General features: G+C 43.6%; 2 protein-coding genes across 2 annotated transcripts; one reads left to right on the top strand and one right to left on the bottom strand.

Moving 5' to 3' along the window:
- Window positions 1-6,177: 6,177 nt before the first annotated feature.
- Window positions 6,178-13,920, bottom strand: LOC134597198 (cell division cycle-associated protein 7-like). Its single transcript, XM_063444814.1, has 8 exons — window positions 13,893-13,920; window positions 12,270-12,524; window positions 12,108-12,188; window positions 11,668-11,841; window positions 10,512-10,655; window positions 8,066-8,215; window positions 7,397-7,533; window positions 6,178-6,243 (listed from the first exon to the last, which is right to left on the bottom strand). Exons 1-8 carry the CDS (start codon window positions 13,905-13,907, stop codon window positions 6,204-6,206), a joined length of 996 nt encoding a protein of 331 aa, XP_063300884.1. The 5' UTR covers window positions 13,908-13,920; the 3' UTR covers window positions 6,178-6,203.
- Window positions 13,921-27,351: 13,431 nt separating this feature from the next.
- AMHR2 (anti-Mullerian hormone receptor type 2) lies at window positions 27,352-40,611 on the top strand. Its single transcript, XM_063437530.1, has 12 exons — window positions 27,352-27,421; window positions 27,682-27,779; window positions 27,978-28,154; window positions 28,942-29,073; window positions 30,067-30,162; window positions 32,366-32,493; window positions 32,838-33,074; window positions 34,385-34,496; window positions 35,546-35,706; window positions 35,804-35,951; window positions 36,419-36,555; window positions 40,460-40,611. The coding sequence occupies exons 2-12, from the start codon at window positions 27,710-27,712 to the stop codon at window positions 40,574-40,576; spliced, it is 1,515 nt and encodes a 504-aa protein (XP_063293600.1). The 5' UTR covers window positions 27,352-27,421; window positions 27,682-27,709; the 3' UTR covers window positions 40,577-40,611.
- The last annotated feature ends 25,712 nt before the right edge of the window (window positions 40,612-66,323 follow it).

Raw genomic sequence — 66,323 nt, 5'->3', positions numbered from 1 at the left:
GTTCCTGATTCCCAGAAACATACCTTTTGCAGCCAATGAAAATAGAGCCATGTCTTCTGTAATGTAAGGAATACCACTGAGTCAAGGCTAGAGTCGATATATGCTCCACTGCCTCCCTGTAATAAATTCTCCAGCCCCTGTCAGGCAACATCCCTACCACTGTTAACACCTTCCCTGCCAGACAATCTTACTCTGTGCATTTTTTGGTAACCTATAAAGTTCCTTTAAGTTCAAGTAATGTCTTTCCATTGAGATGGTATTTATGAAATCCCTGAGATCAGACCCTACACTGGAGGTTTGTGCCGTTCCAGTATGCTTATATATCCAGCAGGTATGTTTTGGAAAAAGCCCACACAAGCTCTTGGGTGTGAGTAAAATGTGTAGCACCCCCTAATGTTTTATAGGGGAACCATCAGTTCTCTGGATATTGCATCCCTGAATAAAACATTAAGTTGCCTAACAATTGACCTCTCTATTCTGCCTGCAAAGGGCAAGGTTTATAACTGCGGACTAATACATTCAAAAAGAATAACAAAACCAAATTACTAACCTGAATCTTTTATTCAATCTTTACAAAAAAAGTTAAGTAGCTGAACGCCACCTGTAAACCATGTGTAAAACTAGTGTCTGTTATTGAATTATTAAAATGGTTCTGTTAGGTAAGCATACAACAATACAGGCAAGACACACATTTTACAGGCATTAGAGATGTTTCACATTATAGATGTATAGCATTCCTTTGTATATGTCACTGTTATAAGTTTCCAGTTTGGGGAATTTTGGTTGCAATTCCCAGATACAACAATTTTGCTAATTTTTTTTGCCTTTGGCAAGTATGTACAACCATTGCCTGAATTGGTTGTATCGCTATCAGGGCCAGATTAACACTCCCCAGTGTCATGTGTCTGATGGAGATGGTGTTAGAGGGAAATCCAAAGGATGCAGCTATAAGAAAACACATACTCTATGCTAATCTCTCTAATTTATGCTTTCATCTTTCAAGTAAATCCATACCACTTAACAGCAGTGTCCAGTGAAGCAGGAAGTCAATGGGTGGGGTAAACGGGTGGGCCACTGATGTGAATCACGTGACCAGAACTCCCAAAAGGGGCATGTCTGTCCAAAGAATTGGAAAGCCAGCCTGGCATATGTATCACAGTGTCAATGTCCACATGTCACCCAGTCCCCTAGTCTGTGTCCTCATTTCTCCCCGTGTCCCCATGTCTGTTTTCCCTTGTCACTAGGATACTAGGGGACACTGAGGCACTTGTGGATACAGACATGGGGGGACTGAAAAATTTAGGGACACAGGGAGCTGTGGGGACACTGAGACACTAGGGACATTGGCTGGGAGATGTGGACACTGGGAGACATGGGGACAATGAGACTCTAGGGACACTGGGAGCCGTGGGGACAATGAGACACAAGGGACATTGGCTGGGAGACATGGAGGCACTCTGTCCCTTGTGTCTCCCTATGTCTCAGTGTCCCCATGTTTCCCTGCTGCGTGTGTCCCCCCCCCCCCCCCCCCCTCCATCCATCCTTTACTTTCCTAAGCTGTAGTCTGTCTGAACTCTGTGCTGTGTAGCTGCTCCCCCACGGATCAGTGAGTAGAGAGAGGCAGGGAGGGATATGCTCTCTCGATTGCAGAGTAATCTCCATTTAGACTGAGAAAAAAAAATATCTGCATTTCTATTGCTAGTATTACTGCAATACCGGCACGGCCAGGCACCCCCAAATACCGGCTGAGCTGGTAAAATACTAGTCAGGTGGCAAACCCAAGAGTAGTGTGTAAAAAAAAAAAAAATTTTTTTTTTTTTTTTTTTTTTTTAAATGGGCCTGGGCCTAGAGCTGCAGCTCCATCAGCCCCTATGTTAATCCGGCCCTGATCGCTATAATATAAACATGATACATTGACCAACGGAGGTAATGTAATTACTATGTAGGCCACTAAGAGGAGCCTAGTTAGAGCTTGAGGTAAAACACTTGTTCAGAGAGTGTGACACAGAAATTTGTTTGTCTTCAATTATGCAAAAGCAATTATGGTGACTGACCTCTTCCAAAAGCAGGATCTTTATATAACAGACAATCCGTTGCATTCAAGTTTCTGTGAGGTCTGCTGCCTCAGAGCCATTTTGTGCCAGAGTGCCACGTTTACAATCCCGCTATCTTTCAGTTTCTTGTCCACAAACTGGACAAAGATAGAATTGAATTCCGCTATCACCAATGATGCTTCCCCTTCCCCACCCCCCCGAAAATCGCATTCTGAGTGCAAAACGTCCATAGGAATGCATTGAGAAATTGCATTGAGAAATTGCTGCGCATGTGCATTCCGCTCCACTCAGGAGCTGACGTAGCCGGGGGAGGAGAGGTCACCAGCGCCGAGGGAGCCCGGCACTGGATAAAGGTAAGTGGATGAAGGGGGACCCTGAGGGTGGGGTGGGAAGGGGAGGGGAGGGGAGGGGACCTAAGGGTTAAATAGTGTCAGGAAAACGAGTTTGTTTTCCTGACACTATAGTGATCCTCAAATAGCGCAAACATATTCACATTTGCACCTGTACCTGCTCCTTCCCCACCATAGCACGGGGAGGACCTTAACCCTAACATAGTACTTACCCCACCTAATTGTCACCCTTGGACACCTACCTGCTCCAAGCCTGCAAAGTACTTATGCTGCTGAGTGCTGAGGACAAGTCATCCAGTCTGGTAGGAGAAGAATCCTGCTTGTTGGAAGCACTGCACTCTGCTCAAAAGCAGTCTATTGATGTTTCCTGGTGTCTCCCTTCATCCTGGGATCAGGTCCAAGATTTTTCACAAAGATTCTTTTGGTTCTCAAAGCCATCTTTGTGCCTTAACATAGATGTCTTGAGAAATACTAGATGACTGGGTCAAAGCATCTCCAAATGCAGTCTTGTGAGGTGTTCTCAGTATGCAGTGGCTAGTACCTACCAAAAGTTGTGCAAGGAAGAACTGGTGAAGTGGGTTGGGTTCATGGGCACCCAAGACTCATTGAGGGCATCAAAGGCTAGCTTGTCTGGTCCAATCAAACAGAATAGCTACTGTAGCTCGAGTTGCTGAAAAACAATGCTAACAATGATAGAAAGGTATAAGAACACAGAGTGCATTTGTGGCGGACCGCCTGGTACCCCGACTCGGTTACCTCCGCCAATCACGTTTCCTAGTTATCACAGAGTACCATCAGCACTTTGCCAGGACACCATAAGCACTTCCAGCTTGGCTGGGGTCTTGAAACCTCTTCCCACACTGGACCTAAGCCCTGGGTCCAGCTCCCAATGGTTAGAGCTCGCCTCCAGAGAGTATAGCAGGTATAGCAAAAAAAGAGTAGTATAGCCGTCCCCCCCCCCCATACATTAGCCGAGACTTAATGCTGGGAGTAGAGACTCTTTATTCAGGGCCACACACAGCCTTGGCCTCCCCAAATTGTCAAGATCTCAATCCAATTGAGCATCTGCAGAATGTGCTGAAACTACAAATCCAATCCATGGAGCCCCCACCTTGCAACATGCAGGACCTGCTACTAATGTCTTGGTGCCAGATACCACAGGACACGTTCAGAGGTCTTGTGGAGTCCATGCCTCAACACATCAGAGCTGTTTAAGCAGCATGTGGGGGACCTATGCAATATTGCACACAAGCCTGGTAACAGCACACTCTTCTAAACCACCTACCCCTAAGTCCTGTGTCAATATATTGACTCCCCTAATTACACAATTATGGTCAACTGCTGCCAGCTCCCCTCAGCAGACAGCAATCTCCCTCACTGATTACTCACCATCTTTTCATTTCATCTTTCCATTCTCAGTGCAGAGCAGCATTTTGCTGCAAATGAGCAGTAGCCTCTCAATGCTTTCCTATGGGAAAGGATTGGATGAACTTGTCAAAATTGGGCCAGTCACGTCAAGACCAGCAGCGCTCCTTTATGGTTCTCTAAAACCGCAATGTTTCCAGCTACAGGTTTAAGGCCACTGCGACGAAGTGGTCTGTGTGCCTATAGTGTCCCTTTAAAGTTGAGAAGAATATTGTGGCAGGACAAAGTAAAACAAAATGCAACCCTCCAACATCAAAACAGGAAGACCAAAAAGGATACCAAAAAGAAAATTGTGCATAGATGTGCCTATGCCCTGATTAATGATAACATGTCATGTGTCTGACATGCATGCAAGTCAAGTAAGTAATAGAAAACCTAGCTTATAAATACAGTATTTAAACCCCCTTCAGAAGAACTTATAAATATGATTCAATGTCAATCAAGTTTCAATTTCTCTTTTTTTGCACAGCTCTGTTTAAATAATTAAAGAGCTGGGCATTTAATGGTTCATTATAAGCACCAAAACCACTTTAGCTTGATTGAGTGGTTTTGATGTATAGAGCGTGTCCATGCAGTCTAACTGCACAATTCACTACCAGTTAGAAGTTAACGCACTTCTCCCCCAAGCCCCCACCACCAATCTCCAATGCAGACAGATTATTCTTCTACCCTAACCGGATGGAAGACTCATGCAGACCCATAACACTTTAATCAGGACCTTAAAATTCTCCCTACCATAGTGGTGACTAGACTTCAAATTATCTTGCTTGAGATTTTGCATCACCAAAAGTTGGTCTTTGTCCAGGGTCCAACCTTCAACACAGGAAATTTGTAGAGCTATAGCAGCCATTGTGACAGCCAAATCTTATCCAGCTATTAAGGGCACTAGGTTGCTTGAGTCTTGATGCCCATAAGGCATTTGATATGGTTGCTTGGCCACACTTGTGGGATTTCTTAAACAAGATTTTTTTCCTGGCATCCCATTTACTTCAAAGGCTTAGATGGTTGTCTACTTGTGTGGTTTGGATTCTAACCAAGTTCACATGGGGTGAGGGGGTGCACCCTCTCATCCCTTTTATGTAATCTGCCTGTGGATTTTTAGATTGCATAACCTTAAGGATTTTACAATCATCCAGGTAGGCTCACACCATTAACGTCACAGCTTTTGCACATCTTAACCATCTAAATACATCCCAGTTATTAGGCAGGTCCTTCACACTCATGGCACCATTGCAGAGTTTTCCCATAACCTTTGCCAAATCCACTACCCTGGCCTTCTCACAGTATCAACATTTAACAGACCAGGAGTTCATGGCACAAATTGGGAACTAGTGATGGACAAGACACCATTTATGGACATGAATAGGACCACTAAGGGACATGGAGGGGCCTGAGTGGGGAGAAAGACACAGAAGGGCTGGAGAAGAGGAAAGACAGTGGCTTGGGGATGACCGATTGGCTGGGAGAGAAAGACCGTGGAGAAAAAAATTATAGGGTATAAGATACAGTAAAAGGGGTATGACAAAAATAAAAATCAAAAGGGGGTGCTAAAAATCTTTGCCTGTGTACCCAAACATCCTTGCACTGGCCCTGCTCATGGGCACAACAGTACCCCCATGAACAGGTTTGATAGGTGTTGAAGTTACAGGGTCAAATATAGGGATTGCAAATTAAGTTTTATGGCCTTAATGCCTGGGTGTATACACAGTTTCATTCTAAGTGCATACTTGTTTATTTTAACAAATTTTTACCAATTATATATTGGGGGATCTGCCCGACAGTTCACTGTGGAAGGCAAGTATCCCTGGGCCGGATATTAGGGCATGCTAGTTTGCATGGTGTTACAGCACTCCTTTAGTAGGACAGCCTAGCAAAACCTTCATCAAGAAGGGGTTAAGCTAGAGTTGTTCTGATGCTTCGAGTATCCCTTTATTTCATAATGTACTTAGTTAATCCTATACATGCACTGGTAGCATCCAACTCCTGCGAGAACACCTCCGATACAGACTAAATAGGACCAAAAGATTTAGGTAGAAGTGTTACGTTTGGCCAGCATGGGATTTGAGTGTATTGTGTGTCTGATCTTGTATATTTAGTTTCAGGGGTTGTGGAGTCATTATGGGATGTGTGGGGTTATACTCCGCTTACACACAGCAAGTGTATAGTTCTAGAATTGTTAGTCACTCAATGTCATTGCCATTTCAGGTTACTAGCATATATTTAATGATGCAAACACATTTACACTGGATTTTATGAGATAAAAATGACCATTAGAGTTTATTCACTTCTAAAAACCATATACATAAATACAACTATAATTTATCAGACAGACATGCAATAAGATTGGAACAGGTAGTACAAAATTTTCAAATAACTAGTCGTCATCTTCCTCTTTGTCCTTTGACTGCCTCAAGCTGGAGAGACAAAAATTACCAATTTGAGAAGATAGAGTTTAGCAGAAAACCAGATTCAAAAATAAAAATCAAAGACGACCCACAAATCACCATGGTTGTGCATTTTCCACCTCAAGACTTAAGTTAAAAATCACTCCTGAAGATCTGTGTTTAAAGGCAGAGATATTGGATTGTTCTCCCTTCCCCCTCACTGCTAGATTGCCTACTTTCTCCACATGAACTGATTGGAAGATAGCCTGCCGTTTGAGACAGGGGCCACATGCTGTAAGTTTGTTTTATAACCATGTGGTCTGGGATTGGGAGAGGCGGGTAGCAGGAGTTTGTAAATACCATACTGGTAATCATGCAATACAGAACATGAGAAACAACGCTATGAAGGTTTTTGGCAAGATGTTCAGTACAGTAGCGGCTGTTCAGTAAATTCGCATTGGCTACCATTTTTAAAAAAATTTAAAGATTTGTCAAGCTATCGCCCTTGCCTCTGCTTACAGTTTTACTAGAAAATGCTCTGCCCAAATAATTATTGGGTCATGTTCAGTCATTTCAAGTTAGCTATATTTATGTACAACAGAGTAAGGAAGTCGATAAGCCACATCCTATCTAGACTCCATCCAGTTTTAGCTTCACTATATAGAGTTTTAGGAACACCATGAAGAGAAACCTAAATAGCTTGTGTTCTGATCGTGTCGCACTTGAAGTTACTAGAGAATATAAAATATTTGGGATCCAACAAATTGTGCAAGAGGGAACTTCATTTTGGTTCTGGACTTCCTTTGTTGGCAGGTTTAGTTAATATGCAGAATCTATCAACTCCCTGTGTTTGTGCTTACAGGTTTTCTGTGCCCCCCCCCCCAATGATTTTTGAAGAGATGGCCAGTGAATCATGGGAGTTGTAGTTAAACACATCTGGGGGGGCACAGGTTGTGCAGAGCTCATGTAAATTGAAGTAGGACGTTAAATTAACTTTTTGCAAGGAAGTTCTACACAGGTCTGTGCCACTGAAGTATAGACATCTGCAGATAAAAGCCTTCAGATTCACAGCCAGGAAAGAGACAAGTGGTACTGGCTTTGCATGTTCTACCATAAAACCCCACCCCAGGGGGAATATTCATCATAAGCACATGGTTCTAATTACAGTAGAGGAAAGCCTCACCTGTTCAGGTAAGAATGAACATCACTGAACCCATGGTAACGGGCCAATGGGAAGAGTATCCCAGTTGCACTCCTGCCATCTCTCTGGCGACAGAAGCTGCAGTTACAGATTCCACGGCATGGAGGACACTGCCAGTCCTAAAAAAAAAAAAGTTTAAACACAGGAGTGTTAAGCTATGGTTACTTTCCTCCAATACTGCATTTTGAAGAACAGACACTGAGAATAAATGGATACCATCCTCCAGATTAGACACTAGTACATTCACTTTGTTAATCTAGTGTTACCAGGTGCCAAATTATTTGTGCTACCTTTGTTTACTGCAGGAGTGGGGAACCTTTGACCCTCCAGATGTTTTGGACTAAATCTCCCTTGATGCTCTTACAGCCATAATGCTAGCAAATCAATTGAGATCTAGTCCAACATCTAGAGGGCCAAAGGTTTCCCACCCCATATCTACTGCAATCCCAGATTTTCACCCATTACAGAGAAGTGTGAAAATAACCAGTGTTGTAAAATGTAGATAGGATGCATGATACTTCAGTTCATAAACAAAGGGATTTTGTAAAAATTAAGTTATACAGATATATAGATGGGAAGCCATGATCCATGGAAAGCACTGGAATAGAGTCAGATGATCTGATATATATTGTATTTTAGACTTTTACTCACAGGATCAAGAAGCACTTTTCTCACATCTTCTCCATATCGGTTTCTCAGGCAGGGCCCACAGAACTGACCCCGGATTCCTTGACACTCTACATTCCTACAGTTTGACTTCGTGTCTACAGTCTTCTGGCGGCATTGGTGGCAAGTGGAACCCTGGAAAATACACAAAGCCGAGACAGTAATATTAACAAGGTTCCTTCTGTCTGTAAAGCTAAAATCTACATAACAAAAACCCACAATGAAAAAAAAAAAAACCACCACACAGCTCTGCTAGTGTCTGAGGTCTTTGCATAATTTGCAATGACACCTGATGGCAATTGCTGCACTGGCAGTGCAGGAGAAGGAGAGAGAGTTTTATTTACCTGAACCTGTCCCTTGCCAGCACTGCCATCCTTCTGCTCAACGCTTGGGACTTTGGATGCCAGGAGCAGAGGTCAGTGATGTGCATGCAAGAGTACACAACATGAGGTCTATTGAGATTACTGCAAACTTGCCCTGGTGATCAGGGCTGTCTTTACTGCAGAGCAACTGCTCTGCGTCACATAACTTACTGGGCCCACAGCAGCTGTTCCTTGTGCCCTGGGGTAGACTGACCAGGGAGAGTAAACCCCATGAGGGACTCTAATAGGCCATAGAGGTTTGGGGCCCTCTGCAGGTGCTAACTGCGTGCTGTTTGCTAAAGATGTCTGCTGCACCCATGTTAAAGCCTGGAAAGGGTCTGGCCCAGCATGACTCTGTGAGCTCCAGTGCTTAGAGCGTTGCTGCAGTTTACCAAGGCTTGCGAGAGCCTATACACTGGACCACCAATGGAGCCTTCAGTGTTTCTCCCACTGGACCACTAGTGATAAAGATCCCTCTAACTCCAGAAAAGCTGAAGGGGAGGAAGGGTTCATTACTTTTCCCCTTCCAACTACAGCTCCTAAAGCTCCTGTCTCCCCAAAACACCACCCTATCCACCTGACCCCTCCATACTCTATTAAAGCCCATATTCCCCTTTAGAGCTCCTGCCTGCCCCCTCCCACAACTACAACTAATTATCTGCCCCATGTTATACATTTAAATTTGGGTTTATGCTGACAAAAAAGGGAGGTGGGTGTGAAGGCAACAGTAACGTACTATAGTTATGCCTTTCCACTCTATACCCCCTTCTGTGCAGCTTGGAACCCAGTTTGGGGCAGTCAGGTAAAAAGCCAATGGAGTGATTGTGAGCAGCGTGCTCACTGGGAGTCAGATCTATATATTTGTATTGGGGCCAGTTTCTATTGCAGCTCAGATAGAAGATTCCGTTACGGCAACTAAGATTTCCATTACCTTTTTATTTTTAATGGTTAATGTTTGTCATTTTGTTTATGTGTGCACAACCCATTTTGTCTGGTAAAGCATCACATTACCTGAAGACTGATTAAGAAGTATTTTCAGATTGCATATATAACTATGGTTGCTAGTGCTTATGGGTTTTAAACTACTTTATTTGGGGAACCAGTACTTAAAGGGACACTAGTCACCTGAACAACTTTAGCTCAATGAAGCAGTTTTGATGTATAGAACATGCCCCTGCAGCCTCACTGCTCAATCCTCTGCCATTTAGGAGTTAAATCCCTTTGTTTATGAACCCTAGTCACACCTCCCTGCATGTGACTTGCTCTGCCTTCCATAAACACTTCCTGTAAAGAGAGCCCTATTTAGGCTCTTTATTGCAAGTTCTGTTTGATTAAGATTTTCTTATCCCCTGCTTTGTTAATAGCTTGCTAGACCCTGCAAGAGCCTCCTGTTCAATTTAGAGATTGAGATACAATTATTTAAGGTAAATTACATCTGTTTGAAAGTGAAACCAGTTTTTCATGCAGGCTTTGTCAATCATAGCCACGGGAGGTGTGGCTAGGGCTGCATAAACAGAAACAAAGTGATTTAACTCCTAAATGACCGTGAATTGAGCAGTGAAATTGCAGGGGAATGATCTATACAATAAAACCGCTTTATTTAGCAAAAGTAATTTCGGTGACTATAGTGTTCCTTTAACTTAATAAATTGCATTGTGGTGGCAGCTTTTGACTTTAGAGTCAGGCGTGGGTGACGTCAAACAGGATTGTTTATTTTAGTCCAGTGCAGACATTTATACCCATTTCACCCCAGAACCAAGTCTAGAGCACACTGAGTAGTGTGCTTCGGGACAACGTCCAATTACAGCAGTTTCAGAACCAGTGTTAATTTATTCACTTCTGTCCCAGTGCAGTGATCTCGGAAACCCTTGACCATTGGTTCTGTGTGAGAAGAGGTATGGTATTTAGATTTAGTTCTGTAATGACACATGGTGGAGATCACCAGTTCTCTTTTCTAACCAAGTATTTCAGGCATCCCTAGTATTGAAGTTCTGTACTTCCTAAAAGTTTGGGCTCACATGTGACTATTTTCCCCTTTAACCCAAATAAAATATTGACATTTCTCTTACATGAACACTGTTGTAAACCTTCTCTTTCACAGAGTCTGCTACTTTTTTAAGGTCATCCTCTGTTATTTCCTCAACTGCACGCACCACATGAGGAATTGTTAAGGCACTTGGACGAGAAGAGCGACGTCTTTGTGGAGTAGATTCCTAATGGAGGAAGGATAAAGGAGATTGTTCTGCCTTGTTACTGTGCGTCAGCGGTACAGAGTTCCTAAGCAAGACAGGACTTCGATAAAAGAAAATCAGAATTCATCTTATATGATTTTAAAGTATTTCTATGCGTGAACATTCTTTGTGTAGAGCGCCGATTACTAGAAATCTACATCAGATCTGTTAACAGCTGTCAAATTGCATCCAAAACTAATCTTAAATTCCTACACATTTGGCCAATTATTTTCTTTACCAGTACTGCTTAATACTTTGCTTTATAAAGCTAGACACTTTAGTGACATTCATTACTTTGAGACCATGGTCTCATTTAAAAGCTGTAGCTTTTAAAGAGACAGTTGCCTCACTCTGCAGACTGAAAAGGAGCAGGTATTTGTTTTTAAATCAATTTAGTTTAATATTTACCTGCTTCTTTCTTACACTTTCCATACACACTCCAGGGGGTAAATTGATCCAATCAGTGTCCTATCCCTAGGAATACTGGAAAAGTGCATTGGGCATCCCAGATCTAGTCACATGTACAGTTGTAAGATCCTTGTGTAACATCCCGACAGGTGAAGGAGAGATGGAGTCTGATCATTCAGAGCAGGCTCCAGTGTCAGTTCTCTCCCCTGACACTGCACAGTGATGCCCTGTTTCAGTCATTGGTAGACTGGTATGAAATTAAGTGGGGTTTGAGTTGGAAGGGGAGCTGAAGATACTCTAGCTTAGAAACAAGTCCAATAATGCAATCTGACCAGGTTTATAGACATTACATACATTTCAAAAAGTTTTTGCGTTTCATTGCTGGTGTAAAAATGTGTCAAGTGATGCAGGTCCCTTTAGTTTTTGCATCATGGCCAAACCCAAACATTCTTTTAATACCCCAAATAATTATGGTATTATTTATGCCCATAAATCGGAAATGTGATGCCATGTAATAAACTCTTACATGATCCACAACTGACTCTCTGTATTTGCAGTCCTACAAGGATGAGTGCCTGTTACTCACTTCCTCATTCAACAGATCATCCCGCAGCCTGTCCATCAATTCCCTTTTCCTTTCTTTCTCTGGAGATCGTGGCTGCACACCACCCATGGAACGAGTCAAGCGCCGGCTTGCTCGCTCAGGGTTCCGCCTCAGCAGCTCCTGAGGAGTTTTAGAACGAGGGAACCTCCTGGACCTCTACAAGGAAGGTAAAAAGAAGATTGTGCAAGATGATCAGAATAGTTTGTTATAATTGTTCCAACATTTATCACAGATAAGAGTGTTATAGTCTTTATAAAGGATTTTTATGATGTGCCAGTTTATGCAATACCCAGGACACTATTGAAACATTTTTGGGGCCCTACACCAGGGATTCTGAAACCATCACATCTAAAGATTGACATGATGGAGAAGATAGCTATAGCACACATACAGTAAGTGGCACTTGCATGTAATTTACTCACTGGAGTATCACTGCTCTGCTCTCCAGGGTCTGTCAGGAGGTTTCCAGGAAGTTTCTCCAGATCTGCCATAAGTTTTGCAAGCTGTGGAACATGAAAGTCAGATTAGAAGTGTCCCTCCTGTTACAGTCCCCCACATCAGTTTTTTGTACCAGTGACACAAACCATGGCTTTATTATCCTGAATGTTTTTTGCCCTTCTTTGTAAGAAGTCATTTGGCTGTTCGTCCTCAGGGTCTGAAGGAGTCTTTTGGAATGGTGGTGGGATTGCGGTCTCAGGAGACGAGCAGCTACCATTTTCTTCTGCATCCTCCTCACTGCTCTCTGAATATATGGGTGTTTTTTTTAAAGCCACTCTGAGCGAGAACCTGCTGCCTTTCTCTGAAGGGAGATCTTGTGAAGATGGCTTCTTCATTGCAGTCTGAAATATATAGGTTATATACACACATGTTAAGAGGAGTTTCCTAAATGAACTTGTGTAAGCCTTTTCTTCTCTCATGAAATGTTCAGTTCTCTTTTAAAATATATATTTAAAGGGTTAAAAAGTTAAGTTTTAAGACAGTAAATCTTATAACCTGAAATGTTTGTACCTTATGTTCTTAAAAATACATTTTTGTGGCACTTTGTGTGCACATTTGCAATGGTTTGTGCTGCCCTCATTTTTTTCTATTTTTGTCGATCACTTTACCTTGTTTGGAGCTGCAGAGAGGCATCAGCAGCACAACAGGAAAAGTTTGTATTTTGATTTTCTCTGGGTACTGCAGTTACCCTTATCTCCGCTATATACACTGGTAAATCTTACAGGTACAGTGAAATTCACTATATAGAGGGAAAATAACTGCATTCCAGTGCCAAGGTAAAGTTCTCTACAGTTGGAGCAACATCCCAGAGAAAAGGGCTGAGGAGGACCTGGGCAGTATGGAGTGTGCATGCTGCCATTGGTCTTCTGCCAACAGATGGACATATGCACAGAATTGACACCGGCCAGCCTAGAATGCTCAGTTTTAAACTTTGCGGCACATCTATACTCCAAGCACCATGAGCACTTCAAAAACACAAGTGGTAAAAGGTGCTTGGGAGTAACCCATTAAATGATTTAGCAAGTTATAAAATCCAGTTCAGGCAAGGCAAACATTGCAAATAAGGAAGAGGAGAAATAAAAACTACTGTTTAAGGCCTTCTTTTCTCTATACGCTTACTACACTGATTGCCAGTTGCAGAGGGCAGAGCGCCAAGAGGGGCACCCAGTTAGAGGATACAGTATGTAATAGCATATTCACATTTCTCACACCCAACAAGCACATTGGTTAAATATAAGGAGTATTGGGTAATTACAGTTCTCCTTCAAAGCTATAAAATAATCCATGTTTCCTGAGTATCTTCAATTATATTTTATTGCACAAATCACATAAACACAATCCAAAGTCTGCTTGAACAAATTTTTTTTTAAATAAAATAAAGTAAATATCACCACACACTTTGAAATTGACTGGTTTGAAGTGTTCTTATCCAACAAGGAGACAGGATAGTCTCTCCTGTAAACCCACCCCATGTTTTATTTATTCAACCAAAACTCACAAATCCAATATTTAAATCTAGCCATTTCCCCAATATTAATACCATGACACTAATTTGTATCTCATCAACTATTCTCATTTACAACCCCCTCCCTAATCTCTTCCATGATGCTTTAGAGAAGGTGAAGTTGGGGGCGGGGGGAGGGGAACAGAAAAATAAAAACAACACCAGACTTCACTGATACAGTTTCACGTGGTGTTGGCAATATCACCTTAATTTGAGGCATTTTGTCTGGAACACTCCAAGCAGCAATGATGTTCTACCTGAATCTATGTAATTTATACCCATGGGCCATGTCAGCCCAACCTCACGTCAGCAGGTGGCTCTGCTTAGCAATCAACCTGTCCTGTGTTTATGGGCTTGCAGTTTCCAGAATAACCACTAGATGGCAGCATTCATTTATATATTTATCATTTAATCTAAAGGATGTACGAACTAGATATTGAAAGAGAAATACTGATTTTTAAAAAATATGTATTTTTACATTTTTGGCCCATTGTATTTATAACAGCAAGAAATGTAAGCACTATTTAGAAAATAAGAAGCCTGTGTTTCACGTTTGTAAATAACAGAAAATTAAGTAATTATATCATTATGTTATTATAAGCACCATCACACTCTCAGTTTTCCACGCTCTGCATGAGGACATTCAGTATCAGCTAAAACCTCAAAGGGTTTTCAATGCTTTCCTATGGGGTAGTCCTAAAGTGCTCGCCATGCATACGCTGCTACGCACTAGGTCTTAACTCAGATAAGTCCACTATATACGCACTATAACTTCCCTTTAACCCCTTAAGGCCAAACTTCTGGACTAAAAGGGAATCATGACATGTCACACATGTCATGTGTCCTTAAGGGGTTAATGGTACTCTGTCTGTAAGTGCAGGGATAGGTTCCCCTCACCCCTGCGGTAAAGGCGAGGGGAATTAAGAGAATATTTCACTTAAAGGAACACTATGGTGTTTGGAATACAAAACTGTACTCGTAACACTATATTGTCCCTCTGCCTTTGCACCTCCTGCAGTAAAAAAAAGTTTAAAAAAAACAACAAAACGTTTTTTCACTTACCTGATTTAATTGCAGAGGTCCTTCAGTGCTGGATCGGGCTCCTCCTCCCACGACACCACAGTGATCTGGAAACCTATATGCCCGCCGAGCACCATTGGCACATTAGACCTTCTCCGTTGCAAAGCATTGAATCACGCTGGATATCCTCATGAAAGTGTTAGGACATCCAGCGTCATTCCTGGTTTGTTTAGCTCAGTGGAGGCAGGTAATTGCTCAGAGGGCCTGCCTTGCAAATTGAGCTACTTATTGAACTGCCTTGGGAAGTATGTGATTGGACAGTTACAGAAAGTCTAGTTTGGGTTAGAAAGGGAGGGTACAAGGTTAACTGTAGCTACTTCCTCATCTCCGCGCCATTCTTGCATTCATTTTGAAACCATTAATGTTTTAAGCCCTCTTCAAGACATAGACACGTCAATATTGTAGCTGAGATTTGTTCAGCTTCTACTCTGTGACATACTCACATAAAAAATGAAGTGATTCGTATTAAAGTCCGCTCTAAAACTAGACTCTAAAACCAATCCTTACCTTAGCTGCAACAATGTTGATACCACCTAGATCCAGGTTCCTGACTTGACTAGTCTACTAATCTTGAAGCGGAACGCTGTTCTAGTCTGTAATTTTTGTGTCAAATTTCAAACATTAAGAGCTTACCACCCCTCCCCCCCCCCCCCCCCCCCATCATCATGATGCCAAAGAAGGTGCATGTTTTGGACACAGGGCTGAAGTGAGCATGGTCAGATTTACCCTTTTTGCTGCCCCATGGCCATTATCCTCACTATGCCCCCCCCCCTTTTATACATGTATATTAATGCATGTGCGTTATAATAATTTTTGATTCTGCTTATAATAAATATATATATACAGCACATATAAATATTAATATAACACACATATGCTAATAGACATGCCTACATATATACACATGCATGATATTATTAAAAAGTATAGATTTTTAAAAATATAGATTTATTTTTTAACAGGGAGGGGGCGGGGAGTCTAAATTAATGTTTTTACAGCTATAGCGTCAGTAATAAATATTTGTATTCCTGGCGCTATGTGTTCTTTTAAGATCTCTATGTTGGTTTACACTTACCTTGACAGAGGGTTTGTAAAGGCTTCAGACAAGAGATCTTCAACTTCTGCAAGCTATTTTTAGACATACCTCCAATTAAAAAATGTGTTATTAATTCCTTGCATATCTAATAAACAGGGCACCCATGTGCAGAGCTCTCCTAAATTAATAAGATGGGATAAATTTCCTGTATTTTAATGTGCAATGCAAGCAAATTTAATGACACGCATGTGCTGTGTTGTCTCTGGAGCCCCAATTGACTTGTCTCTGGAGCCCCAATCGTGGGGTACCAGAGAAAATGGGAGATAATTGGTAAAGGGTGTTGTGCATTTGTTGTGTTGTATGTGCTTGGCGGCTGCTTGTGGAATTGCATGTATGTAAAGGGGTCTGTTTTAGGTGTACTGTGAGTGTATAGGGGCTGTAATGTGTGTGTTTGTGTGTATACAGGGTCTGCAAATAGTGGGTGCCTAGGAGGTGTAGTGTGTGTTTGTGTGTTTCTGCATATATATGGGGACGTGTAGAGGTGCTGTAAATGTGTGAGCATAGGTGCAGCAATGGACGTTCACAGGGTGAGTAGTGTGTGTATAATGTGTATAGGGTGTGTTTGTACGGGAAGTGTAGTGTTGGTCTAAAGGGGTATAATGTGTGTTTAGGGGATGTAATGTACATGTATATGGGGCACAGTGTGTGTGTGTGTGTAGTGGGTATAGAGTGTGTGTGTATAAGGGAGTTGCACATTACTAGTCAGGCTAATGCTTCCTCAGGCTGAGAAGCACAGATGGGATTGGCACCTGCAAGCTCGCATTTAGCATTAAATCATCAAAAATAGCTCAATATTGAATGGAAGGACAGGACTAGGGGTCTCCCTGCACTATAACCACTTCAATTATATGAAGCAGTTACAGTCCTTACAGTGTATCTTTAAAGATATGTGTCCATATTAAATAAGATTGCTAAAATATGCTTAACTACATTCACCATCTTAATTTAGTTGGTAGTGCCAACACTGTGTTAATGCTAGTTGTCCAATAAAATGAAACCCTCACACCCAATGCCAGTAAAAACATGTGGACATGAGCGGGACTTTCACCTTTCCCAGTAAAAGTAAATCATTTTGAAACTGCCAAATCCAGTATAACTGCACCCGCATGATTTCCAATTAAAATAAGTATCCATCGAGATCAGACTAGACGCATGTCGCCTCAGCTCCTGCTGAATATCGATGTAAAGCCGATTTTACGCACACCTGGGCCTTGCAAACAGCTTACAGGGCACCAGGACAACATGGGAAAGCACTTCGGAAAATGCTGAGGTCACACTAATACAGCCATGTAGGCCCAAGATGGGCCCGACTCTCCACAAGACTTCCTCTCAACCTGGGAGGATGAGGATCTTGAACTGTCGGAAGCACCATCCCCTCGCCGCAGGAGAGGCCCGAACCTCCACTAGCTTCCTGTCAGGGTACCTGTAGTCTCTACCCCTGAGACGGGTAGAGACTTGGACGTTTTTCCATCCAGACGGCATGATTCTCCCGTTCCTCGCGGTCCCCTCGCGCATGTAAACGCCGGCCGCGAGAGAACTATGCCTTTTTGTAACGTGACGCTCAATAGTCGATGTCATGACGCTATTCTAGCCCGACCTGTCAGTCAAATCCCGGACACGAATCAGGCCTCGGCGGAGGCGTGATTAGTCTCTAGAACCAGGGTATTTAAGGGAGCTCTCAGCATTTGCTCATTGCCCTGTCGTGGTTCTAGCCAGCCTAGTCACACAGCGCTCTTGTATTCTCTTGTCTTTTGGTTCTGACCCGGCTTTGTTATTACTTACCTGTCTTCTCTGTTATCCTTGACCCAGCTTGTCTCTCGCTTACCTGTCTTCTCGTTCTCTCGACCTCGGCTTGTCCCTGACCATTCTATACGTAGTTTTACGTTAAGTCCGGCCATTCTAAGGTCCGGTATACGTATCTGCTACTCTTTGTACTCTGCGTGTTGGATCCCTGTCCCGATCCTGACATTACGACAGGGCCAATGGATCCTGCAGGTACAAACTGTCAGCTTGGTTCTCCTGATCCTAGGTTTGACGCCATGGATCATAGAATGGATCAGATGGCACTAGCACTACAGGCGTTACTATCACGTCCTAATAATCCACCTGAGGAGATGCGTAATACTTCTATTCCTCCTGTGAGTTCAGGGCTAGAGGTAGCCACTGTAGGTGCTTCTTCCCGAGTTACCCCACCTGTACGTTATGCTGGTTCTCCTGAAAGGTGTCGTGGCTTTTTGAACCAGATCAGTATCCATTTCGAGCTACAACCCCGTTCCTACCCTACTGATAGGGCAAAGGTGGGATTTATTATCACCTTACTCATTGAGAAGGCTCTGAGATGGGCTAATCCGTTGTGGGAGAATGATAATCCATTAGTCTATAACTATAATGCCTTTGTAGCTGCTTTTAGAAGAACTTTTGACCCCCCTGGCAGAAAGGTCAATGCAACTAGATTACTATTGCGCCTTAGACAAGAGAACCAAACACTTGTGGATTACGCACTAGAGTTCAGGTCTTTGGCGGCAGAGGTTAAGTGGAATGAACAGGCTTATATAGACGTATTTTTAAACGGATTATCCGATGTAATACTTGACGAGGTAGCAACGAGAGAGCTTCCCGAGAATTTGGAGGACTTAATTTCCTTTATCTCTCGCATTGACGAACGTCTAAGAGAGAGGCAGAACACTCGAGATAGAACCGGTAGACCTTCCTTTAGACTAGCTCCATCATTTCAAAGTCCTGAAACCAAAACTCCACAGTTTCCAGAACCTATGCAGATAGGCCTTACTCGCCTCTCAGAAGAAGAGAGACAGTACAGGAGAAGGGAGGGACTGTGTATGTATTGTGGAGTCAGAGGTCACTTACGTTTGAATTGTCCCAATCGCCCGGGAAACGCTCGCACCTAAGTTTCTCTAGAGGACAGGCCTTGGGTGTTTCTATTTTGTCCTCTACTCATAACTACAAAGAACACAGGCTTCTATTACCCGTCTCTTTAACTTGGGAGAAGGGAACTTTAGAGACTATGGCATTGATAGACTCCGGAGCTGCTGAGAGCTTTATCGACCAAGTTTTTCTCACCAAACACGCTATCCCATCCCAGTTAAGGAAGACACCTTTGGCTGTTGAGGCCATAGATGGTAGACCTTTAGTTGAGCCTGTGATTTTCCGGGAGACCACACCTCTTAACTTAACTACTGGTATTCTACACAAGGAGGAGATATCTCTACTACTCATTTCATCTCCTTCTGTTCCCATAGTCCTGGGATACTCCTGGCTGAAGAGACATAACCCCATTATAGATTGGAAATCAGGGGAAATAGTCTCGTGGGGTCAGGGTTGTCAAGAGAGATGTTTAAAGAGAGTGTCACCCCTTTGTATTGTTAACACACTTAATAACTCTACCGACTCTACTAAAGTACAGATACCGTCCTTGTATCTAGATTTAAAGGCGGTATTTGACAAAGGAAAGGCTGATACCTTACCACCACACAGGCCTTTTGATTGCAAAATTAATTTACTTCCTGGTACTATGCCTTCCAGGGGCCATGTATACCCTTTGTCTACGAATGAGAACTTAGTCTTAGAGGAGTATATTCGTGAAAACCTAGACAAAGGGTTCATTAGGAGATCCTCCTCCCCTGCTGGGGCTGGATTTTTTTTTGTTAAAAAGAAGGATGGTTCTTTAAGACCTTGCATTGACTACCGAGGTTTGAACAAGATAACCATTAGAAATGCCTATCCGATCCCCTTGATCACCGAGCTTTTTGATCGATTAAAGGGTTCCAAGATTTTCACTAAGTTAGACCTCAGAGGTGCTTATAACTTGGTGAGAATTCAGCAGGGACACGAGTGGAAGACTGCGTTCAATACTCGTTATGGGCACTATGAGTATACAGTAATGCCTTTTGGTCTCTGTAATGCCCCGGCGGTATTTCAGGATCTAATTAATGAAGTTCTTAGGGAGTTTCAACATGACTGTGTTATTGTATACCTCGATGATATACTTATACATTCCAGGGATATTGAGACTCACCACGGACAGGTCAGAAGGGTTTTGCACAAACTTCTTCAACATGGCTTGTACTGCAAATTAGAGAAATGTAGCTTTGACCAATCCCAGACTATCTTTCTTGGTTACGTGATTTCTGGAGAGGGGTCTGAAATGGATCCGGAGAAACTCCAATCCATTTTAGATTGGCCTTTACCTAAGGGTCTCAAGGCCATTCAGAGATTTATTGGTTTCTCTAATTATTACAGACGTTTCATTAAGGGTTACTCCTCTATTATTGCTCCTATCACCAATATGACCAGACAAGGGGCTGACACTAAGAATTGGTCTACTGAAGCACTTCTGGCTTTTAAGACTCTCAAGGAGCTGTTTGCTTCCGCACCAATTTTAGTTCACCCTGATACTACTCTGCCTTTCCTACTCGAAGTTGACGCTTCTGAGACGGGTATAGGTGCCATCCTGTCCCAAAGGTTGGGTGTGGATAAACCATTACATCCATGTGGGTATTTTTCCAAAAAACTATCGGGTACTGAGAGCAGATATGACATTGGGGACAGGGAACTCCTAGCGGTTATCATGGCTTTAAAGGAGTGGAGACATCTATTGGAGGGGACTTTGCATCCTGTTACCATTTTGACGGATCATAAAAACGTATCCTATATTGGGGAGGCTAAACGATTATCATCGAGACAGGCCCGTTGGTCTATATTCCTTACTCACTTCAATTACATACTCACATATAGGCCTGGTTCTAAGAATTCTAAAGCTGATGCCTTGTCTCGCCAACATGAACCTTCTGCCATATCTGAGCCGGTTTTATCCTCTATAGTACCTAACTGTAATATTATCGCTAACACAACTCTCAAAATCCATTCTCCCCTTCTTGATCAGATCAGGAGCTTGCAGCATCTGGCACCTAGACTGACTCCTGCGTCTAGACACTTCGTTCCTCCTGAACTCCAACTGGAGCTCTTACAGTGTCTTCACGAGAGTAAGGTGGCTGGTCACCCGGGCGTTCGCAAAACATATTCCTTGATCTCTAAGGATTTCTGGTGGCCTTCTTTACGGAGGGATATTAAGGATTTTATCGGAGCCTGTGAGGTCTGTACGAAGACTAAACTACCTCATTCGCTTCCTTGTGGTCTCTTACATCCCCTGGAAGTTCCAGAAAAACCTTGGTCCTGTTTGGCGATGGATTTTATTGTGGATTTGCCTGTTTCGAAAAAGCACACTGTTATTCTCACAGTGGTGGATAGGTTTACCAAGATGGCTCATTTCGTGCCTTTACCTAAACTTCCGACTTCGCCTGAATTAGCTGAGATTTTTGCTAAAGAGATCTTTCGCTTACATGGGATACCTTCCAAGATTACTTCTGATAGAGGTTCCCAGTTTGTTTCACGTTTCTGGAGATCATTCTGTTCTCAACTAGGCATTAAATTGAATTTTTCTTCTGCTTATCACCCTCAGTCTAACGGAGCCGCTGAACGTACCAATCAAAAGATTGAACAATATCTGCGTTGTTTTGTTTCTGAACACCAGGACGATTGGGTCGGTCTGATTCCTTGGGCAGAGTTCGCACACAATAATCTCGTTTGCGATTCAACTCGCTCTAGCCCCTTTTTAATGAATTATGGTTTTCATCCTTCCATTCTTCCCTCGGTTCCTTCTTCCCAGGGGGTACCGTCGGTTGATACTCATGTTGCCAATCTGAAGAAGTTGTGGGATCAGACTTGACAAATTCTCCTACATAATTCTATACTGTATAAAAAACACGCTGACAAACGCAGAAGGCCGGCTCCTAGTTTTGTACCTGGTGATAGGGTATGGTTGAGTACTAGAAACATTCGTTTGAAAGTACCGTCTATGAAATTCGCTCCTCGCTACATTGGACCCTATAGGATTCTGAATCGAATTAATCCTGTTGCGTATCGCCCAGCGCTCCCCTCTGCCTTACGTATTCCTAATTCCTTTCATGTTTCCTTGCTTAAACCCCTGATCTGTAACAGATTCTCCTCCAAGGTCTCCTCTCCTCACTCTGTTCAGGTTGAGGGTCAGGAGGAGTACGAAATCAACTCCATCATCGATTCTCGAATCTCCCGGGGGAGAATCCAATACCTGGTTGACTGGAAGGGATATGGTCCTGAAGAGAGGACCTGGGTACCACAGGAGGATGTCCATGCTCCTCGTCTTCGCAGGGCTTTTCATTCCCGCTTTCCATCTCGTCCCGGTTCCTTCCGCCCGGTGGGCGTTTCTGAGAGGGGGGGTACTGTCAGGGTACCTGTAGTCTCTACCCCTGAGACGGGTAGAGACTTGGACGTTTTTCCATCCAGACGGCATGATTCTCCCGTTCCTTGCGGTCCCCTCGCGCATGTAAACGCCGGCCCCGAGAGAACTATGCCTTTTTGTAACGTGACGCTCAATAGTCGATGTCATGACGCTATTCTAGCCCGACCTGTCAGTCAAATCCCGGACACGAATCAGGCCTCGGCGGAGGCGTGATTAGTCTCTAGAACCAGGGTATTTAAGGGAGCTCTCAGCATTTGCTCATTGCCCTGTCGTGGTTCTAGCCAGCCTAGTCACACAGCGCTCTTGTATTCTCTTGTCTTTTGGTTCTGACCCGGCTTTGTTATTACTTACCTGTCTTCTCTGTTATCCTTGACCCGGCTTGTCTCTCGCTTACCTGTCTTCTCGTTCCCTCGACCTCGGCTTGTCCCTGACCATTCTATACGTAGTTTTACGTTAAGTCCGGCCATTCTAAGGTCCGGTATACGTATCTGCTACTCTTTGTACTCTGCGTGTTGGATCCCTGTCCCGATCCTGACACTTCCAAAACAGATCATACCTCTATGGTGACTGACCTGTGGGGATATTTATGGGATAATAATAGTAAACAGTTGAGAATTACCCACTATTTCAATCCTCAGATCCCAAAGATCGTTATCGTGTAAGTGAAATGTATTCCATAAAAATAAAATCACAATTTGTTATAACAACAGATACAATTTATTGTGACAATTTAAATAATAATAATATGTAACATGTGTGACAATAATCAATTAATATTCAGTATAATATGAGTATGCAATACAAATGGCAATACATTTCACTGGTTGACACAGCCAATTGTCCAGACAAGATTTATGATGGTAGTTCAGAGAAAGAAAGTGAAAGTTTCACACAGAGAAAGCTTCCAGCGAATAGCCATAAAAACTTTAGCTGACAGTTAAAATAACCCTTTCAATGCTGGCTAGACCTCCTAAGTAATTAAGACCTATTCTCATGTGATTTTAAATAAAATAACATTTAAACCAGTTCATTAGTCATTTCCTGGAACCATCCAATAAGAGTAATCTACCTTTTTCTATAAGCAGAATTTTAACTTGCTTAAACAGATATTTTATCTTATTTTAGAGCAAATCAATATACCTGGATAAATATCACGATATGCTAACATGTGATATGTCACATTAAATACATAATTAATCTTTTCTATCTGCAGAATAGAATGTTTAATCATATACTTCTTAGTTAACTAAGATTTCTAAATATCGAAATCTGATCGTGATTTATCCAATCATATATCATGCTATTAGAACATTTTAATTAATTTAGATTAATTAAATTAAGCCAGTATAATTACCAGTTGAGTAGATATTTTCATCAGATTAGTAGGTATTCTCAGGAATTTGAATGTCATGGGTCTCTTTCTCTGTCTCCTGACTTAGCCTGCTTCCAACTCTTTGCCCCCGACTGCTTTGCCCTTTGCTTTCTCTGCATACCTTGCCTCCTTTGCATACCTTCTCTCTTCCCTTTGTCTTAACTTTTAAAGGGAAAATTCACTGGGTGATAGACCAATAGAAACACTAGAGGTGTGGTTACCTTCCAGGTAGCAATTTAAGTATTTGGTCTATAGAGGGCAGTCTCGTCCCACTAAACATACCTATCCAGGAAAGAGTTAACTTTTCCTGGTGGCTATTTTGACATAATTTACCTTATCTTTATGGTTATTCATAACTTAAGTTTTCTGTCAGTTCAAACTGTTTCTTTGAGTTTTCTTCAGACAGTGTGTCTCCAATTCCTGCTGTAATTTCTAAAACTGACAGTTTAAACTTAATTTCAACTTCTAAATTACAATGGGACGTTATACAATATTGAAAGTAAAATAAAATTATTTAATCTTCTCTGTCACAAATGTCTGGGTTTAGAATTTAGACAGTCTGTCCATCCCCCGTTCTCATTTCTTATCAAAAGGTTTGTATATACTAAGCATTCCTTTAGCTCTGGCAAAGTGGTTAGTTTTACAGAAAGGATAGAAATCTTGTGTCTTTTGTTAACTTGAAAATAACAAAATGGAGTCTGCTCTGTTTAGAGTGACTCAGAATATACACTTTTAATTTCTATCATAGCACAAAATGTCTGCCGATATAAATACCCTGACAGACCTCAAAACCTTCTTTGCCTTGGAGACTTGGGCACACTGACAAGTCGCATCAAAGCCACAGAGGAAGACTACTACGAAACTACTGGAGGATACCAACACGTGTGCGCAGCTCAGTGCCAAACTCGGGCAGCTAGAGGATATCACGCGACAACGTAACCTGACAGTGCAGGGGATACCTGACACCATTGACCTGGCGGAACTACCACAATTTATACGGAGGCTGTTCTCAGCTACCCCACCACCTAAACAGGCGAAGGGACTATCTTTAGATGGACTCTACACTATCCCGGGAAGGCCTTATATCAACACCCTGACATCTAAAGATGTCATCTTATGCTTCAAATCAAGGTCTGACAAAGACATACTCCTGAAGGCAGTCAGGGGCTCAACGCCATATATCTTTGTATAAGTTTTTTCCAAGACCTGAGCCGCCCAACACTGCAGTTGAAGGGGATTGAAGGGGGTGACCTCACAGCTCCGCCATCACCTACAACTGGGGATACCCAAGAGACCCTATAGGTGAAAAAGATGGCCGATGCTACCGACTGACATCTGCATCTAAAGCTGACATGTTCCTGCACTCAATGGGACTCTCTGCTCCTGCCACAGCAAACAGCTCATCCAGAACGGCACATCAGTGGGACGTGGCCAATGTGGCGGTCTTCCATCCAGCAGGCTCTTCGGCCCGGGTTGAAGCTGCCTAGGAGGGCGCCTAACTCTCCATCACTACTTGATTTCATTTTTGTTGTTTCTCTTTTAATATGTTTGCATTTTTTCCTGTTATAAAAATTAAGATTTAGACCTTTTGGTATGGGGTTTTACCGACATTGGATACCATGCCCTTCTGGTACCGCTGGCCTCTTCACCACCCTATATGGGTCTCACCTAATTAACCCTTGAAGTACTCTTCAATTCCTTCTCCCCGCTTCGTTAAGCTCCTGGGATATGGAGCTTGTTACTCTTTGGATAAGCCACTCATATCTCCCACAAATATTGCAACCTACACAGGTGTGCTTGCAAACTCATTACCCACTCACTTAGGTTTCCAAACCGGGTGCGCAAGGTTCTGGCTTCTACCCCGTTTGCAACCTGACGCATATAGCCATAGAAATACTTTTAACGGCCATGAATCAGCTCCAGGTCAACCTGGCCGGGTACAACTCATGGGAACTAGATCTACCCATGTGTGGGTTCTTGCAGAGAAGTATTTGGTTGTAATGCATGAGATGTGCAAACACTTTAGTTTTCCATTCAACCAATTTCCCATTCGCAGTCAATAGGAAATAGTGAGTAAAGTAATAGAGGTCCAGGCATTCCTTGGTTCAAGACAGGTACTTTATTAGGAACCACAACAGCAACGTTTCGACCCCAAAAGGTCTTTGTCTAATAGGAAATAGTGAGTGACTGAAACATCCTAACCACTACCTGGGAAATAAACAATGTATGGACATTAGCTATAAAATATAGCCATTGCATATAATGGTTACTCAAAGCGCCATGATCACTTGAGTGATTTGAAGTGGTCATGGTGTCTGGATTATGTATGTTCTGTGTCAGCCTACACTCTCAGCCAATTAAAATGGCAATGGAAAGCACCTCACCTACTAGGATAGGTGCCTCCGATACCGGCAGGGACCCAGTTAAGAGGGTGAACTGCTATTAAACGGTGTGCGCTATTACCATGATTGTAAGTTTCCATGGGAATAGGGGCCTCAACTCCCCCTGTATTTGTTTGACACATGTTGTATTGTCTCAGATGTATTATACCTCTGTCTTTTTACCTGTACCAATTGTACCCACGTACAGCGCTACAGAATGCGTTATCGCTTTATAAATAATGTAGAGCAACCACAATAACTCTTTTTAACCTTTTAAGGCTGGATTCTGGTTATTTTTCTTTTCCACATGCTTTTTATATCTCACGCAATATTATATTGCATTTTCTTACTATCATTTTCAATGATTGCCAATTTCATGTCAGTAAATGAGGATAAATTAGGATGTATGGACGTCAGTTGACTGCACTGGGTATGGTTAATAAGAAAATGCTTCATTTTGGAAGCAAAGGTTATGAAAGAAATCCCAGGTTCCCACATATATCTGAGGGTCTTGTGATATATATCTCCAGTTATTTATCCACATCATGTTGGATCTGGGAATTGAAGAATTCGGGAAGCTCACCGTTGTTACTTTAGAATCCCTGGGAAATCCCCCCAAAAATTAACTAATCGCTCATGTCCTGAGATTGAATGGAGGGTATCCATACTGATACTTGTGATCGATATTTTATGGCAAAATTTCCTTATAGCACTATAGTGCTGGAATACATATTTACGTGTCCAGCCCCCCTCTCTGTGGAGTACAAAGGTGTTAAACTTACCTTTTTCTCCTACACAGTGCCGGTCTTGCCGTGGCTAGCCCTGATTTCATGGCCAAGCAGCACCAATCAGCATGTCCTCATAGGAAAGCATTGAATCAATGCATCTCTATGGGGAGCATTCAGATTCTCCATGCAGAGCGTGGTGCTGCATACTGTACAGCACTGAAATAGGAAGCACCTCTAGTGGCCATCTGAGTGACTGCCACTAGAGGTGTATCTAGGTAGCTGTGTAAAAAGGCAGTGTTTTCATTGCTGAGTCTGCAGGGACAGGCTACAGACACCAGAGCCTCTATATTAAGCTGTAGTGGTTCTGGTGACTATATTGTCCCTTTAAAATAATACTTGCTATTTTCATAATTTGCATGAAGTGCATTGTTTTATATGCATTAAATTCATCCACTAATCAACCGTTAAACTCTCTATGCAGTGACGGAACTAAAGCTATGTTTTGTTACTCCTGTCTTAAGAAAAAAAAAAAAAAAAAATTAAACAGATTTTGAAAACCAGCGTGTCATTTTGTGCCATCTGAATGTATTTTTCAACCCTCCCTCACAATGTTCCCAGAAGAGCACTCCCCCGGGATCACGTAATGGCCAAGTTTCATATCCTTGACTTTGTCTGGGCTTCTTTCTCCTGTTGGAGCCTCCCCACCTGCATTTCGAAACTCCCAGAGACGAGACAGGCAGGACAAAGGCTTGGAAGACTTGTCAAGGAAGGTTCTCTCTGAGGTGATGCAAAATTTTGAAATGAAAAAAAAAATGGGTGTAAATCGAGCAACTAATATGACCTAGACCAGGGGTATGAAGGTGGACTGCAACTTCCCTGATGCTTTTCCAGCATCATGGCTGTAAGAGGTTATGGGAGATGTAGTCCCCAACATCTGAAGGTTGAATACCCCTGACCTAGACATTATTCAGGGGGAAGCAAGTGGACAGGTAAGAGTCAGTGCTAACTGTTTACACTGTAAACCTCCTGTATTACTCTACAGAGCATAAAAAGACTCTCAGACTGCACAGATGATGGGATTATTATCTATGGGATTAGGCTGCATCTTGTTCCTGATTAACTCAGCAGTGCTCCTGCCAGGTAAGGTTAAAAATGGATACCAGGTGGGTGATGGGCAGGGAAAGGGTAAAGTAACTGTGTGTTATGTTGAGCCCATGAGGTTCTGTCGGACTCTTTAGTGTCTGCGCCCAGTAAGAGTCGTTTTTAGAGCTTGTCCATTTCTGGTACTATACTGTGATGTATAGAAAGCTGTATAATGTGAGTGACTTTCTCCCACAGTTGCTCATCCTAAAGGAATCTTGTGTGCGCTGTTTGAGAATGCCTCTATCCCTGTCAGGACCCCTGTGTCTCACTTTGGAGAATTAAAGGAACCGGGAAAGATATATTGTAGGGAGAGCAACTGCTGTATGGGTATCTGGAGCGTCAGCGATGGGAACTTTCAACCTGTTTTATTAAGTGAGACGCCATGTTCATTTTTTTGTTGTTGTCATTTTACGCAAACAGTCAACACTGGCATTTATTGAAATGAGCTTACATGTATTTGTTTTCTATATAAACTGTGAAATGGTCTGATTGCATGGAATTGCACATTTTAAAAAGTGAAAATTTAATTTTTATGTTTCCAATTATGACCTCACAGAAGCTCCCAAAGTTCCCCTAAACACTACAGTTTGTTGTAGTGGTTATGGTGCTTAAAGGGAATCTATAGTCCTGAAGGGGACAATTGTTTTTTGGACTATAGGTTCCCTTCTGTCCATTCCCCGTCCTCCCTCCCCCTTTGGTATAAAAAAGTAAAAGTTAAAGAATGACTACTTGCTTCATTTCCACTGCCAGTACTACTCCGTCTTCAAAGATGTTGGCATGCCAGCTGGTGTCTTCTACGAGCTCCTCCAATCCAATGCTTCTCATCCAAAAGCAATGGATTAGAAATGGCATGTGCAAGCCAAGCTCCTCCAATCAGCAGGAATTAATTCCAGGACAAAGTTTGACTTGGTTCTGGAGAAGGAAGCACCTCTAATAGTTGTCAGGAATGTTTTACGCTGCAGAGTTAAAATAACAGGATCTCTTCATTGAGATCAAGTGGTCTGGGTAGTTTTAGTGGACCTTCAATACTTTTCAAAGTGATTCCCTCGTGGATTCCCAACAACCCCCAATTTAGTGAATAGCCCTGATATATTTTATTGCCCCTTCCCATGTACATGCATTTCCCTAATTGTATTTTATTTTTCTCCTGTTTTGTTAGGTTGCTTTCCAAGCAGCGCAGTATGCAGGTCTACTCATTGCACCCCAGTGGTCAAGCAGTCTATGTACCACTGCCTGTGTTCCTCAGACATGTGCAATGCAAATATAACCTTCCTTCATCAACAAATCCCTGGTGAGTATAAAATATCTTACTTTTAATGTTTAACAGGCAAAGACACACTGCGACATGAAATTACGCTCCTTAGCACTAAACAGATAAGGGTCCTAATCTTTTTCCTCTTCATCCCTGCAATAAACAGGGAACTGCCTTGTCCCTCATGGAACACAAAGTGTTAACACTGTTATCTCTCTGCTGTGGATGTGCACTGAGTGTTCTGCAAATTTGCAATGTTTTTGAACATTATATCTGTTACATGATGTTAGAGAAGTTGTTTATTTTCACGATTTAATCTGTAAACTATAAATTGGGAGGCAGTTAAAACGGGAATGCTGAGTATTGAAAATTAGAATATATGTCTTTGTCTGTTGTACTTATCAGCCTTGTGGGGTTTATCCACAAAACAGTTAGTTTTAATGAACTGAGAACTAACTTGCAAAATTAGCCAATTGGAAAAAAAAAATATTTTTTATTTTTAAATCTTACTTGACATAGTCACAGCTTGACTATTCTAGCCTAAATTTAACAATTTGTTTCTCAGTTCACTATAGCTCACTCTGTTTATTAAATAATCCACACAGTCAGGGGTGTTGCAAGATGACAAAAAAAAACAGGGGCTTCAGTCCAAAAATTTATGTCACTTCCCGCATATATTGACCATTCTAAGCCATGCCCTAACTCCAACCATAAGCCCTAATTAACTCCAAATATGGTGCATTAATGTGGCATGCTTACAATATATTTAATTGGAGGTGTGATTACTCTTTTAGTATTACAAGGGTCTCGGGCCTAGTAACAAAATTGTGCCATAATCAGCCCCCCCCTGCTTCCCACGATGCCCCTGCCCAGTGTTTCTATGTGGTCACATAGGATGTTGCAATGACTGTAATTCATGTCAGGAATTCCCTGTGTTTTGGGCGCAGAGAGGAAAGAGGGCTGCTTATCAATGGGGAAACACAGGTGGTGTTGTGGGAGGAAGCAAATTGTTCTGACTGGGTTTCTTATCAGCCGCACAAGCTGAGCCGGAGGGATGTGCTCATTGGAACCAGTCCTGTGATTGGGCCGCAACTGCGAGGGAGCGACCGTGGAATGCAAGCGGCTTCAGTAAGGGAAACTACCGCAAACTGTTAGTGTCAATGAATGAGTGACATCGCCTTGGCTGCTGTCACCAGTGTGCGATAAGTATGACTTCACAGAGCTCAGCGTTAGTGGATGTAAATTGTGTCCACAAAGATTTTAATTACAGTCAGTACGAGCTTTCGGTGTGCTGGAAATTGAGATGAAAAAATTCTCAAACTATGCTGTTTTTTTCCAGCTTGCTAAATTTATACTTAATGTTGCCATTCGCTAACACATACACAGGATTCTTCAGTATTAACTAAGTGAAGTAAAATTAATTTCAAATTTTAAGACAAAGTTACTGGACTGGAAGGACAGCTGACTTAGAAATGTATTTCCATTACGGATATTTTGGCCTTACATATGAAATTCACTTTGGTTACCGTATACTTTGAATCCTCACTAACCCTTCCAGTGGCTTATGCACTAAACTGGGAATTGAGTAGAATTGGGGGGGGGGGGGGGGGGGGATTGCAAATTCTATAGCAAACATATACATTTTGGAGAAAAAAAAACCCTCCAAACAAAATGTAGTTTAGCTATTTTTAAAACTCTACAAGACCAGGGGTACCCAAAAGGTAGATCCTCAGACTTTTAAAAACAAGAGATTTCATGATGCTTTGCCAGTCTCTAAAGGCATGCTAGAGGCGAGCACAGCATCATGGGAGTTGTAGTTCTACAACCTCTGGGGATCTACCTTTTGGGCACCCCCCAATAGACCGCAGTGAGGAAGTACTTTAATATTACATTTTATGAGTTCAGAGATTGATGCCAAAAAGTGCAGGCCGTTTTGAGCTTATAAGGACTAATACAAATAGCCTAACTGGAGAATTATTTTAACAGAGTTAATTCACTAAAGGGAGAATTCAGGTGAATTCAAACTGAAATTCAAATTTAAAGTCAAAATAGACGAACTGGAAACATTTCAGTTCAGCTACTCTGGCGTTGAATTCTCACTTTAAAAAATAAACATGTAAGTCCCAAATTATTCTAAAATTAAAGAAAAAATGTTGGCCCACCTGAGTAACGTAACCCTTTTTCACTGTCATGTAACTTTCTAGGTGATCATTTGCCTATTTACGTGGCTACAGGCTCAGCTCTCTTCTTTCTGATACTCTTTGTTGCCGTTTTCAAAGGTACCTTGACATTATTGAGAGGGGGACAACACTCTTCAAAAACTGTGAATTACTTTCATGTCTTGTCTTGCACTAAATGGCAGATGAAATTTAATTTAGAGAAATGCAAAGTTATGCACTTTGGGGTCAAGAATGCACAAGCAACTTACACCCTAAATGGCAGTGAATTAGGGATAACCACACACGAGAGGGATTTGGGAATTTTTATAGACAACAAATTAGGCAGCAATATGCAATGTCAATCTGCAGTTGCTAAGGCCAGTAAGGTTTTGTCATGAATAAATAGGGGCATAAATTCTAGGGATGAAAATATAATTTTGCCTCTTTATAAATGGCTGGTAAGACCACACCTTGAATATGCTGTGCAATTTTGGACACCTGTTCTAAAGAAGGATATTATGGCACTAGAAAAAGTGCAGAGACGAGGTACAAAATTGATAAAAGGAATGGAGCATTTTAGTTATGAAGAAAGGTTAAAAAATTGAAATCTCTTTAGTTTGGAAAAACGGCGCCTGAGAGGGGATATGATAACTTTATACAAATATATTCAAGGCTAGCACAAACCATTATCAGGAAATCTATTCAGAAATAGGGCTATACATAGGATACGAGGTCACGCATTTAGGCTGGAAGAAAGGAGATTTCATCTAAGGCAAAGAAAAGGTTTTTTTACAGTAAAAGCAATAAGGATAGGGAATTATCTGCCTGAAGAGGTGGTTTTATCAGAGTCCATACAGATGTGTAAACTGCAATTGGATAAATACTTACAAAAACATAACATACAGGGATATAATTTCTTAGTACTGGGGTAATAGCTGCTTGATCCAAGGAGACATCTGACTGCTATTTTGGGGTCAAGAAGGAATTTTTTCCTAGTTTGTTGCAAAAAATTGGAAGCGCTTCAGACTAGGTTTCTTGCCTTCTTTTGGATCAACAGCAAAAACATATGTGAGGAAGGCTGAACTTGATGGACGCAAGTCTCTTTTCAGCCTATGTAACTATGTAACTACTCTTCTCTTAAATGCCTTAATCTTTAAATTTTATGTGCTCAGCAATAAGGAAATTAAAACGTGGGTGTCTACTCATCAGAAAGGAAAATGCATTGGAGCATCAGGAACTATTAACTCAGGAAAAAGATACCCCACCATCATTGCCAGTGGATGGTCTCATCTTACTCCAGGTACACACTACACTTAAACTGAGAGTACCTAGCTCGTAAATACTTTCTGAATATCACCCCAATGGCTGACAGATAACTTGTTTGTGTTTTTAAGACTTGCTGGCTTAGATGGCTTAAGGAAATGATCGGCCATATCCATTCCAATCAATATTATTACATTTATGGTAAATCTCCCATAACCCAAATTACTCAGTACCTGATAACCTCTTTGCATGTTGTAATGCATAAATACGGGTGCTGTGCATCAAAGTGATGCAAATAGTTCATGATACCAAGGATGTAAATACAAAATAGATGTAAGTAATCTGACTTTTTTTAATGCTTGATTTTAATTTTGGCCTCAGGTGCTCAGAGAAGACACGCTAGCTGCTCATTTGTGGACTGGTGTTCTTCATGGTAGGAATGTGTTCATAAAGAGCTTTCCACCCCCGCTGAAGGAGCTCTACAGACATGAGTGGAGAATCCTTAGCCTTTTGGCCCCTCTTCAGCATAAGAATATTATATGCCTCCTTGCCGCAGGAAGTGGTACTGGAGGGAGTCTGGAGGATCACCAGTTCTTGGTTTTGCAGCACTATCCTGAGGTTAGTAATGGGGGTTCTACAGCATTATCCCAAGGTCAGTAATGGGAGTTCTGCAGCACTATCCCAAGGTCAGTAATGGGAGTTCTGCAGCATTATCCCAAGGTCAGTAATGGGAGTTCTGCAGCACTATCCCAAGGTCAGTAATGGGAGTTCTGCAGCACTATCCCAAGGTCAGTAATGGGAGTTCTGCAGCACTATCCTGAGGTTAGTAATGGGGGTTCTGCAGCATTATCCCAAGGTCAGTAATGGGAGTTCTGCAGCACTATCCTGAGGTTAGTAATGGGGGTTCTGCAGCACTATCCCAAGGTCAGTAATGGGAGTTCTGTAGCACTATCCCGAGGTCAGTAATGGGAGTTCTGCAGCACTATCCCAAGGTCAGTAATGGGAGTTCTGCAGCACTATCCCGAGGTCAGTAATGGGGGTTCTGCAGCATTATCCCAAGGTCAGTAATGGGAGTTCTGCAGCACTATCCCGAGGTCAGTAATGGGAGTTCTGCAGCATTATCCCAAGGTCAGTAATGGGAGTTCTGCAGCACTATCCCAAGGTCAGTAATGGGGGTTCTGCAGCATTATCCCAAGGTCAGTAATGGGAGTTCTGCAGCACTATCCCAAGGTCAGTAATGGGAGTTCTGCAGCACTATCCCAAGGTCAGCAATGGGAGTTCTGCAGCATTATCCCGAGGTCAGTAATGGGAGTTCTGCAGCATTATCCCAAGGTCAGTAATGGGAGTTCTGCAGCACTATCCCAAGGTCAGTAATGGGAGTTCTGCAGCACTATCCCAAGGTCAGTAATGGGAGTTCTGCAGCACTATCCCAAGGTCAGTAATGGGAGTTCTGCAGCATTATCCCGAGGTCAGTAATGGGAGTTCTGCAGCATTATCCCGAGGTCAGCAATGGGAGTTCTGCAGCATTATCCCGAGGTCAGTAATGGGAGTTCTGCAGCACTATCCCGAGGTCAGTAATGGGAGTTCTGCAGCACTATCCCAAGGTCAGTAATGGGAGTTCTGCAGCACTATCCCAAGGTCAGTAATGGGAGTTCTGCAGCACTATCCCAAGGTCAGTAATGGGAGTTCTGCAGCACTATTCCAAGGTCAGTAATGGGAGTTCTGCAGCACTAGTCTGTACTATAATTGTGTGACATACAGTAAGCTTCATAAATTATATGTTAAGGTTAAAAGATACAATTAAAGTTGTAGAACATCTTCAAATATGCAGTTATTTACTTTCTTAAAGAACATTGCATTTAACACTATAATGCTTTTTTTGTGGCCTATACATTGTATTCCATTTATATGAATATTTTGTGATACAGGGGTCTCTTAGAAATTATTTGACTAATCACACCCCTGATTGGACTACTGCTTGCCGAATGGCCATATCCTTGACCCGAGGACTGGCATTCCTTCATACATACATAAGTGAAGGTAAGGAAGATTGATGCAGGAAATGTATAAGCATGTCCCTACAGGGTTAATTACTAAAAGGAATTGTCTGGACAAGTGATTTCAAAGTGAGTTGCAACTTTTAAGCTAAAGTGGCCCAAACAGAAAACTTGGACATGGAAACTTCTTCCAGTTCAGTTAATAAATTCAGAATTTTGAAACTCCCTTTGAATTCCTGATAGTTTACACTTTAGTGAATAATTCTGCCTGTGTGTGAATTAAAACTGAGTGGTCACCCAGGTGGACTACAGATGTCGGTGAAGCGATGGTGATACTTGGTCATATATTTTGGAAAACACAGAATTGCGTCATTCGCCAAGAACAGAGCTTTAACCCTGTTTTTCACTGGTATGTCACCATGTGTCCTATTATTGTGTGGGCTGCAACCCTTTAGACTTATTCTGTAGAAAGTGCGGATAACCGGGGGAATACATCCCCTTTTGGTCCAAAGTCACACCAACTGTTCAAACACATTTTAAATAAACCCATTCCATGGCATCATTGGTCTTTTTACTCTGTAAATCATGTGATAATTTATGGACACATGGAAATTTAATTTTGTTTAAAACTGGTCTAGCCATCAGGCAGGCTATTGCTGAATCCTGGTTGCATATGTCGACCCACCCTAAGTGCCAAAGGTTTCTTCTAAAATTAAACACAATCTGCTCATGAATAAGTTGACCACAGTTATACACCATACCTCTGCTTCATTTTGTAAAGTTTGTACCCCATGGTTGGACTATGCATCTGTACCATGAGGTTGTCCCCTTTTCCCTGACCCATACCTCCTCTTCTTCTTATAATCGCCTCTTTACTTTTTTTTTTAGCCCAACTTTCTAGGAGGTTTGGATACCAGCTTATTTGCATCTCTATTGCTCTCAGGTTCAAAATTATATTTTCACTATGCTCCTGCAGATATATATCATTAGTCACACAGAATTCAAACCAGTGTTTCCCAGTTCTGAGGCAGTGACCTTACCAGTGACATAATCATCCTCCTCATCATAAGATGTCCTTTGTATTCTTCTCAGATACTTACAAACCAGTAATAGCTCACCGGGATCTGAACAGCGATAACGTATTGGTGACTGAGGATTCTTCTTGTATAATCTCTGATTTTGGCCTTTCTGTGGTTTTGGAGGGATGTCGGACGAAGAATAAGAATATACAAGACCCAACCATGATATTTATGGTAAAACTTGACACACAGTCATGTAATGAGAGTTTTATTGGGATGTCCTGTAGTCCTATATAATGGGGTGCTTACGACTAACACTCAAATCTCTTAGGCAGGAACACTGCGCTATATGTCACCAGAAATGCTGGATGGCTTCTTGAACCTCAAGTCTGTGGAAAGAGCACTAACACAAGCCGATGTGTATTCTCTAGGGCTTCTGCTTTGGGAAATATTCATAAGATGCAATGACTTATATGAAGGTGAGAGGCACTGAGTGTGTAATTCTAGTGTAACTCTGTTTCTGGCTGTAGTTATGATTCTCTGCAATACATGTGCTGTGTTTAGTGTATAGAGAATGCTTGTTGTTTATGTGTGTTTTGGGGCAGGCTGTTTGTGATGTTGTGTTGTTTTGTGAGGGTGTATGTGGAAGCTGCTTGTTGTGTTGTATATGTGGAGGCTGATTGTGGCATTGAGAGATCAGTTCATATACCCTTGTAGTTCATATGGTTATTCAATTTATTTCACTTCGACAGTATATTAATTCTATGTAATGCTGGACAGCACTTTCCTTGTACTGCTTGAAAAGGGTAAAGATGATATATATTAACTAAAATAAGGTCGATACAACAGAACTGTGTACACACTGCTAGGCACATTTTTCTCATCCAAAGAACCCTCTAAATTAAAATGAACAAATTAAATATTGATTGCCAACTTCTACTCTTAGATCGCCAGGCCCCTGATTACCAAGTCGTCTTCTTAAAAGAGCTGGGTCCAAACCCAACACTCGATGAGTTACGATTATTAGTGGTGGAGAACAAAGGTCGTCCACAACATTCTAAACCCTGGAGAAAAAATACGCAGGTAAGTTATCTGTTGAAATTTTACTACTGAGGTACAATGACAAATATAACTAGGACCAGCCATACCATTTGAAGAACCCTAGACAACATATATTTTTGAGGTCTCACCAAGAATCTGTTAGGAAAACAAGGAATCTGCCGAAGGCCTGGCAGGTGAGGAGATCTTTAAAACTCTCCCCTTTTACTTTCCAGGCATTTTTTTTAAATGTATGTAAAATACTCTGTCACAAAGACAAAAGGGCTGCTACAAAAATAAAAAAAATAAAAAAGTAGGCAAGGGAAGCACATATCAAAAAACTAGGCTACAGAAAATAGGGGGTAACGGACACACATACAATAAAAAGGTTACAGAAAAAACAAGAGGCAAGGTTAAGCACACATGCAAAGGAGGTCCATAGAAGAAATACAAGCGCAAGGGAGATGCACAAAAAAAGGCCACCAGATGCACTGGATTTAAAGAACAACTGTCTGCTTTCACTTGTTTTTTTTAAGGTTTTTTTTTTTTTTTTTCAATTTGACAATTTTTATTATTTTCTTAAGTAATTTCTTAAGTATTCCAGGGGTACAGAAGAGAAAGGGAAGGGAATGCAAAATTCTGATAGGTTACATTCGTATTCACAGACATATATACATTTCGTACATCGCATTATACGTATACCTTGCTCATATCATGGAAGAAAGGGGAAGGGGGTGCAAACTGACAGTGCGGAGGTTGGGAGTTCCCTTATAGAACCTCTTGTCTGTTCGTGAGTGTCACCCATCTCCATGGGGTATCTTTAAGTGAGGTCGTTTTTTTAAGGTTTTTTTTTTTTTTAAATTCTTTATTTTTCCGTGCATCATCAGTGGTACAGACAGTTCTGTTTATGCATCGATTATATACTGCTAAGTTGGCATATCAAACAAGTCCATACAGTAGTTCGGTTATAACAGTAAATGCACATTTTTGTATAGTGGTCTGATGGGTTATAACGAGGTACCTACGAGAGTACTGGGCGTTGCTGGGCGAGAAATTGTGAGATGGTGAGTCATCACCGTTATGAACGTTGTGGGGGTGCGGTGAATGTATTGGTCTTGAGGCTTTCAGGGTAGTTGTCCCGCTACCCGGCATTCTATGTGTTGGGTCACCTCGTATGCTGGTGGGTGTATAGTCCCCTTGTTAAGTCTGGTGTCCCTGGACTCTGAGTCTCAGAGAGCCTATTGAAGTGGGGGTCTAACGTACCCTTATCTTTTGTGCCAGTTGGGTCCACCATGACCCCCGCGTGTATAGTTGAGTCAAAATGTATTTCTGCCTAGCGAACAGGCCTTCGTCTATATGGGAGTGGGTTGTGTTTCGGAGCGTGGTTGTCTATTTTGTTCTCGGGGTTCGTCTGTTATGAATATGTGCGTTGTTTATGTGTCCCCTGTATGTCTGGTTCCCGGTGTGGGGTGTATCGCTCCACGGATGGTTGTGTCCCTTGACCCTGGGGCACTGGGGGGGGGGGGAGGGAGTTGTGTAGTTGAGTCACAGAGCTGTTTCTACGTGGTGTGAGCCCGACATAAAGTGTGTGGTTGTAGTGGTGTGTAAGTGAACTTTAAAACATAGGTGAACATAGGTAAAACATTAGCATAAACAACATGAGCAGTCTGTGGGTTCAGGTCGTGTGGCCTCTTTCTTCTTCTCCGCCCGTGCGGTTAGGGGAGTTTTCTGTGCTGCGTGGGCGAGTACTGGATGTCTTTGGAGCGGGTAGTCCTTGTGGAGTGAGTCCTAGTGCTGTCAGTAAGGCAGTGCTGTCTGATGGATCTGACGCCTTATATGTGTTCCCATCTTTTGTGACCAGGAGCGTTCTGGGCGTTGACCATCGGTATGTGAGTCCTGCTATCTGTAGGGGTTTCGTGATGGGCTGCATTCCCTTTCTCCATAACAATGTAGATCTGCTCAAGTCCTGAAAGACTGATATGGTGCTGGTTTCAAATTGGTACGGGGTGTTCCCTTTAAGGGCGGCTAGTAGGCCCATTTTGTCTGTTAGCGAGTGACAACGGAGGATGATGTCCCGTGGTGCTGCGGTGGGTGCTTGTGGGGATTTGGTTATCCGGTATACCCCATCAAAGGCAAAGTGTTTAGCCTGTCGTGTTGGGATGAGGGAAGACACCAGCCTTCTAATGAAGTGTGGTAGTTCCTCTAAGGGTACTGTTTCTGAGACTCCTCTGAGTTTGATATTTTTCCTCCTGCCCCTGTCGTCTATTATGCTGACTTGGTTAGTGAGGTTGACTTGTTGGGCTTGTATTTGATGCATCTGGTCGTTTATTGCTTTGAGGCCTTGTTTGAGGGTAAGTATATCTGTCTCATTCGTGTCTGTGCGAGCAGTTAGTGTGTGTACCTCTGTTTTCAGCACTGCCAGGTCAGCTTCCCACATTTGCCGGAGGTTCCTTTGCAGGTTTGTTAGCATGTCCTGTATGTCCCCCTTGGTTGCAGGGGCTGTGTCTTCTGCCCTGGGTGGGGTAGGTTCCCCGGTTCTTGCTGGGGTGTGTTCGCGGGAAGACTCCCCTCCATCCACCGGGTGATTCTGGGCTGTGTTTGGCCCTGGCGTTCGAAGCATCATGCCGATGTCACGGTGGGACTGGGGTGTGTTTGTGGGTTGTTTCTGTGTCTTCCGACCCATCTCCGCTGGTGCGTGTGTGCTCGGGTCTGGTAGGCCAAGGTCGCTCCACATGCGGGAAGCCCAGTCCGCCTCGAGCTGGAGGTCTCCCGCGCGGTAGGCCTTGGTGCCGCGGCTGCGAGTTTTCCTTGCCGCGGGTTGGAAGAACGGCATCGACCTGTTCAGCGGGTCGTACCCTGTTGTTTTCCGGTACTTGTGTGGTCAGATGGGGTTCGGTGTCTTTGATTTTTGCGGGTTTTTGCTCTAGTTTGTTGGAGCTTGGGAGAATGGCGACCGCTCTCGTGTGCTGTCAGGCTCCGCCCCCCTTAAGGTTTTTACAATAACTAAAACTTAATAATTTTTTTAAACAGTATATAGATTTGTTGAGAAAATGTTACTTTTTAAAAAATAATCTGACTGAGCAGCCATGTTGGATCAGATTCTACAGTTATCTGGCCAACTGCTGTACAACCTAACTTGCCTGCTGTTGCAGGTTCACACAGAGCAATTACAGCTTAGGCTGAGCAGCATATGGTCAGATAACAGTAGACTCAACATGGCCGATGTGCCAGAAAAACGTAATTTTTTTTCTAAATAAAAATCAATACACATCATTTCCCTGTGTACACTCCTCTCTCTCTGCCATTTAAAACGAACCTTCTTCCCTAAACATACATAAAATTGCTTCCTCCTAGGCCAACATGTCTGCGTAACAAGATAGTAAATTAATTACAACTAATTACTGGAGTGCCACAGAGGACTGAATATGTACTTTGGGGAAATTAGGCTCCATCAAAAAAAAAACATGAATGTAAATATTTAATGGCCATATACATTTTTTTTTCATCATTTAAATATAAACTTTTCCCTAATTGAAAACATAACATATGCAGTATAACAAGTGCACAAATACATTATGGTTTGAAAGTGCGCCACCCAGTGGCTTTATTTCTCATTGCATTTACTGCAAATCAGTTCTGTAAAGTGATGGTCAGCATAGTGTGAAAATAAAATAGTTTGATTAATTCACACACAGGAGTTTATTATCAAAACTGAGAACTGTATTGATTTCAAACCGTTTTTAAAAAAACCCAATATGCTCATTTATTTATTTTATTTATATAAAAACAATGATAATAAATTACATGTGTCTAATTGTTATAGGGCTGGTTCTGCATAGATGAATGTTAATCAGGATTATAATGTATTATTATCGTGAATTATTTGTTGCGCTATGACCTTTACTAGGTGTTATATAAATAAATAATAACACTGTATCTCTTTGTCCAGCTCAGCATGGCTCTATGGGAGACTCTGGAGGACTGCTGGGATCCTGACTCTGAGGCCCGCCTGACCGCACAGTGTGCAGAATGGAGACTGTCTAACCTCAGCTCAGCTCACCCTTAATGCCCCAACAGACCATCAAAGAACATGAGACTCTGCTTAGGGTACAGCTCACTTCAGCAGTTTATGTTGGAGCTGTGTGCTGGATACCCACAAGGAAGCTCTGCATCTTTCTTACAGTCATATACTCCTGTTACAAGACATGTATGATTTTCATCATCCCCATATTGGCTCTAAACAGGGGATTAATGAGGCTATTGATGCTGCAATTTCTGATCCATTCAGTGAATGAGCCGTGTATGTCTTAAAGAGACACTATAGTCACCTGAACAACTTTAGCTTAATGAAGCAGTTTTGGTGTATAGAACATGCCACTGCAGCCTCACTGCTCAATCCTCTGCCATTTAGGAGTTAAATCCCTTTGTTTATGAACCCTAGTCACACCTCCCTGCATGTGACTTGCACAGCCTTCCATAAACACTTCCTGTAAAGAGAGCCCTATTAAGGCTTTCCTTATTGCAAGTTCTGTTTAATTAAGATTTTCTTATCCCCTGCTATGTTAATAGATTGCTAGACCCTGCAAGAGCCTCCTGTATGTGATTAAAGTCCAATTTAGAGATTGAGATACAATTATTTAAGGTAAATTACATCTGTTTGAAAGTGAAACCAGTTTTTTTTTTCATGCAGGCTCTGTCAATCATAGCCAGGGGAGGTGTGGCTAGGGCTGCATAAACAGAAACAAAGTGATTTAACTCCTAAATTACAGTGAATTAAGCAGTGAAATTGCAGGGGAATGATCTATGCACTAAAACTGCTTTATTTAGCTAAAGTAATTTAGGTGACTATAGTGTTCCTTTAAACTGGATCTATCATGACATAATAATAACTGTACACAGTGGTGTATTTTGGATCTGTGCTGCCCTAGGCATGATGGAACTCGGGCACTCCCTAATTTACATTTGCCCCACCCCTTCCTGTCAATGCCACACCTCTTACTATTAAAGACTAACACACACTTTGACTGACAGACACACTATCAGATACACTGACATACACACACACACTGATTTGACACAATCTGACAGACACACACAATCACTGACTCACTCACAGACACACACAATCACTGACATACACACACAATGACGGAGACACGCACTCACTCACTGACACACACACAAACTCACAGACACACACACTGACAGGCATACACAATTGCTCAGACTGACACAAACCCATTAACTGACAGACACACTCACTCACAGACAAATACTGACAGACACACACAATCACTCAGACACACAGGCTCCCTCACAGACACATACACTCACAGACACACTTACAGACAGACAGACACACACAGGCGCCCTCACAGACACACACAATCACTCAGACACACAGGCTCCCTCACAGACACACACTGACAGACATACTCACTCTCATTCACAGACACAAAAACTCACTCACAGACACACACAATCATTCAGACACACACTGACAGACATACAGACACACTGACAGATATACAGGCTTACTGACAGGCACCCCCCCAACATTATTTTTTTATTTTAATTTAAATACAACCAGCCTCCCTACCTTTGGGAGAGCTTGGTGGATTTTTTATCTGGGGTACAGTGGGGCTTCTGGCCGGGCTGTTTGGGCAGGGAGGGAGGCAGGCGTGCAGGCAGTTGGGCAGCTAACAAAATATACACAAGGTGTATAGTTGTGTAGGCGCTTCCAACTTAAAATAGACAATAAAAGTAAGTGTGACAGAAAGGTGTAATCCCTTAACACCTAAAGGTAAAGTGAAACAATTAAAATAATTCACACCCACTTAGGAAAATATACAGAGTAAAAAGGATATACCACCTATTGCAGATATAGATATGGTGGTTACATCTGTAAAACAAATGAGACATACATAGTGTTTTCCATATAGGTAAAAACAAACAATTGTATCATATGAGGATTGAACTCACAAGGATGGAGCCTCTTAGGCTCTATGTACTTCGCTCTCGGGTGCCTATTCAGGCTTTCGATAATTTTCAGTTGAAGACCCAGACTCCACAAATTCAAGAGTAAATAAGGGTTTATTAATTGATGAAATATTATATAAAATATTAATAATATAGGACAAAAATAGGCAGATATATGTATAAAATACAGCGTGGTATGGTACTGCAATAATGGGCAAAATTAAAAGCAGCAAAGCACCACAGCATATACACAAAGTAACAATACCGCCAAATGAAAGTCCCAGTAAAAAGTCCAGTAAAGTGCAAGTTGGGCAGCTAGCTGAATTCCAAGGCGGGCGGCGAGGGAGCGCTGATTTGTGAGCTCTCTCTGCTGACATCATATTCCGGCTCCCGGCATTTCTCTGTGCAGCTCACAAATCAGTGCCCCTTACCCGCCCGCCTTGGAACTCAGCTAGCCATCTGCCACCAGGCTAACAAGGTATTTGCCTGGGCATTTGGGTTTAGCGTTTTTTTGCCACCCCCTGGAAAGTTCCACCCAAGGCAAATACATCACTGACTGTACATATATTGTAATATATGGCAATCTACAAATTGTAGTGGCCATGGTGAATTATATTTGGGAAGCTCCCTCAAGTGTGAGCTGCTGAATGGAGCTCCAGCTCTGATCGGGCCCCATCAAGCCAGGGAGCTCAAAAGATCTCTCTGCACGGGCCTTTGAAAATAACTCCCTAATAGTCCAGCCTGCTTTCTGATGGCGTGCAGTTGCACAGGGAGCCCCCTGGATTACTAGGGATCTTACCGGACTACCAGGGAATGTATCTATCTATGTCCCCCTCCCTGCCCAGGAGATAAGCAGGAGGTGGGCAAACGTTATATTTTTTTTAACACAATCTACTTAAATACTGTCACTCCCCACACACACTCTAAGCCGCCATACATTGTCACCCCCTCAGTCACCCTGTCACAGTCACTAACCCCCAAATCTTGTCACATTCCCTCACTATCACACTCATGTCCGAACCCTGTCACACTTATCACCACTATCACCATCCCACACTAACCCTGTAACACTCATCTCCTCACCCTGCAACTTACACACCCTCAGCTTGCAACACACTGTATCAAACTCACCCTGTTACACTCATACACCCTCAGCCTCCCCCACACCCTGACACACTCACCCTCTCACCCTGCCACACTCACACATCCTCAGCCTTCCACACACCCTATCACACTCACCCTGTCACACTCACCCTGCCACACTCACCTCCCTCATCCTGTCACACACCCTCTAACTCTGTCACATTCAGCACCTCTAGCTGCCTGATTCACCTCCCTCACCCTGTCACACTCACCCTTTAACTCTGTAACATTCACTCACCCTCCACTCTCACATTCACCCCCTGATTTTATCAAAAAGTTATCTAAAAGATTGGTGTCAGATGTTTGGACAGGGGCCTTAGGGGGCGCAATTTTAGGTGCTATCTTTGCTAGATACCCATCTGGGTACATTCCTTTAAAGGAACACTATACCGTTAGGAATACAAGCATGTATTCCTGACACTATCGTTTATTTTTTTTAATTTTTTTTTTCAATTCTTTATTTTTGGTCAAAAATAGCACAACAAAGTGATACATAGTACAAAACACCACTATACACGTGGTACAACCACGAAAATGTAACAATATATGACATTAAGTGGTGCGACTCATCCAAATTAAGCAAATAAACAACATGCCTTTAATTCACATCATGAGCATACTCGCCCACTTTGTTATCGGTACATATAGGAAACCCCAAATTTTTGTTTTTATTTATAAGTAGAGTCGAAAAACTAGGAGAAAAGAAGGATAAGACAGAGAGGTCCCTCGGCTCTAGTGGAACACGGTTCCATACCCTGGAAAGATTTATAACCCTGTGCAAGACCCAGATATGATGCTCACATCTCCTCTTCATAGGTTTTTTTTTTTCCATTAAGCAAGCCTACTGAGACGTCTCTAGAACTGTCCAAGGACAGAAAAACTCATGAAAGGCATGTAGAAGAGCCAATTCAGGAAGAAAGAGGAAGAGAAAGAAAGGATAGATAGTAGTGGTCGCCTATATGTTGGCCCCTCTACACCACCCTCCATAGGTCCTCACCCGCGTCCTATGTCAGTCTTCAAGGTCACTGGAGAAGCAGTGTTCCCATATTTTCTCAAACTTATGTACCGCGTTTCTCACCTGATTTAAATAGCTGAGTAGGAGCAGTGGAAGCACCTCTAGTGGCTCTAGAATGTAAACATTCTGCAGAACAGCAATGTTTTCAGTTGCAGAGTTAAAACGACAGGGACTTGGCACCCAAAGCTCTTCAATGAGACGAGGTGGTATAAAAATTGTAATGTTTCCTAGAGAGAGAGATTGAACAAAAACATAACCTGAATCTGGAGGGAAATTTTGAAGTAACTTCAGGAAAAAACCCACCAAAAACAGGAAAAACCAGCACTGTTACATGTACAGGCTAGAAAATACTGCTTGTTTTTAGAGAGAATCTTCTAATAATAACCATGTGAGTTCCAGGGGAGACTACATGGAGTGGATTTGTGGATATTGCATGTATTGATGTGGGACATCCTGAAGCACCGCAAACACAGCTCAGATGTCACAGATTAGATGAGACTGGGACTATACTGAATTGGGGCCCCCAGTTGGTTTGTTCTCTGGTGTTCGGCTTTTGAAAAAAAAAGGTTCTCCCTAAATGAACCCAGCAGCGCTGTGGCAAAACTAGCCACTTCTGAGCGATATGCAGTATAGGTTGTCCGTAGGCTGAATGTATGATGTGTTCCGTTAAATGTGTATGTATTGTGCTATGGCCGTTCGCATGCTGACAGCCGTACGCTGCCAGCATACCAGCATTCATACGACGAAACACGGCTATCCTGGCCGTTCGCCGTATGAATACGGGCTCCCCAGGTCGACCACACATTCCCAAGTCGTGTGGTACCAATTAACCGATTGCAACATTGTTGCAATCGGTAATTAAGGGCTCTCCTAGGTGGCCGTCGATCCACTACCGACCATGCGGCGGTCGGCCATCTTGGATCCTTTGTCTCTGCAGCGGTGTTCGGTCGTCGAGAGCCTGGAACTGAAAACGGCTACTCAATGATCCGAGCACCGCTGGACTTCCAGAGCGTTCGGGAGTTCCGCGTTCGGTACATTATGTGTCCCGTACTTATTCGGTACTTTTAGACCAACTTCCATGTTTAAATGTATTAGGTGCGGCGTTCGGTCATTCAGCTGGGATCGGAGCGGTATTCTCACAAAGTGTGCGCTCCGACCCCAGCTATCTACCGAACGTTCGATTATTCCAAAGTACCGAATATTGTGTGAATTATGTATTTTAAAGTCAATTGTCGGTTTTGCTGCACGAGGGGATAATCCACTTAATCGTCCATTTTGGTGGGAGTATCCCTCTCGTGCCGCAATGCCTGTTGGGGAAGTCACAATGCATGTTGGGAGAAATCCCCTGGATTATCTGTGTGGAAACCCCTTGCATGGGGAACTGTATAAATATGCTGCTTGTGAATAAACCGAGTTAGTTGACTCCCAAACTGTGTTTCGTCCGGTTATTGGGAGGATTGGGGATATTGCCTTGCTTTCTACTCTGACTGTGGATTTCCTGAGGATACCAACGGATATCGTGTATTGTTATACTGCATTCCGTTACAGGCGCGCTTTCCTGCACATAAGTAATGCGGCAGTGCTATACATGTGGACAACCCCAAGGGGTCAAACATTACCTCGTTGACATGTCCCCAGGCAAGAACTGGTAACGTTTGGCAGATGGGGCAACAAGAAAAGAATTACAGTTTTTTGTTGTTTGTTTGGCTTATTTTTTGCTCAAAATTAACAGATGCCTGAATGGAAAGTCCTACTCATGTGGTGCATGAGACTTTGATAAATAAAGACTCCTGGAATCCATTAATCCATGCAACCACTATCAGTATGACTAGTACAGAACTAGAGAATTCGTAAAGATCTGTATTTGCCGAAGAGACTGACAAGGTTATTCACTAAAGGCTGAATTGTTGATAACTCAAAGTGAATTCCAAATTTCAAGTTAAAATAATCAATTTGGATCAGATCTCTTTTCAGTTTCACTTTTTTATTTTTATTTTTATATTTTCTATTTTTCAGGCAAGAGAAAAAATGTATACAGTAAAACATTCAGCGCATAGCATATGTTTACATAGGCAAATATTGGTGTTAAAATGTTTTGCTTGGTTTTATATTTAAAGGGTGAACATGCTACCGAAGTCTGGCAGGCATGTAGTACCGTAAGGGGGCCGTTTTATGTGGTGTGTGAAGAAGTATTCCAGTGAGTGCCTTGGCTAGTGGTGCCCTGGAGATTCATTCATTTAAACTAAACTCCTAAGACTAGGGGCTTAAGATACATTCAGGGGGGGGGCGGAGCTTAAACTCAAACCTGAACAGACGCCATATTCCAAAGCTCTCCCTGAATAACCCTTAATTCACCAGATATCGCCCGAAATACTATCGATCCGACCCTGCAACCCAAAAATCTCAAACAAGCAAGTGGGGCTGAACCGGCTGATGCCTTTTTTCCAGCCGCAAAAGCAGCAGAAGCGGCGCCGCCGAGTTGAGGCCTACCGCCCGCTGACAACCGCGGACCTCGAGGCACTCTTGAGGAGCAGCTACACAGGCCACCCAGAAGCGGAAGGGCCGACATACGAACCGGCTATGGGCCGACGGTCTCAGAAACCGACTGCGGGGCCCGATACCAGGGATATCGGGACCATGCTCCAGCGGCCGGCACAGCACCAAACCCACGCGTCCTCGGAGGAAATCCAAAGCGAGGCTGAAACCGAGCCACGCGGCCGGGAGGCAGAGACGACACCAGCCTCTCGGGCACCAGTGACACCAATTACGGAGGCCTCAGACGACACCGCTCCGTCCACAAAAGGCGACCTAAAAATTCTCCTAGCCAATATACACAGACTGCTGGAGGCGGACTCAGCAAAGATCAAAACAGAACTTAAAGTGGTCAGAGAGAAGGTTGGAGCGGTTGAAGACGGGGTAACGGAGGCACACAACAAGATACACGCGGTGCAGGACACGGTCCTCCAGCTGCAACAGTCCCAAAGAATCCTGATGGGCCGGCTTGCAGTTATGGAGGACCGACACCGCCGGCTAAACATAAAGATCAGGGGAGTCCCGACCACAGTGTCCGCGGAGGAATTACCCCACTACACAAGACGCCTCCTCGCAACCTTATTACCCCCAGCAGCAGCCCGCAAGCTGACCCCGGACGGGGTATACCGTCTCCCCTCGACGACCCACACGAAAACTAACCTGATCCGAGACGTCATCCTGAGATGCCGCACTGTCCAGGAAAAGATTCAGATCATGCAGGCCGTGAGGGACAAAACGCCACTTTCTTTTGAGAACTCCGCACTACTGTTCTTTCAGGACTTATCCAGGGCGACGCTGCTGTGGAGAAAATCCTGTAGCCCCGTCACTATTCAACTACGAGCAGCTGGCATAACATACAGGTGGGGAGCAGACAATTGTATCCAAGTCACACGAGACGGGACCACTCACGTCCTACAAACCATGGAAGAAGCTGCATCGTTCCTCCGAAAACTGGGGCTGCCCGATAGCACAGCAACCTCTGGCCTACCTACAAGCACCTGGGATCCGACAGCAGTGACACCCTTTGTGCCGCGATCCAGAGCCACACCGCCGCCAGATCCGTAAGATACCGTGCTGAGCGCTGACACTTGGCCATGTTAACGGGACATGGGCACCCACACCGTATAGACGTGGTTGGAAACCCCGATGAACATTACCTGGACTGGCTCGAGCTACCCTCGTTATAAATGTTTTCTTGTTTCTTTTACGCAAGTTTTTCTCATGTTTTTATGTTTTTCAAATGCATAGGAATATGTACCTCTGCGGCTATAATATCACCCTCCCCCACACACACACAGGAGCCACTACACCACATGCTCATGGAGGGGGAACCGGAGGAACTCACACAAACGCAAGACCCAAGGTCTAAAGACTTCACAGGGGCTTTCACCTAGGCCCATACACCATATGGCGTTAATACCTCCCCACCCCCCGCAGCCCCCCTAGGTTAGGGGCACTGTACTAGCCCGCATTTGTAATCTTTTCTGTTAGATTGCTTAGATGGTCACCACGTCGGATTAGCATACTCACAATCACTATACTAAGCGTCAACCTAAACCAGGCTCCGGCCGGTTGAAGAGCTCCCAGCGGCTAATACGCTTCGGAAACATCACTAAATTAATAAGTTAGCTTGTTATAAAACAATTTCACTCACGCCACAATTATTGTCAGCTCACATGCTAGATCCCTAGTACACCTGTTTTCATATCACTGTCTGACATACCATGTTCCTACTTGTATGCTACCTTTACAACAACAAACAAAAAAACAGAAAATGTGCAGTTCTTTCTATATGCCACAAAGATCTAACATGTGAAATGCTTGTAGTCTACAATATGTCATGGCATAACAAAAAGTCTGCTTGTCAAACTATTGCACAACCAAAATAAAGAATTAAAAAAAAAAAAAGATACATTCAGGCTCATTGAAGTAATGATGAGTGGGGCCTGCTGTGTACATGCGATTAGATGAAAGACACAGTCCCATGGGTTTTGGGTAGGGACCTAGCGATCGAGTCGTAGGGGTATTATATGGTAAGGACTCAAGACGGGTAAATATTAAATATATTCCACTCAATATCCCCTGAGCGCTTGGGGGGGGGGGGGGGGGGAAGGTAGTTATACTGTCCTGATAGTAGGACAAATCTTATGGGGTGAGTGAGCACATATAGTCAGCACCTTAAAACATTGAAAAGAAAAAACACAAAAGCAACTTTAACTAGTGGAACTTGTTGAATGGTCAGTCCATCACTGCATGGGCGGCTGGAATTCCTTCCCTTCTTCAACCGTTGTCGGCAGCGTAACGTGGTGTAAAAGGGACGATATTGCGTACATCCCAGCTGTGGCCTGGTTGTGGAATGCTGTCAGGAGGTGATGTAAGACTCATTCCCTTGAGAAACGCTGCGGAGTCCTCTGCGTTGGAGAGTAGGTGACTGTGGTCATACCTATTAACTGTCAGGGCTCGAGAGGGGCCCCACTTGTAGGTGATGTTTGCTGAGTGTAGGGTCTTTGTAACTTGTTGGAAGGACCTTCTCCATTCTAAGGTGGATCGGGGGACACCAGCCGGCGCCTTGTTTGACTTTGCGAGCCTGAAACAGCCGCCAACTTAAATGCCTTTTGCGGAGCGCTGGGGCCGAAGAGTAGTCATTAAGTGTTTAAGAATATGAGGCAGTTCATTGTCGTTAACAGGTTCGCTAATACCCCTAATTTTGATGTTGTTGCGCCTCCGTGCATCATCCAGGGTGTCGATTCTGACCTGCATGGCTCTGTGAGATGCCTATAGTTTGTGTATCAGCTCGTTCGTGCTTGTCTGCTTCTGGGCTATGGAGGAAATGTTGTCTTCATTAGCCTGTACTCTGGCCGTCACAATAGTTATATCCTCTTTAATGATGTTGAGATCAGCGTTGAAAAAAAAACCTCTTATGTTGTTCATCAGAGCTTTGATGTCCCCCTTAGTAGGTGGGACGGTCAGGTCTTTGCCCTGTTGAGGTGCAATTAGACCCTCTGTTCGAAGTATATCGTCTGGCACGTCGAGGAGTTCTTCCTCCTCCTCCGAGTGCCATTTTGGGCCTAGGCCACGGCTGCAGGAGGTCGACGATGTCACGGGTGCCTTCTCCCGTGAGGGTTCTTAGCTTCTTAGCCTTCTTTCCCATTAGGTGCTAGAGCTCCGGTCTCGTGCTCAAGAAGAATTGAGGTAAGTAAATGCCCTAGAAAATATATACCCGGACCTAGTGTTGTGGCCAAAACCAAAGGGACTGGGGAGAGAGCCTTAAAGGGACACTATAGTCACCTGAACAACTTTAGCTTAATGAAGCAGTTTAGGTGTATAGAACATGCCCCTGCAGCCTCACTGCTCAATCCTCTGCCATTTAGGAGTTAAATCCCTTTGTTTATGAACCCTAGTCACACCTCTCTGCATCACTCTCTCTCTGCATCAAGCCCTATTTAGGCTTTCTTTATTGCAAGTTCTGTTTAATTAAGATTTTCTTATCCCCTGCTATGTTAATAGCTTGCTAGACCCTGCAAGAGCCTCCTGTATGTGATTAAAGTTCAATTTAGAGATTGAGATACAATTATTTAAGGTAAATTACATCTGTTTGAAAGCGAAACCAGTTTTGTTTTCATGCAGGCTCTGTCAATCATAGCCAGGGGGGTGTGGCTAGGGCTGCATAAACAGAAACAACGTGATTTAACTCCTAAATGACAGTGAATTGAGCAGTGAAATTGCAGGGGAATGATCTATACACTAAAACTGCTTTATTTAGCAAAAGTAATTGAGATGACTATAGTGTTCCTTTAACAGAGGAATTCCAAAGAGGGTCCTGGCTTGCCTGCTGATTTTAAAGTTTGTCAGTAAAAGCTATTTGTTTATTCACATAATGCCTGCACTTTATTTTGGAGCTGTTACAGTTAGAGTAGACTCATCTGCTCTATATTTGTGAGTGGAATACTGTTTTCCTCATTGAAAAATATGATGGTATCATGTAAGTTGCAATAGAGTACTGCCAAAAATTATCCTGCGTGGATTTGAATGCTCACTAATTGCACTTTTTGCACAGGCACTTTTATAGTGCTACTATAGTTGTTTTGCACTTAAAATTAGGCAATTCACACTCTTGTACAAGAATTTTATTGAGTCAAAGATTTTGGGAAATATAATATTGTGCCATTTTCACTTGTTTTTATTTGATGTATTTTAAATGCCCCAGACTCAATTTATGCAGTGTAGGCTGCGGGAGCTTAGCCGACATGCGTCTGCTCCCTTCAAAGTCGAAGCCACACCCCAGTTTCACTATTTTGACCCAAAATGTTAAATTATTTTTGCATTCTTGACAATTCACGCTTTAGTAAATACCCTTGTCAGATTCTGTTCCACGTGACTCCCTCGCCACTAGAAATGACGCCATCTATTATGAATATCATGATCACAGTCTCATCTAACCCTGCCTGTGTCCAGTGGAAAACACCTCCATGGACAACATACGTTCACATATGTTCACACTTACCGTATTCAGTCCATCTGTTCATCCTCAGTTACTTCAATATCAGCAGGACATCCCATGTCTGAAGAGCAGGAGATACAAGCCAGAGCACAACCCCATACAGTGCTAACCTAGTAAAGGGCATGAGGGCTGCCTCATTTCAGCAGTGCTGTGCCACCAGATATTCTAATACACTTCCCATAGCTTTTAATTGGCAGAATTATGGTACAGTTAAGGGTTCCAGTCCACAACTACTGTATGCCAGTACCCCAGGGGGGCAATTGCTCCTGCACCCCTTACCAGCTCTTCCCATTATATCACTTCAATTTCCAGCCGTGCTTACACACCTCTCAGTGCAGAGGGTGTGTGGGTGCATGTGAGGTTGTTATTTACATTCTATGCCCTAGAGCAGTGGTTCCTAACCCAGTCCGCAAGTACCCCCTAACAGTCCAGAATTTAGGGATTACCCAGTTGTGTCTGAGGTGCTTTTAGAACAAAATTAAAAAAAAAACACTTTAGGCACAACAGGGTAATCCCTAAATCCTGGACTGGTAGGGGGTACTTGAGGACTGGGTTGGGAACCCCTGCCCTAGAGGACACTTTAGTGAAAATATGGGGCAGGTCAAGACATATTGCACATTTTTGAAAACGTGTGTAAGTGTTTAATGTTTGCATGGAAATAAATTTATGTTCTCACTGCAAAATGGTTTTATGGTTCATTGCAAATTACTCCACTAAGCATGAAATATCTTTTTAATGGATGTTTTTATATGTATACCATGTCATATTCATTTGTTACATTGTGAAGTTTTGTATACAGAGCCAAGCAGTAATGAATGTTCCTGGGATGACCCAGGGCACCATTAGTAAATAGACATTAACATGAGGATATGTGATACCTAAAATACTGTCATCACAGCAAAGTACATAATGGGGAAGGTATTTACATTCTAAGAAACTGACATTATATTTTATTAATTTAAAGGAAAACGATTATATTTGTTATTATTATTTAAAATAGAAGAGTTTGCAATGCACACACATAAAACCTATTTTCACTGCATTTCCTGGCATACATACCCTTGCTTCATGGGGGCAGCCATCTTTGGGTCCATGGGGGCAGCCATCTTTGGGTCCATTGTTCAGAAGCATAGCTTATCAGACCAAAAAGTGTGTTTTTATCAATCATGACAAAACTTTACTGTAGAACAATTTCAGTTAATCAAATTGTGCATTCTTAGCAGATAAGTGGTGTGTTCTACCAAAGAGAACTAAAGAAAATGGACGTGACCATAAAGCAAGGGAAAGCTAGGAAAATAACAGAAAATATTTATTAAAATTTTTTTTAAATAATCTTTAGAAAATAATAAACAAAAAGGCTGTATTACGTGTTAACTTTTTATTTTTTTTAGTAATAATAAAACCTATGACAGTAATAAAATAAATAGGTTATTGTCATGGAGTAACACTTCCGGGTTCGGCACTCAGCGGTGAGGAGCCGGACCCCGCACCCCTCTGACACAGCTCTGACGGTATTTAGGGAGACTGGGCCAGAGAGAGGGTGCTTGGTGATTGATTGTGTGAGCTAACGTGTGAGCTGCCTCCGTGAGACCGCGGGCTACACAGGCTCAGCCAGGGGCGGACTGAGAACCCTCAGGGCCCCCGGGCAAAATAAATCAAGGGCCCCCTTACAGGCCCCACCCATACTCCGCAGCAAGCGCCACCCATGTCCCGCCTCCAGCCACACCCTACACAATCTTTAGACACAAGGAACAAAAGTGCAATAATCCCTTCAAGGCCCCAGTAGAGACTACAATTGAGGGCTAATGGGCCATGGAGGGGGGTCTTTCTAGCAGAGGCTATCTCAGTGTCCTTTAGAGAGTGTGTTAGAAAGAATCCCCTCCAGGCCCTATTAGAGACTACAATGGAGTCTAACAGGCTTGGAAGGGGGTCTTTCTAACAGAGGCCATCTCAGTGTCCCTGCTGGAAACAGTCGCCTCCAGGCCCCAGTAGAGACTACAATTGAGGGCTAATGGGCCATGGAGGGGGGGAGCATTCTAGCAGAGGCTATCTCAGTGTCCTTTAGAGAGTGTGTTAGAAAGAATTTCCTCCAGGTCCCATTAGAGACTACAATGGAGTCTAATGGGGCCTGGAGGGGGGTCTCTCCAACACTCTGGTTCCTATTCACAATATAGCAACACAACATAGCTGATACCTAGGCTTACCTTAATTACTGTTGCTGGCTGGCAGTCTGTGGGCTTGCTGGAAGGCTGTGGGCTTACTGGCTGCGACTGGCAGCCTGTGGGCTTGCTAGCAGGCTGTGGGCTTGCTGGCTACTGCCGGCAGGCTGTGGGCTTGCTGGCTGCGGCTGGCAGGCTGTGGGCTTGCTGGAAGGCTGTGGGCTTACTGGCTGCGGCTGGCAGGCTGTGGGCTTGCTGGCAGGCTGTGGGCTTACTGGCTACTGCCGGCAGGCTGTGGGCTTGCTGGCTGCGGCTGGCAGGCTGTGGGCTTGCTGGCTGCGGCTGGCAGGCTGTGGCTTGCTGGCTGGCAGGCTGTGGCTTGCTGGCTGCGGTTGGCAGGCTGTGGGGTTGCTGGCTTTAAGCCTAACTGGTGGCCTGTAGGCTGGCTGGCTGTCTACTGGCCAGCCTGTGGGCTGGCTGGCCTGTGGGTTGGCTGGCTTGCTGGCTACTGGGGCACTCGTAGATTATTTAAAGAAATAATCCATGCACAATAACCACTACTACTCTGTGTAGTCGTTATGGTGACAGGAGGGCCGGGCCCCCCTCCCAGAGTAAGTAGTCAAACTGTTTAAGAACAGTTTGACAACTTACCTGGGGTCTGCTGGGATATGAGGCTGTAGTAGGGTATAGGAGCAGTGGTGCAATGTGTAAGGGGTGCAGTCTGTGTGAAAGGTTCAGTGTGTGTGAGGGGGTGTAGTGTGTGAATGTGTAGGGTGTGTGGGGCAATGTGTGTACGAGGGGGCTGTGTATGTGTGTGGCAATGTTAGTATGGGGGGCTGTGTGTGTATGGGTGGGCAGTGTATGTGTGTGTGTGTGAGGCAATGTGTGTAAATGTGTATGGTGTGTGTGGGGGCAGTGTGTGTGTATGGTGTGTGTGGGGGCAGTGTGTGTGTATGGTGTGTGTGGGGGCAGTGTGTGAATGTGTATGGTGTGGGGGCAGTGTGTTTATGGGGCTAAAGTTCACTCTCACCACTGCGACCACCAGGAATACCTGGTGGTCACAGTGTTGAGAGTGAACTCTAGCCCGTAGCTCCAGGGCTAGAGTTTACTCTTGCAAGAGCCGTAACGTTGCCGTGGTAACCGCGGCAACGATCTGTGCTCACGCAAGAAGGACCCAGAGGAGCTGCAGGCTGAGCTCCCGGGTCCTCTCTTCCTCCCTCCCCTGCCGGCTGCCCGCACGGTGCCTGCGGACAGGGGAGGGGGCAATTGCCCTCCTCTTACTCCCCCCTCCCCCTCTTCTTACCCCCTTCTTACCCCCATTCTTACTCTCCCCTCTTCTTACTCCCCCCTCCCCCTCTCCTTATTCCCCCTTCTTACTCTCCCCATCTTCTTACTCCCCCTCCCCCTCTTCTTACTCCCACCTCTTCTTACTCCTCCCTCTTCTTACTCCTCCCTCTTCTTACTCCCCCCTCTTCTTACCCCCTCCCCGCTCTTCTTACCCCCCTCCCCCCTCTTCTTACTCCCCCTTCCTCTTTTTACTCCCCCCTCCCCTCTTCTTACCCCCTTTACTCCCCCCCTCTCTTCTTAATCTCCCCTCTCCTTACCCCCTCCCCCTCTTCTTACTCTCCCCTCCCCCTCTTCTTACTCCCCCCTTCCTCTTTTACTCCCCCTCCCTTCTTACCCCCTCTCTCTCTTCTTACCCCCTCTCTCTCTTCTTACCCCCTCCCTCTTCTTACCCCCTCCCTCTTCTTACCCCCTCCCTCTTCTTACCCCCCTCTCTTCTTACCCCCTCCCTCTCTCTTCTTACCCCCCTCCCTCTCTCTTTTTACCCCCCTACTCCCCTCTCTCTTTTTACCCCCCTCCCTCTCTCTTTTTACCTCCCCTCCCTCTCTCTTTTAACCCCCCCTCTCTCTTTTAACCTCCCCTCTCTCTTTTAACCTCCCCTCCCTCTCTCTTTTAACCCCTCCTCTCTCTTTTAACCCCCCTCCCTCTTTCTTTTAACCCATCTCTTTTAACCCCCCCTCCCTCACTCTTTTAACCCCCCTCCCTCTCTCTTTTTACCCCCCTCCCTCTCTCTTTTTACCCCCCCTCTCTCTTTTAACCCCCCCTCCCTCTCTCTTTTAACCCCCCTCCCTCTCTCTTTTTACCCCCCCTCCCTCTCTCTTTTAACCCCCCCTCCCTCTCTCTTTTAACCCCTCCTCCCTCTCTCTTTTAACCCCCCCCCCTCCCTCTCTCTTTTAACCCCCCCTCCCTCTCTCTTTTAACCCCCCCTCCCTCTCTCTTTTAACCCCCCCCTCTCTCTTTTAACCCCCCCTCTCTCTTTTAACTCCCCCCCCCCTCCCTCCCTCTCTCTTTTTACCCCCTCCCCGTAGCGTGGCCGAGAGGCTCTGCGTCCGCGGTGCCGACCGGATTGATAGGAAGGTGCACACACACTGAGTGTGCACCTTCCTGTCAGTCCGGCCGGGTACAGGAAACAGAAACTCCTGTTCCGCGCGGAACAGGAGTTTCTGTTTCCTGTACCCGGCCGGACTGACAGGAAGGTGCACACTCAGTGTGTGTGCACCTTCCTATAACTCCGGCCGGCACCGCGGACGCAGAGCAGCTCGGCCACGCTACGGGGAGGGGAGGTGAGAAGCTGCAGCCGCCTGAGCGCTCTTAAGAGAGCGCTCAGGCGGCTGCAGCATTTAAAGGGGCGGCCGGGCCCCCTGATGGCGGGCCCCCCTCCCGGCCGGGCCCTCGGACCATGTCCGAAGTGCCCGACCAGTCAGTCCGCCCCTGGGCTCAGCCACTGGGAGCTACTTCCACCAGACTTACCTCTCCACAAGCTCAGACAAGCCGTCCCAGCCTTTGAGCAAATGCAAGGATTGCTGCATGCCATAAAGGATTACTGGAGAACGGATACTTTGCTACTTTACAAGTGGACCATATCTCTGAACTAATGGAGGACTACCCATATTAACCTAATGTATATCTTTCAGCTATTTGTCTGCAATATAATTTATTAATGAACTAATGCTTGCTTACTCAAATCTTCAGTGCTACAAGTTACTAATCTCATGAAGGACAACTCCCATCATGCTTATTCACTATGAACTGTTTCTTGCTTTGCAATTACATTCAGTGCTTCAAGTTACTAATCTCATGAAGGACAACTCCCATCATGCTTATTCACTATGAACTGTTTCTTGCTTTGCAATTACATTCAGTGCTTCAAGTTACTAATCTCATGAAGGACAACTCCCATCATGCTTATTCACTATGAACTGTTCTTGCTTTGCAAACATCCTTTGCTACTTGATTATTGTTCCTATTGAAGATTATTCTCATGAACGAATGTTACTTAATGCATCTCTGAAGAAATACTTAATAATGAACTTTGTGTTGTTGATTACTTGCACTTCTTCTTATTGGATTATTGCCTAAATGCAACTCATTTAAGTTTAACACTTATTAAAACTTCAGTTGAATCAAGTTACCAGTGATTCTCTCTTTTCTTAAAGCTACAGTATTGATAGTTAAGGATTCTCCATTTCTTCACTATTGTAATTAGGGAGATTACAAGCTACAGTTGAGTTCCAATCCAAATCACCCCTAGTAGCGTAACAGTTATCTTAAAGCTATAATAAATGTTCATGGTAACACAAAAGTCAACAATAGATCACAACAGCAATAAATGAAAGGGAGTGCCCGTACATATATATGTAACTCCTACATTGTAAAAAGACACCTAACCCACATATCTCTGAAAACATCTTATAACAAACAAATGAGCAAAGTTCTTCCTTCAAACTGAACTCACAATGAAAAACACATATTGCAAAATCCCATGAAGTATTTCAAAATGCCTGGAAAGGCCAGAACTTGTACAGATTTATTTCACATAATCTAAACTGCTGTCTGCCTACTTTAGTTGTGGACATAGCGAAACACATATATGTTTTAACAGTTTTAAGAAAATACAAGAGAGTGATACTAATATCTGTTTAGCATCAATAATCTGCATAAAACTGTTGCAAATCTTATTTCAAAATACAGAACTATAAATCTATAAATGTTCCACCACTGAACTTGATGTAAAGAAAAAAACATGTGATATAGAAGCAGTGAATTTATCAAAACTAGGGGTCCCGGAGGTGCTTGTAGCCTTGCACCCTTGTTTGACAATAGCTAATGTGATAATGAAACTTTTTGTATAAGTAAAATCCATTTAATCTTTTTTTAAAGCCATTTGTTACATGAGCAGGTCAGCTGACACACTAAGTCAATGATTTTAATTATGGAAGAAATTTATATTGCTATTGTGGAAGTGGGACTTTGACATTAGCAATAGCCAAACATGGGATCATGCTGCTGACGCCTTTGGTTCACCGGGTTTTGATCAAACTGCTTGCAAAACAGTTTCACCAAGAACTAAGGGACTAAGTGTCAGCATACTAATGGTAGCAAAATCAGTACATTTGGAATGTAGTGGCTATGGTTCTTAGATTGGTCCTCTAGCGACTAGCAAAACACAGCTGTGAGTTTGATATGCAAATACCAATAAATAAATCAAATAAATTCTACAGATAAAGTAAAATCACAAAACAATAAATGAATAAAATTAGAAGTCCTTTGGTAGTGAGATTGCTGCTACTGGATCTCATACAATAATTAATTGCAAAGCCAATACAAACTGAAATGCCTACTTGTACTTGAACGGTCATGAAAAAAACTAAAGAAGATATATTTGCTTCCATCTTTAGCTACTGGCACTCAGGGCCGGTGCAAGGATTTTTGGCTACACAGGCGAAGATGCATTTTGCTGCCCCCCCCCCCCCCCCCCCCCCGCCCAACAAAAAAATGTATCTTCACCTTTGAGTCTCGTAGCCCCCTTTTGAATTTCTTACCCTCTTTAATGCTTCATATCCCATCTCTTTAATGTCTTGCCCTTTTGTTTCTTACATCCCCTTTTACATCCCCACATTCTATGTCTATTTCTTCCCCAGCCCCTTTCTGTCTCTTTCTCCCATACAAACACAGATAAATGGTCAAAAATACATATATGCACAAAGACACAAAAATAGAAACACACAATCATACAGGCATACAGACCGTTATTTAGGCACACAGTGACAAAGATATACAGACACACAATCAAACACATGCATACAGACACAGTCAAACAATCTACACTTTTCATAAATTTTGAGTATGTTTATGTGAATGTAGGGGTGTGTTGTGTTGACGTTTGAATGCAGGGGGTGTCTTTGTATGTAGTGTTGGCGTTTTACTGCTGAGATGTATGCACATTTACACAAACATTGCCACAAACACTGCGATACACACACACACACACACATATATATATATATATATATACATAGATACACAGATTGACAACATACAGACACACACACACAGTATATATATATATATATATATATATATATATATACAGTATTGCACTATGCCATATATTTCTTATTTCCCTAGCTTGGAATAGCCCTATACAGGCCCGGACTGGCCATCGGGCATACCGGGCAAATGCCCGGTGGGCCACGATGGCCGTGGGGCCAAGGCCGGCAGGGGAGATCACAGGATCTCCCCTGCTAGCCTCTGCAAGGCCAGCGCTATCCGAGCGCCAGCCCTGCTGTGTGTCTCCATGGGCCGGTAGGGAGATCAAAGATCTCCCTCACCGGCCCAGAGACACTGAGATGCGGCCGTCGGCAGGAGAGGGTGTGAGGGAGGCAGGAGAGAACACCGGCGGAGCTCTAGCCAGCAGCTCCGCCGGGTCCTCTCGCGAGGTCTGAGCGTTGCCGCGGTTACCGCGGCAACGCTCAGATCTCGCGAGAGTGAACTCTAGCCTCCAGGCTAGAGTTCACTCTCACCACTGGACCACCAGGGAAGGAAGCTGCAGAAAAGATCCCCCCTCCCAGGCATGATGTAAGAAGGGAGGGGGGATATTAAGCAATCTGCCCCACCTCCACTAGGACCACCAGGGATCAGGCACCCCCCCCCCCATGGAAACCCGGCTTCCCACCCCCTAAAGGTAAGAAGGGGGGGGGATATAACTTTTTATTTTTTTATTATTACATTTAAATACAAAATACACTCACACTAACAGCCCCCCCAGACACACACACAGCCCCCCAGACACACACAGCACCCCCAGACACACACAGCACCCCCAGACACACACACAGCACTCCCAGACACACACACAGCACTCCCAGACACACACACAGCACTCCCAGACACACACAGCACTCCCAGACACACACACAGCACTCCCAGACACACACAGCACTCCCAGACACACAGCACCCAGACACACACAGCACCCAGACACACATAGCACCCAGACACACACAGCACACCCAGACACACACAGCGCACCCCCAGACACAGCGCACCCCCAGCACTCCCAGACACACACACACAGCACTCCCAAACACACACAGCACCCAGACACACACAGCACTCCCAGACACACACACGGCTCCCAGACACACACAGCGCACCCCCAGACACACACACGGCTCCCAGACACATCGCACCCCCAGACACATCGCACCCCCAGACACACACAGCACCCAGACACACACAGCGCACCCAGACACACATAGCGCACCCCCAGACACACATAGCGCACCCCCAGACACACAGCAAACAGCACCTTCAGACACACACAGCACCCTCAGACAGACAGCATCCTCGCTCACACCCAGCACACTCCCACACATATACAGCACACACACACACACAGCACCCTCAGACAGACAGCATCCTTGCTCACACACACAGCACACTCCCACACATATACAGCACACACACACACACACACATATATATAATATATAAAAAACAAACTCAGTGAGTTAACAAAGAAAATTAGAAACCTAGAATGTGACGGTAGAAAAAAACACCCTCACACACAGCACCCCTCTTACATACACACACACACACTGCGCCCCTCACACATACAATACGTCCAAATATATATATATATATATATATATATATATATACACATACACATACACACTTCAGCACCCCTCACACTGTACCACTACATACATTACGCTCCAGATAAACGCTAGATCCCTTACCCTATATGCACTCTTAATCCTCTACACATACACACACACCCTCTCTACAACCCCCCCACACACACTACGTCACCTATACACACACACTACAGCCCGTAAGCACACACTCGCTACATCCCCTATAACACTATGCTCCCTATACACACACTCTCTACAGCCCCTAGCCACACATATTACACCACAAACACAAATGAAATTGACCTATTTACACAATACCACACCACACTCTACACACACGCAATCCCACAAGCAGGCTCCAAACATATGCACCATGCACTTTACTGGCCCTTTTGTCCTCTGGTATCCCACTTGTGGAGAAACCAGAGACAATTTAAAAGCAAACACAGCGCAAGCATGTTATTAAATTTGCTTGCGCTGCGCAGAACAAATTCAGGGCCTTTTTCTAAATGCCAGAGCTCTTCAGCGGGCTCTGCGCATTGAACTAACATGCTCACTTTGAGAGGTGGCGTGCTTCTTAGGGGGGTGCTCTGATTGAAAAATGCCCGGGCCTAATTTTTTTCCCAGTCCGGCCCTGGCCCTATACCATACACATGTTGAATTGAAGATAGGAGGAAATCTTCGGGCATATCCTATATTGCTAAGGGAAGTTATTTCACTTTTTATACAGCACTGTATGTGGACACTATCCTTGAGTGTGTGAGAAATTCTATATATCTTTTATACAGATACACACACTGACAGACAAACAGATACACACACACACACACAGTCACGCACAGACAGACATACAGAGATACACACACACACACAGTCACACACTGACAGACATACAGACACACACACACACACATACAGTCACACACTGACAGACATACAGATACACACACACAGTCACACACTGACAGACATACAGATACACACACATACACATGCTAATCATATATACTTTTATAGCCACCCTCCTGTTTCCTACCTTTTGGGTGCAGGAGGGTGGCTTCCCTGGAATCCAGTGTGAAGATCTGGCTGAGGTAGTTGGGAGTTAGGGGCTGGCTCTACTCTCCCAGCCCCTCCTCTCTGCTCTCCCATGCTGCTCCAACCATGCAGATACAGAGGGGGCGGTATTTCCAGTTCCTGCAAGGAGCCAGCCGCGCTGTGTGCTACGCGGGGAGCAGGGATATGACGTGTTCCTATCCCCGCGCCCTCCACACAGTCCGCCTGTGCCGCCTTATGGTAGCGGCCCTGCTGGCACTACATCCACCATGAGCCAGCATCAAGGATGATGTCTAGTGCATGCGCAGGAGTAGAAAAAAGAGGTCTATGGAAGATCCCACAATGCAATCTCACACGAGACGTTTTGCCTCTTCTCTCACCTGACACTTTCAAGGTAAGACTTGATGGCAGAAACTCCATTGAGGATTTGCTTTTTTGTCAGCCGTTGTCAACCTCGGACATTGTCCATAAAACAAACTAGTCTCTGCTTTGTCTAGGGATATTTTCGATTGCATTGGAATTTTAATGAAATTCCAACACAGTCAAAATCAGTGTTTTATAAACATCGTATGTTTGTGAAATACTCAAAAGTAACAGAGCCACTTTAAATAGTTTACAAAGATATTTATTTGTGAAAACATTTCCGGGTTACACACAGAATTGCTTTAAAGAATTCTCAAATCCTCAATTTAAGCACAACCTAGTAGCTAACTAGAAGTTCTAGTTACATTTAAAAAAAAAAAACTCTTAAGAGATTATTTTCTTTTCATGTGTACAGGACTGCTGTGTAAAATGCCCTGCACACATTCATACTTACATTTCTCAAATTAATGCGGGAACATGCATGAATGCCCCAGGGCCTCCACGGTTCTATCACATTGCCTCAACATGGAAGTGGAACAGTTACTTCACTGTAAGTGGCTGTTCCTCTTAAAAGGACAACTGTCGGCTCACAAACTGTTCTGTAATATATTTGATCCTTTCATAAATTTTGAAAGGAAAAACCTTTAGTAGATGGCAAGACCTTCAGCCATATACATACATCTTGGGTCAAACAATGTTTTTTATAATCGACAGTCTCTTTGATCTTCTGAAGTACAGTGACATCATCAGACCAACTATCTGTTGGGTTTCAAACACTGTCTGACCCAAGGTGCATGTTTATGGCTGAAGGATCCTGCCATATACTAAATGTAGGCATTAGTTTTTGTAATTTTTTTCCTATACTTGATAAAAAAAATGTTAAAAAATCTATTTCCTTTCAAAACGTGATGATAGGATTATTATCTAAAAAAAAAAAAAATTGGGGACAGCAGTTGCCCTTAAATACTCCCTTCACAGCTATAGAAAAATCCTTTAAAAATATTTTTTAACAACATATGTAATGGAAACACAGAATATTTTTAACATACAGCAATGTACTTTTCAGTGCAGAGAGAAACGACAGAAAGGTATATTATCATCTATTTGCTGAAACAATTAATTGTTTCCCCCCCACCCGGCCCTCTCTTGTCTCCCTACATATAGTAAAATCTTACTTTATCCAAGTCTTCAGCTGCTGCCATTGCCCCTGTCTGCCTCTGACCTGCCTGCTGACATCATCAGAAGTGGTGGTCTGAGCCAATCACATTGCTTCCCCATAGGATTGGCTGAGACTGTCAAGGAGGCAGATCAGCAGCAGAGCCAGCACAATTCAAACACAGCCCTGGCCAATCAGCATCTCCTCATAGAGATGAATTGAATCAATGAATCTCTATGAGGAAAGTTCAGTGTCTGCATGCAGAGGGTGTAGATTAATTGAATCAATGGATCTCTAGGAGGAAATTTCAGTGTCTAATGCAGAGGGTGGAGACACTGAATGGCCGTGCTGCTCACTATGCAGCACTGCCCCAGGAAGCACTTCTAGTAGCAATCTGAGGAGTGGCCAGTGGAGTTATAACTAGGCTGTAATGCAAACCCTTCACTGCAAAAAGCCTGAAGGGAAATGATTATACTCACCAGAACAAATACAAGAAGCTGTAGTTGTTCTGGTGACTATAGTGTCCCTTTTACCAGTCATTGAATCTGTGTGGATTTTTAAAAATTTGTTTAATTAACATTTTTGTCATAATCATAAATGATTTGCACTTCAAATCCATGTTGTGTTGATCAAAGGGTAAAAATCCTAATAAAACTAATTTTAATTCCAGGTTGTAACATAACAGACTGTGGGATGGTCCAATCGGGAATATTTATGTAAGACACTGCAGAATTCATTATTTAGTTAAATTTGCTTCAATTTTTTCACCAACTAGGTTCCTGAAAATATGTTTATTTTTCTTTTGCTGACTTTTCAATGTTGTGCAAGATTTCTTAGGATAAACAGAGAAACATATACTCCCTGGCCATTACTGGTAACGACTGCCTCTGACCGGGCTTCCCTTAGCTCTGGTTGTTGGAAAAATCAAGGTTTTTCATGCAAAAAGAAAACAAAAAAAATTTAATAATTTCATACCCAGGGCAGGCAGAGCAACTCATTCTACTGATTATACTTGCAGGGTTTATTTTTAGCACGAAAAACTGCAGGGGTTATGTGTAAAGAGCAATTCAGTAGCAAGGTTGTAAAAGTGGAGTAGTTGCTGTGGTAACCAATGGAATGATCCTGATAACTGTTCCACTTTTAGAACTTTGGACCAGATTTAATCAAAACTCCAATGTGTCAGGCTTGATCCTAATTATGACTGTACATTTGAATGCCACCTATCACACCAAATTGTTTGTAGACTTGCCTGGGGCCGATTAATATCAAGTGCCTGTGATATCCATTGGTGTCTAAAATAACATGGAACCCATGTTTTAGTGCTCTAGGCAAACCTCAACTAAAAACATTGTCCTGTGGGTCCCAGGAGCTGGCCGCCTGGCCACCTCAGGGCCTCCCAGAGGCTGGCATGCGTTGATGTTGCGGGGGGCGAGGGAGCACTCTTCCCTGATCTCTTCCTGTTTAGCTCCCTCGCGCACACCGCAGTGATGCCGGAGCCGGAATATGACGTCACTCTGGTTCCGGCATCACTAAGAGGCGGGCGAGGGAGCTGAGCAGGAGGATCAGAGCTCCCTCGTCGCCCCCCTGAACTGTGCGCCTGCATTTCTGACCGACCGCCAGACCACCTGCATTGCCCTGCCAGTCCCCTGGAGAATCCCCGGGAGAATCCGCCAAAATACCACAAAAATTTAAGCAAACGATAAAAAAAAATAAAAATGTGTGTGTGTGTATCTGTTAGTGAGCATTAGTGTGTGTCTGATAGTGAGAGTGTGTATGTCTCTGTTTATGATAGTGTGTCTGTTTGTGCGTGTCAGTGTGTGTCTGTTAGTGAGAGTGTGTGTCTGTTAGTGAGAGTGTGTGTGTCGGTGAGTGTGCTAGTGTGTCTGTGTCTGTTAGTGTGTGTGTGTGTCTGTTGCTGAGTGTTTTTATTTGTCTGTGTCTGTTAGTGAGTGTGTATGTCTGTTAGTGAATGTGTATGTCTGTTAGCGAATGTGTGTGTCTGACACTGAGTGTATATGTGTTTGTCAGTGTGTGTCTGTCAGTGAGTATATATGTGTCACAGTGTGTGTGTGTCTGACACTGAGTGAGTGTGTGTCTGTCAGTGAGTGTGCATGTGTCTTGTCAGTGAGTGTGTATGTGTATCGGTCAGTGAATGCATGTGTCAGTTAGTGTGTCTGTCGGTGGATGTGTGTGTGCATGTCTGTCAGTGAGTTTGTATGTTTCAGTGAAAGTGTGTGTTGGTTAATCAGTGTGTGTGACAATGACTGTGTATCTGTCAGCAGGGCCGGTGCAAGGATTTTTGCCGCCCTAGGCAAAAAAAAATTTGCCGCCCCCCCATATGTCCAGCCCACCATGTGACATCACAATGCCCCGCCCATATGCTCTGCCATATGGGCCAACGCCAGTCTTCACAAAGTGTCTTATCTGAAAAGACAGTGTGTTTACATTAAAAAGCCTACAGGCACAAGCTATAGACACCAGAACCACTACATTATGCTGTAGTGCTTCTGGTGACTATAGTATCCATTTAATGTGAGGTAAATTAGAGATTAGTGCCACTAATAATATATTGGATTGCCTACTTACCACCAGATGAGGACAAGAGGCTGATGATGGGCTCAGTCTGGCTCCACAGGTCTGGTGTAGAAGAGGCTCTCTGGAGACTGTTTTTAACAGTGCTCACAACAATTAACGAACAGGAAGCAGCTCCATTTTTTAGGGCCCCTTACACAGCTCAAGGTCTGGGCCCCCAGGGGGCATACGCCTACAATGCCAACCCTTAAATCCACCTACATGGCCCATCCATGAGTTGGGGATGTTTTATGTGTGCAATTTGTGTAAGGGATGTAGTGTGTTTATAGGGGATGTAGTGTGTGTTTGCGTGTAAGGAATGCATTGTATGTTTCTGCGTGTGTGTGTGTGTAAG

The sequence above is a fragment of the Pelobates fuscus genome, chromosome 1 (genome assembly GCF_036172605.1).
Source record: "Pelobates fuscus isolate aPelFus1 chromosome 1, aPelFus1.pri, whole genome shotgun sequence".
NCBI classification, from domain to species: Eukaryota; Metazoa; Chordata; class Amphibia; order Anura; family Pelobatidae; genus Pelobates; species Pelobates fuscus.
The sequence above is the reverse complement of the archived record's forward strand: the minus strand, read 5'-3'. Positions and strand labels throughout refer to the sequence as shown.

What these genes read in the sequence shown, in the direction of transcription:
- LOC134597198 (XM_063444814.1), bottom strand. An exon ending in AGGTTTACAACAGTGTTCAT is followed by an intron (nt 8,216 to 10,511) that starts GTAAGAGAAATG and finishes TGTATTTTCCAG; the next exon opens with GGTTCCACTTGCCACCAATG. An exon ending in GAAAAGTGCTTCTTGATCCT is followed by an intron (nt 7,534 to 8,065) that starts GTGAGTAAAAGT and finishes TTTTTTTTTTAG; the next exon opens with GACTGGCAGTGTCCTCCATG.
- AMHR2 (XM_063437530.1), top strand. Translation starts at nt 27,710, where the DNA reads ATGATGGGATTATTATCTATGGGATTAGGCTGCATCTTGTTCCTGATT. An exon ending in CCTTCATCAACAAATCCCTG is followed by an intron (nt 29,074 to 30,066) that starts GTGAGTATAAAA and finishes GTTTCTTATCAG; the next exon opens with CCGCACAAGCTGAGCCGGAG. An exon ending in ACCCAACCATGATATTTATG is followed by an intron (nt 35,707 to 35,803) that starts GTAAAACTTGAC and finishes CAAATCTCTTAG; the next exon opens with GCAGGAACACTGCGCTATAT.